At 46.0% G+C, this 72,089-nt stretch overlaps 1 protein-coding gene across 2 annotated transcripts; it reads right to left on the bottom strand.

The window, feature by feature from the left end:
• Nucleotides 1–16,357: 16,357 nt before the first annotated feature.
• Nucleotides 16,358–45,236, bottom strand: LHX1 (LIM homeobox 1). 2 transcript variants are annotated; one of them, XM_086954900.1, is made up of 5 exons: nt 44,032–45,236; nt 39,866–40,092; nt 37,183–37,457; nt 20,736–20,901; nt 16,358–18,634 (listed from the first exon to the last, which is right to left on the bottom strand). In XM_086954900.1, exons 1-5 carry the CDS (start codon nt 44,199–44,201, stop codon nt 18,255–18,257), a joined length of 1,218 nt encoding a protein of 405 aa, XP_086811026.1. In that variant the 5' UTR covers nt 44,202–45,236; the 3' UTR covers nt 16,358–18,254. The 2 variants fall into 2 exon arrangements, with proteins under 2 accessions (XP_086811026.1, XP_086811025.1); XM_086954899.1 differs by having other exon boundaries at nt 39,854–40,092; nt 44,032–45,235.
• Between the last annotated feature and the right edge of the window lie 26,853 nt (nt 45,237–72,089).

Below are 72,089 nucleotides of genomic sequence, written 5' to 3' on the forward strand. Positions count from 1 at the left end.
CAGTACCGCACCTATGAACAAGTTGCGCTGGGAGGGCACCAGGTGAGATTTGGGCACATTTATTGAAAAACCCAACCTGAACAACAGCTGTGATGTTTCTTGCAGGTGATGAAGCACCTTCTCGGGCGACTCCGCTTTGATCAGCCAGTCGTCCAGATACGGGAATACAGGAATCCCCGACCTCCTGAGATGTGCAGCCACCACTGCCATCACCTTGGTGAAAACTCGAGGCGCAGTAGTAAGACCAAACGGAAGGACCGCAAACTGGTAGTGTTGCGATCCCACCGTAAAACGGAGATACTTCCTGTGCGACTTCAGGATCGGGATGTGAAAATACGCATCCTGCAAATCGATCGACACCATCCAGTCTTCTTCCAACAGCGCTTGAAGAACCTGCGCAAGAGTGAGCATTTTGAATTTCTCCTGCTTGAGATAGAGATTCAAAATCCTGAGGTCCAGGATTGGACGTAACCTGCCATCCTTCTTGGGGATCAGGAAATACCGGGAGTAGCATCCCTGACCCCTTTCCTGCTCTGGAACCACCTCTATCGCACCTTTCTTGAACAAAGCCAGGACTTCTTCCTGCAAGCGAACAAGGTGGTCCTCCGAACAAAAACCCTGGCAAGGAGGGTAATTGGGAGGGAACTCCTGGAAAGGAAGAGCATACCCATTTTCTACGAGATTGAGAACCCAAAGATCTGATGTAACCGATTCCCAATCCCGTAGAAAATGAGTAAGCCGACCCCCCACCGGAGCCACATGATCCAGAATGGCGGATCTAGGGCTGCTTTGCTGCAGGGGGAGGGGGTTGGTTATTAGAGGAAGAGGAGGAGGAGGAGGAGACCTGGCGCCCACGACCACGGCCCCTTTGCTTTCCTCTGTAGGATTTATACAGAGGATTCTGGCGCTGCTGCTGCTGCTGCTGTCCTTGATTGTAGGGACGAAAATAGGGTCTGCCAAAACCCCTATACTTCCTAGTCGCAGAGCCCCTCGTCTGAAGGCCCAAAGACTTCGCCGTAGCCCGGCTGTCTTTGAATCTCTCCAGAGCTACGTCAGCCTTCTTGCCAAAGAGACCTGTCCCATCAAATGGTAAGTCCAACAGAGTAGACTGAACGTCAGAAGAAAAATCGGAGGACTTAAGCCATGCGGCCCTCCTTGTAGCAACAGTAGAGCCCATAATTCTGGCAACAGAGTCCACCGTGTCCATACCACTCTGTATAACCATACGAGCTGCAGCCTGAGTATCAGCGACCACCTCGTTAAAGTTCTTCTTATCGTCCTCTGGAAGCTTAGAAGAAAGCTGTTTAACAGAGTCCATCAACGCGTGAACGTATCTCCCCAAGAGGCAAGTAGCATTGGTGGACTTCAAGGCCATGCTACCCGAGGAGAAAATCTTTTTAGCAGACTGGTCCAACTTTTTCGAGTCCTTGTCTGCTGGCACCTGAGGGAAAGAACCCGCAGCCCTGCTGGAACAGGCGGCCTGCACTACCAGACTCTCCGGTGCAGGATGCGAGGAAAGAAATTCAGGGTCATCAGGAGCCACCCTGTAACGCCTTGCCACTGACCTGGAAACCGCAGGAGCAGATAAAGGCCTCTTCCAGACCTCCTTTATTGGTTCAGTTAATGCATCCGTAAAAGGAAGCGTAGGCTCCACAATTGAAGAAGGCGAATGCAATACTTCCGTAAGGATGTTGGGCTTGTATTCAACTGTGGGCAAAGTCAAGCCTAGCAACTCTGCAGCCTTCTTTATGACGACAAGTGCAGTAGTGTGGCTCACTGGTTAGAGGCGGCAGACCCGAGAGCAGAGGACGGCCCGGGACCAGGGTTCGATTCCCGATGCGGCAGGTTTCTGGACCAGGGTCAGCGGACTCGATAATTCTCTCGCCTCGGTGCCCACTCTGATCAGCGATCACACTCGGCAACTCTGGGCATAAGCTTGCCTCATCTGCACTAACGGCCCCACCAGACCGCCGGGGAGGCCTGGTCTCACCCTGGAGATACCCATTAAGGGACCATCTCTCAGGGAAGCCAGGAAGGGTTTCGCAGCGGTCGAAGCGCGGAGATACTCCTCCGGGAGTCGATCCTAGCGCTATATAAACTTGCAATTAATTAATTAATTAATATGATAGGGTGCCAAGTCCTTAGATGGAGCGTCAGAAACGGTTGGCAAACCCCATTCAGGAGAAAGTTCCAAGCCACTTGCATCCTGAAGGTCTTCAAAACAATCCCCCTCTTGCAACTCTCCTTCCTCAACCTCGGAGTCCATAAACTCCTTCTCCTCCAAGAGGCGTTGTGCTCTGCGCCTCGACCACTCCATACGGACCGAAGTCGATGGATCCGGCAACGACTCCGACGGCGCCGGAGCCGACGTCGAGCGAGGAGCCGGAGGACGGGAAGTACCACGATCCGAATCCACTCGAGGCCGATCCGGAGTCGGCGAAGCCGCATGCGAAGTCGACGACCTCGGCGGCGCCGTACCGAGCCAAGGAGTGCAAGGCGTCGGCATAAACGGCATAAAGGGGGCCGGGGCATAAGCCTGGGGCACACCCAAATTGAAAGACAAAGGACCCATGGGACCCATAGGCGCACCAGCGGGGTACATCGCCCTCGAGTAAACACCAAACATGGCGTTTAAAAACTGCGAGGGATCCTGACCTGGACCAGGAAAGGGAGGGTACGAACCCAATGGCCGCTCCGAAGGGGGCTGATCTGGCAAAGGCGCACCCTGGCCCTCTTGTTCTTCAGGCTCCACAACCGGAGTCGGTGCTCGAGGAACCTCTTCTTCATGCACTGATGAATGGTGCGACTCCAGATCCTGTTCCGGCTCATGAACTGGAGAACCAACGTGAGATTGAGCTGGAGAAGGAGACACGAAGTCCTTGTGATGTTTTCGAGACTTCTTCCTCGAATCCGAAGACTCCTTGCCAAAGTGGTGTCTGGAGTGATGTTTACTCCTCTTATGCTTCCTTCTCGAGGAGCCCGAAGCATGGCCCGAGGCCGACTTGGAACCGGACCTCGACCTCCCTCTGGACCTTGATCTCTCTCTCGACCTCGACTTGGCCCTCGAAGCCGACCTCGACTTCGCCCTCGAAGCCGACCTTGACTTGGCCGTTGTCTCGACTTCGAGCGCCTGGACACTGACCTCGAAGACCTTCCGGCTTCCCTTTCCTTCACCTTTGCAAGCAGAAGCTTCGCCTCCCGCTCTCGCAAGGCTTTGGGGTTCATCTTGTCACAGGAACGACAGTTTTTGACATCGTGACCCGAACCAAGACACCACAGACAGTCGGGATGCGGATCGGTAATCGACATCATCCGGGAGCAGGAACCACATTGTTTGAAACCTGTCTTCCTCAACGACATCTTCGGCGATGAAGCGAATTCCAACAGAGAAACAATAACAGCCAAACAGTGAAAAGATACAAAAGTATCGCAGAAGATCCCAGAAACCGTTACGACGCGGAAAAAAGGGAACTGACGTCATCACGCCGACGTGGGCCTTATGTGGAGTCGGTGACGTCAGACGGAGTCGCGCGCGAAGCCGTGCTCCTATGACGTCGTCCACGCCGGCGTGCTACGAAGAATTTTCCGAACGTTGCTGACGCAAGGGGGATATTCACAAGGTGAGGAATCCACACGGCAGATGTATCTATCAGAACCATATTTCCTGTGCCAGTTGTGACAGCACGAGAGACCCCGCGCACCGGGGGCAGACGTTTCACTCTACAGGTTGCAAAGCTCTGGAATAATCTTCCAGATGCTATCCGCTTGGAGGAGAACCATCTCAGGTTTAGAAAAATGCTGAAAACCTTCCTATTCTGCTAAAGTTAATGGAGATGACTTGACCACATAAGCGCTGGGATGCCTTAGGGTAACCATGCGCTATAGAAATGTGTAATCATTCATTCATTGTGCCGCCCTGTTTGTTGATGTAGTGCATGCTGGTGGTGTTGTCCGTCCTCACCAGCAATGTTTGTCCCTGCACTACTCTCTGAAAGGACTTCAAGGCCAAGAAAATCGCCAGTAGTTCCAAGCGATTTATGTGCCAAGTGCGCTGAGACGCCGTCCATTTTCCCTTCACGGACATCCCGTCGTGATGTGCCCCCCAACCTTCTAGGGAAGCGTCTGTTGTCAGTGTAAGTGTTGGTGGTTCGTCTCTGAATGAACGACCTGTCGCTATGTTTGGAGAATGAGCCCACCACTCCAAAGCTTTTTGAATGCGGGGCGTTAGATGGATCTTGTCTTCGAACGACCCCGATACCTGCTTCCGCTGCTTGTCTAGTTCCTCTTGTAGGACTCTCATGTGCAATCTGCAGTTGGGAATTAGCTGAATGCACGAAGAAGCCATGCCGAGGAATGATTTGTATACCCGGACAGAAACGTACTGTCTTGACTGCAGGAACTGTACTTTCTGTATCATTCGATCTTGTCTCTCCTGTGAAACGAACACTTGCCCCAGCCGAGAATCGAGCAAGGCTCCTAGAAAATCTCGCTGTTGAGATGGTTGAAAGTGTGACTTTAGGCAATTGATGGAGAAACCCAACGTTTCGAACAGGGATATGCAGACTTGAGTGTGCTGTTCCGTTAATTGAAAAGTCCTGGCCTTTATCAGGCAGTCGTCCAGATACGGATAGAAGTGGATGCCCTGTAAACGCAGGTAGGCAGCCACCGGGGCTAGAAACTTGGTAAATACCCTCGGTGCTGATCGAAGGCCGAATGGCAGGACCTTGAATTGATAATGACATTGGCGACTGTAAAACGGAGATATTTCCTGTGCCTGGGATGAATAGGTACATGGAAATATGCATCTTGAAGGTCTATTGTTGAAAAGTACTCTCCTGGAATGAGTAAATTCAAGATTTGAAGTAGGGTTAGCATCTGAAAAGTCTTTGATGCGATGAACTTGTTTAGAGCTCTCAAATCTAAGATGGGGCGCCACTCTCCTGATTTTTTCCTTACTAGAAAGAAACGGGAGTAAAACCCCCTGCCACGTTGACCTTGCGGTACCAATTCTATGGCTCCTTTCCTGATCATAAGCTGCACCTGGGCCAACAGTTCCTTGAAATGGGGAGAAGGTGGACCCGAAGGTGGACGAGTGGGGGGGAATTTCGTGAATTTTAGGGTATGTCCTTTTAAAACAACGTCCAAGACCCATTGGTCGTTGGTAATGTGCGACCAATTGCAGAAGAACTTTGAGATTCGACCTCCAAGATGCACAGTCGTCAGAGGATAAAGTTTGGATTTGTCACTGTTTTTTGTTGGTGTTCGCACCACCTCTGTAATTGGACTTACGCTGGTAAGGTCTGGAGGTGGATGAACGACCTTGGGACTGATAGGAGCCCCTCTGTCTGTTATCATTGTAGTTGTATGCTCGATATTGGCCTGTTCCACGAAAAGTAGAGGTTCCTCCTCCTCTACCGCGTGCCCCACGAAATGGCCTTTTCCAATATTGTAGAGTTGTCAAGGACTTTGCTGTATCTGTGTCCTTCTTTATAAGTTCCAAAGCATCATCAACATGCTTACCGAATAAAGATTCACCGTCGTAAGGTAAATCTAAAACTCTGGACTGGACCTCCGGACGGAAGGTGGTTGATTTTAGCCAGCCTTGACGGCGCAAGACTGCAGCACCCGCTAGTTGCCGGAAACCAGTGGAGGACATATCGACGGCACAGTCGATTATTTCTGCTGAAATCTTTTCTCCTTCGAGAATGATGGCCTGCGCTTCATCCCGGATGGAGTCGGGCATTTGAGTGATCAGATCAGCGATCTCAGACCACATTTGACGGTCGTAGCGACCTAGAATAGCTAAGGCATTGGATGCTCTCACAGTTGTCGCTGCCATAGTGGTAAATTTTTTGCCAGTTGAGTCTAATTTACGGCCATCCTGATCAGACGGAGATGTCAGAGGTATGGCCGGATTTCGAGATCTTTTTTGTGCCGCCCGAGTGATAACAGAATCTGCCTTAGGTTGTGAAACCAAACAGGCCGGAGAAGTAGGTGGCGCTTTATATTTTTTTTGTCCAATCTGGGCAGAACAGCTGGTATGGAATTAGGACGTTCCATCAACTTTAGACCTTCTTCCCATATGTGGTCTATGATAGGAATGGTATGCGTTTGCCGTTGAGGTAAGTCCTTAAAATCATACAAAAAGCATTCAGTTTGTTGCGCCTCGATTGTTAAGTGGAACCTTTTCGCAGCACGAACCATAAGGTTATGGAAACTTGCGATATCCACTGGCGGCGAAGCTCTTGGTGATGCCGGTGGAGTAGAAGGTGTCTGTGCCCTATAATTGTCCCAATCCTGCATGTCATCATCAGTGTCGTTATCCCCAGTGTTATGAGGAGTTTGGTTCTCATTATCAGTATCAGGGCAAGCACCCGAAGGAGACGTAGGTGCGACAGGCGCCGGAGCTTGAGGTCGAGGTGCTGGAGACTGAGGTCGAGGTGCTGGAGACGGAGGTTGAGGAGCTGGAGACTGAGGTCGTGGCGCTGGAGACTGAGACCGGTGCACTTGTGGTGCCGGAGAAGGAGGCAACGACGGTGGAAACCTACGATTGTAGTCGTCCAGCATATGTTGCAGGTTTTGCACCAATGACAGAGGAATTTGCGTAACCTGTTCGTAAGTAGTTGGTTGTGGCGTATCGATTGGAAAAAGTACATTCCCATCTTCGACGTTATTATCCACATCCTCATCCTCGTCACTGTACTCTTGACACTTAATGTGTAATTCAGAAGGACTGGATGCTGGCTCATAAGTTTGATCAATTTCAGAATCATTTCCGGATTCCTCTTCTCCAGACTGAAACAATTTCTCCGGAGGCTGAGATCCACTCCTTACTGGACTTAACTGAATGAGTGGTACAGTCTTGAGAGACGAGGCAGTAACCACTTTAAAGGTGGCAGTAGTCTGTAGGGGTTGGTGCGTCGTCAACGAGCCCGTCGACGAGATTTCCAAAGTCTTAGCACCACCCGGTTGTTCTTGCGTCGTCGCCGCAGAAACGTATGAATTTGCAGCTTACTCTTGGTCGACGAATATTTTTTGGTCGTCGACGAGGTTGCATTCTTCGCCGTCGACGAAGATGCTTTCGGCGATGAGAAGGTAGCCGTCGATGGACCAGTCGTCGACGGGGTGGTCACCGTCGACGAAGATGTTACCGTCGACGAGGCAGTCGTCGACGAGGAAGATCCGGTCGTCGGAGCAGGCGTCGACGACGATGGCTTATTCTTCGTCGACGGAGGAACCGTCGACGGAAGGCGCGTCGACGATGATTTCTTCGTCGACGGTTTGATCGTCGACGAGATCTTAATAATAGACGAGATGGGTCTCACCTCTTGGCTGCTCGTCGACGAGATGGTCGTCGTCGTTGCAGAGCTGGTTGACAGGGAAGAAGTGGTCGTCGACGTTGAAACCGCCAAAACTGACTTTGTAGTCGCTGAAGACATCGACGGATGCGTCGACGAGCCCGTCGACGAGCCAGTGCCCGTTTTTGAAGAGGAGGGCATAGTCTTGGGTCTAGACGCCAGAGAGCCAGGTCCCGTAGGCGCGCCCTGAAGCAAGTCTTGTGGGGAGACATCCTTGAAAGAACCCAACATTTTACTCTTTTTAAGAAAAGGAGAGGGTATTTCAGTCTCAGACCCACTCTTCTGAGAGGATTTTGAAAATCCAGATGACATACTCTCATCATCAGAAACCACATTCTCCAATGTTTTCAACTTCTGTAGCCACAGAAGGAGACGGGCCTCTCTATCCCTCAATGTTTTAGGGGGAAAAGTGTGACAGAACTTGCAGGTAGAGGCAATATGATCCGGGTAAAGACAGTAAATACACTTACTGTGAGGGTCCTCATGAAAAAGGCGCAATTTACCACAGGATGGACAAGCCTTGAACAAGGTTTTCTTAGTCGAAGACATTTCTGAAGAGAAAAAACAGCTAGAAACTGGAAAAAACTGAGCAGAGCTCAGGGAGACTCCCTTCACACGACGTGCGGTAGAAAATCTGAGGACTTGGGCTTTTGAGGGGAAGGTTCTAGAGGAGGCTACAGCCTGATTGGCTGGAATATGAACCAACACATAATGACTCTGATATGTTACTAAAGTGAATTCTCCCTTGGGCTTTTCAATGGGCCTATTCTGTTCTATGGTACTTTTTTCAAGTTTACATTTCTATTGCATTATATGTATGTATATTTTATTTATATTTCTCATGTATACATGCATATATATATTACTGCTATTTATGTACCGTGGGACTCCCACTTCGACGACGGGGAATATTCAAGCATGTGAATCTATGAAAGACACCCCTAATACTGGAGAACTGGTACCTCTTTCTCAGAGGGGCAGAGGTTTTTATTCCAGGTTCTTCCTGGTGCGGAAGACGACAGAGACTTGGCGCCCCATTCTAGACCTACGAGAGCTCAACACTTATCTCATCAAACTCTCTTTCAGGATGGTCACTCTCCAGGAAATCCTTCCTCTTTTAAATCCAGGCGGCTACTTGGCTTCCCTGGATTTAGAAGATGCGTATTTCCACATTCCGATCCACCCAGCTCACAGACAATATCTGCGGTTCACAGTGGGCAAGAGCCATTTCCAATTCAAGGTGCTTCCGTTTGGCCTGCGGTCTGCACCTCGGGTGTTCACCAAGGTGTTAGCACCTGTAGCAGCTTTTCTAAGGACACATTCCCTGGAGGTGTTCCCTTACTTGGACGACTGGCTAGTCAAGGCTCCATCTTTCAAGGAAACCTCTCAGGCTGTTTCGACTTGCACTCAGTTATTCAGACACTAGGCCTTCTATTGAACAGAGGAAAGACAGTTCTACTACCCTCCAAAACCGCACGGTTTCTGGGGCGATTTTGGACACCACAGAGTGGACAGCTCGTCCTTCGGAGGACCGTGAACGAAAGTTGATGGTATCAGCTCGCCAACTCTTACAGAAGAAATGTTTGTCAGTCCGTCAATACAAGTCCCTTCCAGGGTCGATGTCATCCTGCATACCATTAATACCTCATTGCAGGCTGCAAATGCGCCCTCTGCAGGAAGAACTAGACAAACAATGGTGCCAGGCAGACGGATCATTCAACGACAAGGTGTTGGTGACTTCGGCAATGAGAAAGGCATGCGAATGGTGGCTGGTACAAGACAATATCGCACAGGGTCTGACGTTCAGAATTTCGCCATCCCCCTCATCATAACCACGGATGCCTCTTTGGAAGGCTGGGGAGCGGTGCTTCGTGAACTTCTAGTCAGCGGACACTGGAGCCCGGATCAGCGCCAGTGCCATATCAATTTTTTGGAGCTGACGGCCATTCGGTTGGCCTTACAGGCTTTCCTTCCCAGAGTTCGCAATTGTTCAGTGCTGGTCCGGACGGACAATACGACGGCCATGCACTATGTAAACAAGCAAGGGGGAACAAGATCGCAGACTCTGTCCACAGAAGCTCAGAAACTCTGGGATTATGCGATCCTTCACAACATCAGTCTGAGAGCCGAACACCTGGCAGGCTCACTCAATGTCAAGGCGGACGCCCTGAGTCAACAAACAGAGGTGACGCACAAATGGGAATTGAATCAGTCCATTCTGGAGAGGGTGTTCGCGGTTTGGGGGACACCTACCATCAACCTGTTTGCCTCCCCAGTGAACGCCAAATGCCAGTTTTACGCAAGCAAGGCTCACCATCAGGGGTCCCTGGGGAACGCCCTTTCGATGGCCTGGTACAGCGCCTTCTTTTACGCTTTTCCTCCAATTCCCCTCATTCCTCGAGTACTCAAGAAGATGAAGGCGGAACCGTGCAAAATGATTCTCATTGCACCAGCGTGGCCCCGACAATTTTGGTACACGGAGCTCCTGCGACTCTCCCAGTCTCCTCCGATCCGCTTACAATCAATTCCGTCCCTGTTGTCCAGGAATCAGGGGTATGTTTACCATCCAGATCCGAAATCGCTCCACTTGACAGCGTGGCTCCTGAACACAGAGAGTTCCGTCATCTAAATCTTTCCCAAGAATGTCGAGACGTTTGTCACAGGCTCGAGCACAAATAAGTCTTACAAGGCAAAATGGAGAAGGTTCTGCCTATGGTGTGAAAGACAAGGTCTCCATCCTTACAAATCTCTGCCTCACCAACTCTTGCCATATATTCTATCATTGGCTAAATCTGGGTTGGCACATTCGTCTGTGAAAGTCCATCTTGCAGCCATTTTAAGGTTTCGGCGTACTTCTTTAGGCCCTTCTTTATGGTCCTCTCGGATCATTAAACAGTTCTTGAAGGGTTTGTTCCGGATGTACCCTCCAGTTCGACCTCCTCCTCCAGTTTGGCAGCTCAATCTTGTCCTGGCTCAACTCATAAAACCTCCGTTTGAGCCGGTGCACAAGGCGGACTTGAAGTTCCTCTCTTGGAAACTTGCTCTCCTTCTAGCTCTTACTTCAGCGAGAAGAGTTAGTGAGCTTCAAGCCCTCTCCATAGTGCATCCATTCCTTCAATTCAAAAAGGATGTTCTTATTATTCGCACCAATCCAAAGTTCATTCCGAAAGTACCATCTGAGTTTCACTTGAATGAACCTTTGATTTTAAAGTCTTTCTTCCTGCGTCTTTCTACACCTGCGGAACGCACTTTACATTCTTTGGACGTTCAGAGATGCTTAAAATTCTACTTAGAACGTACAAGGCCCTTTCGGAAATCATCCCAGTTGTTCGTCTCCTACAGCGCACCACGGAAGGGATTTCCTTTAGCAAAGAGTGACATTTCCCGCTGGATATCCAGTGCCATTCAATTTTGCCATCAGGAGGCGGGCAAGCCTTTGAACAGTAAGGTTTGTGCCCATTCTACAAGGTCTGTGGCTTCATCTGTGGCTCTTTTCTCTGGAGTAGCCATTAAGGATATATGCAGGGCAGCAACGTGGAGCAGTACTCATACCTTCACGAAACATTACCGCCTAGAGTCTGCAGGATGAGACGACGCGGCTGTTGGTCAAGCAGTTCTGCGGAATCTTTTTCATTGAGAGGTGAGCTTTCCCTTCAGTTCCTCCATCCTGGTGAGCAAATTTTGTTTACTTTTTCTTACTTTACTAGAAGTATTGCTATATGGTTGTTGATGCCATGTTTTTCTGGTTTACAAAATGTGTCTTGGTGTTTTACTGCTAGCTACTCTGATACAAAGCATGGGAATCTATGAAAGTTCCAATACTGGGGCAAGAAAACAAGTTACTTACCTGTAACTTTGGTTCCCCAGTATTGGTAACTTTCATAGATTCCCATGCGCCCACCCGCCTCCCCTGGGAAAGCTCAGTCTTTTCACATAAGATAGTGGCAGTTTGCACAACGGCTACGAAAATATGAGGCTCTGAGCTCTCTCAGGAAGGTTCTAGAGGGTGAGGCTGCTCTGATTGGTCCCGGCAAAAGTTTGGTCTCTTTTACACAAGGAGAGTGATAGGATACAAAATAAGATGAAGCCTAGGCCTGTTTTTCTCTTTTGTTTCTATGGTTTTTATACTACCGAGGCTCCCATTCCGACGACGGGGAATGATATAAAGCATGGGAATCTATGAAAGTTACCAATACTGGGGAACCAAAGTTACAGGTAAGTAACTTGTTTTCTTATCCACTAGAGGATAGAATTGGCGTGGAAATAGAAAGTGAATATGCTGGTGGCGGTTTCTGTATTAAGAATCGCTCGTTTTAATTTATAAAGAAGCTTCACTTGATCGCGTGAAATATGAGGGATTAAGAGACGGTCAAACTAGAAATGGAAAAACATTAACAACAACGCATGCTGAATATTTAATGACGATGTAAATATATTTGTAAATATGTATATAATTAGCGTACAATGCCTAAAAAAGGAATGAGTAGTAAACTAGTTATCGTATATGTTATCACTAGTTGGGTGGAGAAATTGAAGTTTAAGATGTGATTGTAGCAATATGAACTACAATATCCAGAATACCCTACATCAGGTGACAGGAAGTGATGTTACTGATTGCTACAGGTTTAAAAAAAGAAATAAATTAGATACCTGTGTAACTATCAACCTTGTGCACAAGTTCTTTGTTAAGATCGAAACGCATAGAAGAATACTGGAATGCTAATTATTGCTTTAATAAATTACAACCTTAAAATCACCAAGTTGGAGACGCCTGATACTTGTGAGTGCGAGCGGATTTGTTTCTATCTGGAGACACTGGATATAATTGGTAACTGCTTGGCTCTGCCGTACCGTGAACGCACCGCCTGAGAGCACCTGGATGTCAAAGTATGGGCTAACGTTGAAAGGATATATGTATGTATATAACTTTTTAAAATACATTTATTTAACAAGGTTTTAATTTAATTGTATACTGCTACAAAAGTCACTACAAAAGTGAAGTTCATGAATACAGAAAAGTAATAAACGTATACAAAAGTGTAAACTTATTCAAAAGTGCAGTTTGTGGATCAGGCCCGGAGTGTTTGAGGACTAAGTCAGAGGAGTGGTCAATGAAAAGCTATGCAAATGTTATGATCTCTCACAAGAAGCACACTTTAGGGGTAGTCACAAAAATGTTGAACTGTGCTCACAATTTGGGGAACACAAAAGTTAGAATTCATTGGATGTGGTGTTTCTGAGTAAAACATTGGGTGCAGGGCACCATGGCATTTGAAATTCAGAAGATGTATACAAGGATGAAAATCACATATAGCGCAGCTGTTAATATTTCAGCAGTATCGTGAAACAAAAAGGAATTAAACTTTTCTAAACCTACACATATGTATTATCTGGAAAGCTTAAGTTATGCCATTGTGGTATAACAAACATATGTAGAAAAACCCTTCTGAGTTAATTCCAAACATTTCTTTGGTTATATACTCTGTCATTTAATTATACATGCGTACATTATGGGTCCATTGAAATATTTGTGGATGAAAAAACACTGGGACTTGCTCAGATACATGAGCAAAATGTATGCTTTGTGTAAGTGACAACTTTCTTTAATACCACCTGTGAATGGACCCAAAGTAGTACCTAATGTCTCGATATATTCACGTTTTTTCTTCTCCATATCCCCTGGATATGAAGGATTCTCAGTGGCTCGAGTCACTTCAGTGCCACGTGCTTTGAAATGCAAAGGTTTCCTCCTAGCACCCAAATATTATAATAATGTCTTCTTTCACCCGCACTGCACACTAATGACCTTTGGCAGGGCTCTTGCAATAGGATTGGAAGACGAGCAGTCTGTGGTAAGTAGACCCACACAACCAATGCGGATGGCACTGGTACATCTAGTGTAACTAATCCAATGGTCTGCATTCTATTCAATCACTCCAGTGCTGTCAATTTAAAATAGTTCTATTTCCTATTTCATACCATTGTAATCATTTAAAATCGATGTCATAAAGCAGATTACACATACCATATCGTTTTTAAGTCCTCATTCGCAAATGGCAGAGTCCAGGTTACCTTGGATGACTGCAAAAAGAACCCTTTCATGCTTCTTTTTCTGCACTGAAAAGCGGTTAGCTACTTATGGGCATAAATAAAACGTGTATTTGTCTATTAAAGTCTTCAATGATTCACACTGTATTTCTAACTCCTGTAACTTTAATGTACACCCGTCTTTCATTTCTCTCATTAACAAATACTCTAATAGAACAATGACACTACTAGCAATACAAACTAGACAGTCGCTTACTACTAGTAATAACAGTGACACTACTAACACTAGAAACGGCATTGCTTTAATTCATACTAATAATGATACTACAACTAACATTAGAAATTATGTTTCTTCAATTACTACTAATAACAATGTCACTACTATCAATAATACTATAAATGACATTGCTTTAATTACCACTACTAACAATGACACCACTAATACCAAAACTAGAAATGTCTTTGATTACTACTAACACTGACACCAACAATTATATTTGTTAAATTACTACTAAGAATAACAATGACAGACACTACTACTAACACTACAATTTAATGTTCTTTGATTATTACTAACAATGACATTAATACTAAAAATATAACTCCCACTGATAAAAACGCCAAGACTACAGCTATTAGCCACTAACACAATAAACACAACTATTAACAATAATTGCACTAATAATAACAATAGTTCTATTACTGTTAATACTTTCATTGATCCTGACAATAATAATATTAATAGTAATGACACCAATTCTCCTAATAAGATCGGTAACAGTTGTACTACTTCAACTACTATTATTGCACCCAATATAATACTGCTAATAATAAGAAAAGGAATACTGCCACTTCTTCCCATACTACTAATACTAATATTAATAATGAAATCTGCAACAAAAGCGGCTTAAGTGAGATTCAGGGAGTAAAAGGACCATCAGCATGGCACTTCTCCGTAAGATCCAAGGAGTCTGACATTCTTATATGAAAAACTTGCTGCATGTTACTGTTGGAGTGCTTACCTGTTGCATAAGGTAATTTTTGGACTGAGGGCTGATATCATTTGGGGATGATGCAGTAGTGCATTTCCATGGGTTGCTGGCGGGCTTGTGATGTAAATGATGCCTATCACTTGTTCACGAAAATTATAACTTTAACCCCATCTTGCCTTTTTCTTCAAAGGAGTGAATGCACCAAACAGGAACGACATGACTTTAAAAAAGCACTAAAAAGGTCAAAAGGAATATGGATGTTAGGAAGGGTTAAATAATCCCTTTCCACAATAGCCACAGAACTCTAGATTTGTTGATGCATCTACCCATAGTAGAATACAACAAATTAACATATAACATACTAACACATAAAAAGTAAGGACAATAGCAAAATAAGTTATAGCATCACAACAACATGTAACATAAGCACGGACAGCAACAAACAAAAGGTACATTATGCAGCATAATATAACAAGGGCACATAATGTAACGGGATATAAGGTAACAGCACATAACATAATAAATACTTAAGGGCCCTATTGCCTCTGACCGACACTGTGTCGGTGTGGGAACCGACCGACCACAGGTCGGTGGTTCTGAACACCGAATTACAATGCGACCGCACATGGTGCTGTCGCAAACTGCCATTTCTCTATGGGAGCTTGTGCGGCGGGAGGAAACTGTCCGCAGCACAAGCTCCCATAGAGAACTGGGCGTTTGTGTAAATCCCTGCACCGTGTGCCTGCCACACGGTATAGGGATTTTCAGGGGGTACCATAGGTGTCCCCCAGGCCCACAACCGCAAAGGGATGGGGGCCCTGCCAGGGGCTCCCAGTCACTTTCCAACAGCCTTTCCATGTCAGAACCCTGACATGAAACGCTGTCGGAAACCAACATCATAATCCCGAAGGCGAAAACGCTGTCCGTAAGGGATTATGACAGGTATCCGACCAGTGGACGGGCTCCTTGACCACTTCGGAACACAGTCAGATTGACTGGCCGGTTTACAGTCCAACTGCCCACATTGAAATTCCACAGTCGGACTGTAAACCTACAGTGTCCGTCGGTAGGCCTCCGCCGAGCGGTCGGAGGCTTACCAACTGATATTGAAATGAGGCCCATATGTAATAGAACAGAGTAAGGACACACTAGGTTATGTAATATAACACCACATAACACAACAGACTGCAGATACATTCCGCAACATAATATAATTCCACCTCTCTCAAACTTACAGCCCATATTCCAGTGTTAAAATAATATGTCTTCAGTATTACACTTACCAGATATGTTCAAGCAAATACTATCAGTTTGAATGGCAGAACAAAATTTCTATAGAAATATAAAAAATACTAGCAGCATGGATCAAACTGATTTATATAATTAAGTATACTAGCTAAATGCCTTCTCATTTCTCAAAAAAATACTGTATTTTGATTAAAAACAATACTAGGGCCTGTTAAAAATTGAATTTTGGCAGTAGTGCTTTTTAATATAAACAAATCTTTGATTGCATTATACTCCATTGTCTGTGACATGCATGCTAAGCATGCACAAGTGCCATCATGCTGTAGAAAATTTTGCTACGTGAAAACTCTTAGGCAACTTAAGAAAGCTGAGATGTGAATCCGTTAATAAACTTTTCTTAGCATTGGTGCGATTGTTATGGATGTTATTCTCTCCCATGGAACCTGTAAAATTGTTCTGTGAAAACAATAAAATTCTGGAAAATCGCAATTCTTTTACCCTTGTGAATAAGAAATACTTAAGTTTAAGTACAGCTTGATTGTTTTCTGTCTCGTCAAAAAAAACAGTGTATTTGTTTTTCTTCTGATATGTTATGAAATCCTGGCTTGATGCATATTTTAAGGTCAAACAGTAATTCCTATTCCTCTAAAACTCCAATTTAATGTTTTACACACTTTCACACAAAAAGAACATTTTGGGCACATTGTATTTGCTTTGTGAAATTTGAGAACTGTTTTATTTACAAGGAACAGTTTTAATTCAAGTAAAAAGTTCGTTTTTTTTTACCCTCGATAGAAACCTCAAATATCTGGTCTCCTAAGGTAATAAAATCATCCCAGATCTCTAAACAAGTTGGATTTTTAATACTGTCAAATAAAGTAACAAATAATGATGCAGGATTACTTATGCCTGGCATAGTAAGAATTGAAAGTAAGCGATCACAATCTTTGTACAGTATATATAAGTGCCTTGAATATTCACAAATACATTTTGTACACATACAAATATGGGCAAGTAGAAAAGGAGCAGTTTTCCTCGCTTAACATAATCTCCAAAATAAACTGGATATCCCAGCTTTGATCAGATGGGTTTAATGGTCTACATCTCAATTAAACTGGTGTTTTATTGCCTCCATATAGTCAGATGCACATTTAATATGAAAGACCAAAATCTCATTGTCCATTAAGTACACCAGATCATTTTATGCTTTTTGGACGATTTTGTCGAATATATGGAAAAATAACTGAAGAAATTAAAAAATGTTGCAATTCAAAAATGAAAGAAGCAAAATGATATGTCCAATAACATCAATGTTTTATTAAAAAAATCACAAATGTACTTAGTCAACAGATTTCCTTTCATACAGTGGGTGGTCTAAGTATGTTGGAGGGCACAAGAAGCTTGGGTTTATAGAACAGGAAAAGACACAAGAAATTGAACACATAACGGAAAAATGCTAGCAGCTGAAGACTGCATATCTGACCTTGAATTTAAATATTTGGGACTTTTTCTTTACAGACACAAAAATAAAATATGTGCAGTGGCCTTTACGGCTCATCGAGAATGTTCTACAGGTATACAAAGATGGGACGCTGTTTACACCTTCTGCGTTTAAATACTTCCAGCGGTTGCTGCTGCCAAGCAGCTTATATTATTTGTGCTATATAATTGCTTTTTTGGCAACTGTCTGATCCTCTCCTTTATTCTTTTTCTTCTTTCTTTGTAAACAACACTTTAAACAAACAAAGCACAGTGTAACCACAAGCCCTGCAATCTGGCCTTTTACATATTACAGAATTAAAAACAATTTTGGTTGGTTGCTCAAAATGCTTTGCTTTTTTAACACGAGGTTTCTAAGACAGGATTATTACTAAAAGATTTAACTCCTGAATTGTTAACAATAGACGTAAACAGTTGACTGTTTTTTAAGTTCGCTAGTCTTTGTCTTTTTGTCTTGCAAAGGTAGAATATTTAGTGGTTTTTAATTTCAAGTTTGTTAAGGGAGCTTGAACAGACCCTTTGCTTTGAGGATACTTTTTGTCAGTAGCTTTTTGTGAAGGTAGAAGAGTTGATGCTGAGGGCTTTGACACATTATGTCTTTCTTGTGTTTGTTTATTTTGGCACTAAATAAAAAAATAAAGAAAAACAAACGTAACACGCTGTGTCCTGCCCCACCTGCTGCCGACTTCAGAAGCTTACACGGGGTACTGCTGCTGCCCTGGTTGAACTTTCTGAGCAAACAACACAGTTGGGTAGTTTCTTGCACTTTGAAGAAGCCAAGCTTTCTGTTCTCATCCTGTTGTCTTTCTCTGTGAAGAAACACATCAGGGCGTTCATCCAAAGCTGATTTCTGGCAGCTTGCCTCTGTTCAGACCCAAGCAGTGGGCCTTGTTCTAGCACAAAGAGTAGCTCTTGGTGTTAACCATCCTTATTTGTTGGAAAAATGGTGACCTGCAGGCTAGCACCCCCTGCCCTGAAGGGGCTGCCAGTAGTCCTTTCCCATGACGAATGTCCCCAGGACAGGAGTGCTGATGTGCGGTCAGTTCTGTTCACCATGAGAGGAGGGATGAAGAGGGGGACCACACGTCGCCCCAAAGTCTGCGAGTAGCTACCAGACAGCAGTCTCGTTCATCTCTGAAGCGTGCGACAAGTGGCTGGCGTAGCTGCCCCCGCCATTTACAGAGAGTGAGGAGAAGGGGGGACTGGGGCCGAACACCTCAGCCGACATGGAGTGCAAAGAGCCGGGCAGGTTGGGTTCAGGGCTCGGAGAGTCCCCAGGGGGGTGCGACATGATGTCGGTATAGCGCTGTGCATCGCTAGAAGGGTGGTGTCCAGGTAAAGGGTGATCCATGCCACCTAGTGGGGTCCCGGCAGGTCCAGATGAGGGCACAAAGGGGAGGTCCACTGGTGTCTGGGCTTGGGAGGAAGGGGGACCTTGAGGGAAGAAGTCATAGTTGCTTCCTGGGCCATAGTATTCACTTTGATAATCTACAAAGGAAAAGAAAAATGTATTACTTTAATATCACTCATTTTCTGGATAGGTTTAATATTACTGTACATGTTACTATCATCGTTACCTTTACAGTTAGCATTATTATTGTCCTCGCTACTAAAGTTTGTATTATTCTAGTTTCTAAACATGACTATCTTCTTTCTTGCACGTGTATAGTGTACACAGTATCTTGTTTTAATAACTGCATACCAGACACTATATACTACACTGATGCATGCCGCAAGTGCTAACAGGAAACACTTGCAATCACAAACACGTATCCTCGGTTTCCGACCAAAAAACCTGCCGTGGGAAAAACAGTCAACCCCTGTCCTTTTTAAGCGACTGAGAGACAGGCAGAGTAATCTGGGAAAACACACAAACACACCTTCCTTCATAAGCCGGCATCACTCAGCCTCTGGGGTGCAGATTTCGTACAGAGGGGTTCACACAACGCAGATTAAAGGAGAGCAGAAAAGGCTGGTCCCGGAAACCGCTCCCTCCATTAACCGCTCCCTCCATCGTACGGACAGCGGCCCCCAGCTCTGGGAACTGCTGTCTTATAAGGAATGTCTGTTACTGAACAACCCAGGGCTCCGTGCTGGCATTAAACATTACCCAGGGACTTCAAGCAGAACAGCCGCAGCGACTGTGGCTTCCTGGAGAACTGAGATCACCTGCTCTGATATGTGATCAAAGTTAGGGGTGCCGATTGTACTCAGTCCGAACCCCACAACTGCGACACTAACTGCCATAACGAACTCACACTCTAAAAGAAACTTCAGTTCAACACATTTTCAATTTTAAGGAGCTTCAACCCCTAAGAAAAGCTTCACTATAAAAAATCCTCAGCCATATGAAAGGTTTTAATAAAAAAATCTCACCCATTAAAATATACCAAGGTTATAAGGAACTTCCACCCTAGAAAGGCATCAATTAATAGAACCTGCAACCCTATAATGGGTTCAATATATCAACAGTACCCCTAAAAAATATTTACTAATCCCGGGAGATGGAGTCCTTTATTTCTCACAGAGCTTCTGTGAGACTTACACTATAATTAACATTTGTGCTGGATTATTCAGTTTATAATATACCTTTATGTACATTTGAAGGATATTGCAAGTCACTATGGAATTCCTCGCCCACATGGAGCCAGAAGTCCACAGCCCGAGTGACTTTAGGTCATGGACCTCCGAGGAGACTTGCAATATCCTTTTTGAAGTAAAGTTCCTCACAATATGTATATCCTACCTCTCCCACACTCTATATACATTGCTTTCATGAGGAGCAGATGCTAAGCTGGACTTCCTAAGGAAACAGCTCACCAACACCTGAACTTGGGTTTGGGCATCCCTATGTACCCGAATCTGTATGTACTCACACATTTGAAAGTGGTCCCCAGGATATCATGACTGTAGGGGAGTGCGGTGAACTCCCCTGACCTTTTGGTCCAGATCTGACTTTACACCCAGTGGAGTGTAAATTCCAAATTACCATTGGCTTGGTGCAGCGTACCAGTGGCGTGGCGGTTGTGTGTGCAGCGCGGCCCAGGTGCATCACCATTGTGCCTTCTAGCAGAGGGACGAAGGGCAAAGGGGAAACCACACTGCCTGATTTTTCCCCTAGAACACCTCGAATCTCCACAATGGAGAGGAAATCAGTCGACAGCAGAGTCTTACTGTCTCAGGAAATGCTACTGGGGGAGTACTAGAGGCAGAAATCTGCAATCACAGTGCTCTACTTTAAACTGTTGTGAACATTTACTCTCCACACACTCCAGGCGGTTTATTGGATACTATTATTTTGACAGACTTTGCATTTATTCTAACCATAGGCATACGGAAAAGACACTCATTAGATCAATCATAACTCAAGGACTGGGGGGCACAAAATAAATAGTAGTTTATTTATTATATTAATCTCTACAAAATGTAAAAGTTGTATTTACATTCACCCCTGTGTTCCATGGCTTTATTAGTAAGGCACTCTTCAGTGACTTACAATATCCCTATGTGGTGTGGTAGAGGTGCACTTTCTCATGAAGATCAACCTATGTCTGCATTTATTATGAGAAATAAATATCATGGCACTCACCCCCATAGAAGGAGAAGGGCCCATTGGGTATGAGCTCCCCGGGCTCCAGTCGGTCCACTAGGGGCCTCATTCTGCGGGGGCTCCTGAAAAAGGCATGTCTGCGTGCCCCCAGAGCACTAAGCTGCTTCATCCGCCTCTCCTTGGAGCGTCGATTCTGAAACCACACCTGAAAGATGCAAAGAGCACTCGCATGAATATACTATGCATGGCTGCAGCATTCGACTGAATGTACAACAGTCAGTCATGTAAATCTACAGCGGTCCCACAGATTCTCAAGGATTCACAGTACAAACAAGAATGTACATAACTTACACCAGTATACAGCACTCACATGGATAAACAGCACTGCCATGGCTATATTATACAGCACTCGCAAAGGTAACTAGAGCTTACACTTTTTAAGGCACTTACACAGATAAATAGTACTGATAGGGATATAAGGAACTTGGTGTATAACATTCACATACATACATTGCACCTTCATGAGTGCAAAGACCTCGCTGAAGCATACAGACACACAAATATGTAATTGGCAGTACGTATCTCTTTAGGCCTTTGAGGATACAGTTTGTACACAAACTGTAGGTGCTCATCTGAGATTAAAGATGTACAAAACATGAAGCTTCAAGTGTGTCTTGTTGCACACCCCTCCCCCCAAGACTGGACTATTCTCTGCGAATCTTTATGAATAGTTTCTGACATGCTTTGTTTCCATATGTAAAAGCTATACTTAAAGTTATTTTAACAATACTCGGAGCAGAAGAGGTTAAATGTGTACAGTGATATATAGCATCATGACACTCTTCCTGGGAATGTGGGTCAAGTCATCTTCCTCTGTAAAGTCCTAGTAACATGGAATCTGTGAGACAGTAAGCATAGATTTTCCCAGGTGATTAGACTGGGGTTTGGGGATTAGTATGAATTTGATCTTTGCACTTCTGACAAATGTGTGAATGCAGGTTTGTTAGCATAATTATTTCCAATGACGTGTTTAATTGAGTCATAATTGTTGTCACCAGCGAGGCATAAACAATGTATACAAACATGTAAACAACGTAATATACTGTTTATTAACATTATTGAGTATGGGCAGGGGCCATGGCCATTGAGACATAAAGCCTCAAGTGGGTCATGACAATAGTAATAAAGAACGTACTACTCTGTGTGGACTTTCTTGTATGGTTTATGCCACGCTGCTGTTTCATGTGTGGATGTTATAAATTAAGATATTTAATCAGAACCAGATCACAGGAGGTTAAACTCACGCAGCCAGATAGGATCTCATTAAATAGGATTTGAAAGTAGGCGTACAGTTATTTTCATCCTTAAAGGGATTGTAACACGGAATCTTTCAGGTATTTCTCAAGTAGGTAAAACTGTGCTACTGTGATACCTTTGAAATTGACGTTTGCACTATAGTAAATAATGTATTAATGTCCTTTTATCAGTACACCCGCTTCAAAACCGGGCTGGCCTGGGAACCCAAAGCAGCACTGGGAATATTGATGGATCACACCCCCTCCTCCCGAGGGGGGCAGTGAATGTGTTGAAGCACTGCCGCTTTTGTTACTGGGGGGCGATATTGCACCACTGCTGCAAAACCAGTCTCCTTCGCTGCAAAACCGCCCCCCACACTTAAAGCGTACCGGGAAACGTACCAGTCCGGCCCTGCTTCAAAATACGTGTATTGGACCACACACATTTTTCACTAATATGGTATAGACCTACCATATAGTGTTTGTGATCGGTATACTCAATGTGTTCAATGAGGTGTGTATATAGTACCTCTAAATAGTCTGAAATATTCCATGCATTATGTCTGTAACGCAAGTGGCATATCAATTTTCATGTGTGTTGATACAGTATTTATGTGATTAGAATAGCATGAGCTACAAACATGTTTTTTTTACTGCACTGAGTACTTCTGAGTCCTAAGCAACACCCTGATGTACCATACATGTTATGTGAGCCATACTACATATGGGACCATTTTAAGCATGGGAATGTTTGCTGATGTACACAGCAAGCATGTTGCATGCAGCATTAGGGATGCAGTTTTGTATATAATATTTGTAGGGTATGCATAATATGTTTTGCATAATCTTAACTACGTATGTCATGCAGGGTGTAATATGTATTTATTCATATGTGTACAAAACAGGCTTGCATACCATACATTATAGATTCCTATAGAATAGGTGTACTGAAATAAAGACTCGTTTCCATCAATAAAATAAAAACACATTCCATAAAAAAACTGCTGTCTGTCCAACATATATTAGTCGGTATGTATTAATTCAGCAGAATGCAGGTACCAAAAAGTATCTATGCTCCATATAGTATGTGAGTGCAGCAAAAAGTACACACAATTTACACCGTGAGACATCTACAATATGGGTGTGTGATCCATATGTGTAATGCAGGAATTACATGCATGCCCCACTGGTTTTAGAATTTTGATTCAAATTATTTCGATATATTTGGAGAATGAGTGTGGGTTTTGGATATGCAGATGTAGATCACACTTAAAAAGTGGCTTTGTACACAATATATTTGTGTTCCAGGTATTCCATAATGCAAACTGCACGTACTGTAAATGTATATCACAACGACCGTTATTTACCCTGTGAAATAAAACAATATATGTATATGTGTATTTTTGTTTATTTGGTTTTTAGGAGTTCGACATTGCCAAATGCCTTCATTGGTCTGCTTCAGGGCGAAACAGGCCATACTGAACACGTTTTCAGATCCAGGCAACCCAGTGTACATGATTAGGAAGGAAGGAACCTACAGGACGTGCTTGTGCACCAGCAGGTCACAGATTTGTTGTACATAGATCATTAAACTTGTAGGGGTGCAGGTATATACTGACCAGGAGCGTGGCTGGTGTTGGTTGGGTGGAAGCATACTAACCGCTGAGACCGTTGTGTTTGTGCTGGGACACCTAGTTACACGACGAGCCCCTTCTTCACGCCTAATATTTACTTTCTATACATACTTCTATTATCTTTCCACATTGCCTCTTCTATCAATGCACCTCGTGACACCGTCTCCTGTCTACTTTGTACCGATAAATCCCTGCCCCTGTTTCTCAATAAAGAGTTTTTAAAGAATCTGTATAAATACTTGCTTGTTTTTCTCTTTAACCTTCCTCTGAATGAAACAATGGATGAATAGCAATTACAAATCTTTGTCACCCCTCGTCCCTAACCCTGCCACATTCCCACCTTCACAGCAACTGATCACATCACCACCCAGATCACCATCACTGTCTCTCTCTCCTGTCACAGTCCTTCTTCTCCTGCTGCTGTCCACCTCCTTCGTCAGTGTCTGCCTCTTTGTCAGTGCTCTTCTCTCACTTCGGATGCCATCTCTCCTCCAATCAGTGGCCACCTCTCCTGTCACTGCTCAACTCATACATTACTGCCAACCTCCACACCGCCCCTTTGTCCTGTTAGGATATTTGAACGCAAACTTTTCTTATGTGGCTGTAGTGAAAATCTGCCATGGGTCTGGCCTTTATTACCCTACACTAGACACGGTTATTGATACTCTGGGCCCGAGGCCTTCCTCCTCTATATAGTCACAGGAATTCTTGGTGACTTGCAATATCCTTATACTGTGTAGCAGTGCTTATGTTATCCTAAACATTTCTTGCCTAATAACAATTAGTAACTTTTACAAGTCCAAAGCCACCTTAAGTGCCAACCCACCAGAAATGTATTATGAGAGAGAGACACACAGACACACACTCACTCACAGAAATAGGTTTAATAAAAATAAATGTTGAGTTTCAAGCTCCAGGTACAGATCATGTATTGACTGACTCTCCCATATGGCCCATCCCAATCTAGATGCAAACGAGTATACAATAATGACCACCCATGTCCAGATATCAAGCAACATAAAACACTCTGGGGGCCAATGGATAGCCTATGGTACCGCAGCATCCTTGTCACAAAAGCCCAAGGACAAGTTTGCGTTATAACCGAGGAACAAAATGAAAGTAAACAAGAAATGAAGAATGTGGTTTTAAAAGAATTTGAAAAAATACAGAGTTAAAACCATGGAGTCTTTTTGTGTGTGTACTTTGAGATGTAAAATATAGCAGTCTTTTCTCAGATCTAATGCAGAGGCCAGATTGCTGCCTGTTGCATTATGAGGCCTGAATTCTAACCTCAGCATCCCCAGTTTACATAGTAAGGATAGTCCCAACTGGCAAAATTCTCTCACAACACTCGAGTTCTACAAGATGGGTCTATGCACTTAAAGTATGGACCCACAGCTAGAGATTGGAAACCAATGCATAACAGCCATTACCACTTCAGAACTTCTGACAGGTGTGCAGATTTTAGGACACTACCAAATAGTGTCAGAGGAGTGAGAAATTCAAATGATGTGAACACTAACAACGTCAAAACTTGGTGGTCCGCCACAGACATTTACAAAGGCTTCCTGGGCGTGCCCATCCTTCCAAGATGTATGGACAGGCATAAGCGCACAGGAGTTTTGTTATTAGTTTTGTTGTGTTTTTATCGCTTGCAGCAGGTGCTAATAAAGCCCCAAAGTATATATATGCTCCACAAAGGCATCTGAAAGTGCATTCAACACTTCAAATATGTAGGGGTTGCGAGAAATGGGACGCTTTCACAAGGAACACTATTTTAGGGAAGAAACAAAGGGCAAAAATTAACTGTTTAAAATGTTGCAACACCTCTACCTCTTCGCCTGTAGTTTCCTGCAGGGGGGACAATCTGCACCTGCAGGTTTAGGGTAGATAGTCTTGGACAAGGAAAATGTGTAAGCACGAGGTGCTGGAACCACTTCCAGTTAGTGCGGCAATGATTATTCTAAACCTCATTCAGTAAATCAACAACCACTGGCCTGAAGGACTGGCACTGTGGGGCCCTGCATAGCCTTCTGTACCTTCAGTTACACCTCCTATAAAAATCTCTTACCATTTGGTACCCATGAGGGTTTTTATAAATTGGGTAATGGATAAAACTATTGCTACTTGAACGGGAAACAAAAAAAAATTATAACCATTGAAGAAATTTGCCTAAAACAGACCATAATTTATTTAATAGTGAAATGTATCAGTGACCCAGCAGTTTACAATAATTAGGATCTACTGCTTTAGGGTCATTTAGGGCCTGTTTTTTTAACTCATGCTGCTCTCCCCAAACATGCTAGATTTTACTATTAAAATCACGTTCTGGGCTCTTTAAGATCTTTACATTTCTTCCTTTAGGAGAATTACTCAGAAGTTGAAATTACAAGTCATTTATTTTCTGGGGATCTGCTTTTTTGCCAATTATTTAAAGAAGGTAATGCCTGTGATAAATGTGTATTGAATAGGTTTAATTATGATATTTATGATTCGTAGAAACTAAAACAATCAGAAGTCTTGGAAGTCCAAGGATATACACCAATATCGGTGGGAAATATAAGTTTTAAGCATTAGGCCCTCCCTGCTCATGTATGCTTTTGTCCTTAATTCCACAGAATATTGAGGGTGCTTGGAAGAACTACGTCACCCTACATATTACACGACATAACTATATAACATGTAATTGTACATAGGAAATATTCACTTGAATCCTAACTTTCAGTGTTGTGCATCTAAATATAACTTAATAATCGCAAAGAAATTGCGACTTCCAGTATACATATTCCCATTGACCAGAAGCCTTGTGTTTCCATCAACCATCCATTTTTGTATAACTCTGTAAAGGGGGGGGGGGGATTCTTTTGGTGCTATATTATAGCGAGCAGTATCTACAAACTAATTTAGGATCAGGTTGCAGGTCAGGTGAAAGCCCTGTTGATCATGGGACAGCCTCTGGAAACGTCACAGTAAAATGTAAGGCTGTGACGTTTGTGATACAACCCGAAAATGTGCACTTTAATTTTGAAAGGCTGTAACTTTTTGTTTGAACTTTGACGAAGTATAGCTAAAAACGTTATGTTAGATTTATTGATACGGCGCCATACTGCCATAAATGGCAAGGGCATTTTACCACTGAATTTGCAAGCAGTGGAAAGTGTTCATATTTACATGGCGTGGGGACTGGAATATGCCACCTGCTTTACACTTCTGCAGTCCAATTTTGCACCAACATTCGCTCTGAGGACTAGTGTGAAAGACATTTGCACTGGTTGACTAGCACATAAAAAGCGTTTGCATCAAACACAATAACACAATTACACTTGCTCTAAGCCACTGGTACAACTCAGTTTATGCATCCATCAGTGCAAGCTGCGAAAATCTTCACAGAATGCATTCATGATTTTGATACATTATTAGTAACTGTAAGTTACTGGGTATCACTGCAGCAGCCTTCGCCATGGACTTTCTCTACATGGAATGGCTGCTTGCCTGTTGTGATAAAGTATACCAAATGAGTACAAAACTCTCGGAATAATGTGCAGTAAGCAGTACCCCAGGCGCACAACCCACAATAATGTGCATAGCAGGCAGTCTTCCCTCGAGAGACTTCAGTCCATATTCCAAGCACAACTACACTAGGCATGTTTTGATGAAGACCGCCAAAAATTCCGAAAGCACAACACTTAAAGGCAGAACTGTGCTCACCGCTCAGCACGTGCAAACATGCATCTAACAGGGCACTGAACAGCAGGTGCCACTTCTGGCCATCTTAGAGACCTCTGTACTCACCCTGCACACCAGAGCCCGCGGCCTGCCCGGTACAAATGATTAGGCCGGGTCGGTATTTACCGCGCACACAATCCGCGCATGGTTCCTCTGTGCTTCTTGGAACAGGACATAGGGCGTGAATAGGTCCTATCACCCCCAGTCCGCATCGTGCAAACAGCTCTGTTTCTTGGACAATCTGTGCCAGGTCTGATATGGTGACACTCGGCCAAGCCAACCCAGGGATGCACAATTGCTGCATGTTGCAATGCCGAGTTGGGCACAAACGCCTGGATTCGCCTGAAATGTTTTAAAGTGCGAGTTAGCTCTCCGGGGTTTTTGTTGTGTGTTTCTGGCTGCTCTTTATGTACGGAAGTGATCATCCATGTACGTGTAAGGGATCTGAAGAGAACTCTGGGGTCCCCGCATCTGTAGGGCTGCCCGGGTTACCTGACTTGTGACTCAACCCAAACTGACAGTCATGGGCTCTGGGTCCCAGGAACGGTCTGGTGTCCGCCTTTATCCATCCACTATATCCACTTAGGTGTGGCGGCGCGCTCTGGTGCACCAACGACTGTATTGGATAGTGCCTTGTGCAATAACCTGCTGCCAGCACTTAAAACAGATTTGGCCATCGGCAAACCCAACCTACACACTGCAAGGGCCGCAGAGATGCGGGTGCGTCCAGAAGGGCACAGTGGTGAATCTCTGCCCTGCCATACCAGCCTTATATCCGTCCGAGGTGACCAACTGAGTACCGCGAGGCTGGGTAATCACAGTACCCCCTTTTAAAGCGCTGCGGAGTGCTAAAAACGTGCCGAGCAGCACTACACAAAACACACGTTTCTTCTTATACAGGCAGTCTTATCACTGTGATAGTAGCAAACATCTCTCGTATACATTTTTAGAAGTTCGGTTTGAGGTGTAGGACAGTGAAGAGTGAGTTTAAGAATCTTTACAGGCCCGGAGTAGAGGCCTCTGACAAAGAAAACACTTGTTCGGTAGATAGTGAAATCGTTAATGATTAACCAATATAACTTTAATATTTGATCAAACCTGCACCTGTTCCTCTATTGTCGATCTTCTGTTTTCTCCTTATTTTATTCATTATTCTGCCCTTCTTTCGCGCTTTTTCTGTCTTCTTTCTCTTCCACTCCTTTTTTTACTTATCGACTTATTTACTTGTTCTTATTTTCTGTGTGTTTTCTTCAATTTTATACTTCATGTATTCCTCTTTCCCTTTCACCTTCACCTTTCTCTCCGCTATTTTCCTCACCTTTTTATTGTTTGTAATTCTTTCTTACTGCGATGTCGGAACAATGCAGCCTATGTTTTCGTTTTTATTTCCAACAAATAATTTTTTGTTGTCTTTTTATCTTAGGTTTTTTACTTCCCTTTAGGTTTTCCATTATTGATTTAATGTATTTCTGTGTTTCACTTCACCTGTTTCTCTCTGTACTTATGTCATTTTCTTTACCCTTTCCATGTGCCCAATATAAAACAGAATAAACTGCTATTGAGACAATAGCCCCGATCTCCATTCTTTCAAAAAAGATTTCATTAAAAAAAATAAAGATTTAACTATAGACAGTGCACTAGTTAAAGAGTTCCTATATAAACTAATAAAAATCAATGTGTTGGATCAGTTCAAGCTGGAACTTTCAGTAGAAAACATGTATGATAAAGTATTAAACACTGATATTTTACCCGCTCAATGAGAAGGCACCTTGGCAAACCCAACCAGCGTGTTGGGAACATGGAAGGAAAACGGAAAGAGGAGACCAAGACAATGATGGTTGGGGCAGTCAAGATGATACAAACAAGACTCCAAGACCTAAAGAATTCTGTTAGCGACCGGAGCAATAGCAGGAGTTTTATCCATCGAATCCGTCCAATCAGAAAAAGTCGGACACGACTGAGTGGATAAAACAACACTGAGAAAACAGTTAAAGGCACTGAATAAACAGAGGGAATAGTAACTAAACACCGGGCAGGCGTGCTAAGTGTGATGTCTTTGAAAGCCACTGCATGGCGGGATAGTTTAAGACAGAAGAATATGTCACATTTTTACACACATATAGATACACAACACATAGGTAGGTAATAAAGCATAACACTCATTTCCCTGTGTTTCATGTTTTCGCCTTACGGATGATTAAAGGCTGAGTCAACCCTGTCGAGACCTGCAGAATACTCCCAGATCTCAGCAGTACGTGCATTAGCCCTCTCTGCTTCCCCGCAGGGTCTAAGCTCTGTTAAAAAAACAAGCAGTCAGGTTGCAGTTGTTGCCTTTCAATAGCTCTTAAACCTGCGTCCCTAAGGATGAGCATGCCTGTCCCAGCCACACCACCTTTTGTCTCTGCGATGAGAATGGAGAAGACGGCACTAGAACATTTTATCAATGAACGGATATTATTCCGGTCCAGGGCAGTGCTCGTATAAAGCTTTAAAGTAGCACGTCTCGGTTTTCAAGTACTCAAAGCAGAACCAGAACATGTTATTGATGACCTCCGGTTGTGAATACCTGTTGAAGTCCCGGTCATTTTTTATTTAGCACTTGAAAACAGCACTTCTCTTGTAAGCACTAAACGTAGCACCAAAACATTATCAGTGATGTAAGAGAACTGATATCTATTCCAGTCCAGGGTAATTTTGAAAGCGGGCTTTGAAGCTGCACATTTTAAATACTCATCCCAACACCAGGTCAATCATTCAGGATTTTTTAGAGCGCACTATTCACCCGTAATGGTCTCAAGGCGCTAGGGGAGGGGGTTCGGGCAGCTCCGAAGTCATCCGAAAATGTGCTATCAATGAAGAGAAAGGATATCTATTGCCGCCCAAGGCAGTTTTTTTAAATAGTGTTTTAATGCAGTATTCCTCACTTTTTAATCACTCAAGGCAGCACTACAACACGTTATCGATGACGTAAGAGAGTTCAACTATGTTTTTTACAGCGATTTAAAATCAGCACTTTAATCACACTCATAGTAGCACCAGAACATATTACCAATAACATAAATGAGCGCACATATATTCCAGCGCAAATTTATATAGAGCTTTACCTGTATTAGACAGACAGCACCAGGACCTGTTATGAATGGCGTACGGAGACTGAAGTCTTTACCAGAGCACATCAGTTTTTATATAGCACTCGTGAAAAGTACGGGGCCGTGGCACAGGGAAGTGAAGTGATTCGCCATCCTGGGCTCTGCAGGTGACTAGCGAACCACTAGCCTGCATGTCCTTTTGAAAAGAGGTAACAACGCCTCAAACGGGTGGAGGCGGGTTTGAGGGGGTCAAGAAGGAGAGGGTGGTTCCTAACGGGCATCTTATGGAAGAGATTTATATTCCATAACATGGTCACTTTATCGAATTATTTTGTGATTCTTTAGCTGTGACTGTTTGCTATGTTTGGACACATCGGTGCGCTTAGGGAATATTAAACATAACAGTACGAGGACAAGAGCTAAAATATAGGTATAGGAGCAACGGTGTTTATGTGCTGGGACACGGGGTTCAGGAATGGGAGGAATTTAAAAGGTGGCTGTCACATTGCTAATCACAGGCTGTGTAGTAATCAAAGGAGCATTCAGCACAAACCGTCTGACTTCTAGGCGCTCCACTAACGGGTGTTCAAATTAGACAACTGAGATGTCTTCCTTACCCCACCGAGTTATATCACTGGTCTGTATATCTTTAGCAAGTTCGATAGGAAACTAGAATTAATAAGGAAATACCTTCTTACCGCAGGCATAGGAGCCAAAATAGAAATACAAATTACACAAGCTTCCACCTGCTGATCCTCAGAGAGCTGCTGGTCGAGCACAGGGAGCCAATACTACCCTGGCCAACAACCCCATTCCGGTTCCCATGTATTTCCTGGCCGAGCACCTGGAGTCAGCGCACTGTGTACATTTCGAGACCCAGCACGGGGTCAACTGAGTGCACTGGGACAGGAGCACTGGTGGCGGAGTACACGGGCTCCGAGGCGGGCAGCTACTAACCAACAAAATGAGGTTTGTCCGGTGCGCACGTCTTCACAAGTACACGAGTATGGAGCGCTTCCTGTCGGAGTGCACACTGCGTCGGAGGCGTATGCTGCACTTCCTGTCGGGGCACAAGACGTCAGATTCGTGCACTTATGAACCGACTACGCGCGGTTGCCGGCGTGTACTACGCACGCTTCCGGTCGGACTGCACAGGCTACGAGCACTTCCTGTCGGAGAACACGGGGTCAAGTGCGTGCGCGCGCACCTCCTTTCGGGGTACACGGGGTCATTTACGGAGCAGACCGGGTGAGTCCACCGTGTGCAGCTTGTGCCGGAGTGCACGGGGTCAAGAGACGGGCACTGCGCGCACTTCTCATCTGAGCACTATTTGTTGACGGTTTATGGAAAGGCGTCTGTCCGCCTTGAATTCTGTGGACTCTCCTTTGTTCTACAATGCATTCGATTACTACTAGAAGGTAGAACTTTTTTTAAGCTCGACGATGTTCTTATCAATATTTGTCTCCAAGTATCTGGAGCCATTTTAAGCTACAGAAAGCGTAAGGAAAAATACAACGGTCAACTGAATGAAGTCCTTCTAGATCACATCAAACGCTTCAGAAAAGACCCGCGGTCGGTCGTGAATTCGTGTTGGTGCAAACTTCCCTAAGGTAAAGTGTAAACGATCATGCGTCCAATAATAATTATAATAACGGGTTATGTTCTATGTGAACCGTATACCGAAGCTGCACGTAACTTTAAGTACATTGCACGACCGCTTTATTTCAACCCCAAGTGCTTTACTACGAGAACACACCCAAAGGTTGAATTTGTGCAATTTTAGAATATTTTACTTGGATGTCAAATTATGTTTTTTTTTCAAATAGAAGACGTTTAAATATGGATATTATCCAGGTATAAGCTGCAGTGGCTAAACTTAACACACCACAACAAAATATGACGTAAAATAAAACGTGAAGCAAAGTAAAATAAAGCCAGACAAGCGGCAACAGTGCAGTATAGATGTCCGGCCACAATAACATAAGAACAAAAATGAACGTACCATGAATTAACATAAAATGAGCAAACATGTAAACGTCTAAAATAACGTATATTATGAAGTAACGAAACGTAAACATCGTAACGCAAATTAATAGAGTATAACCCGACGCAATGTAATTCCATAAGACCACACCGGAAAACGATGTGCCTCAAAATATAAATAATCGTGATGCATCACAAAGGAATACACATATCTTGTACGGCATATATAACACAACAGAAAAGGATGTCACGATTCATAACAGCATAAATTAAAAAAGTTACAAATAACAAACTATAATGCAATAGAAAAATCACAAATATAAAAATGTTACCTAGTCTATCATAACGTATAGCAATATAACATAAATGACATTACGTATGTCAAAACATATCAAGTAACTTACTAAATATGAGGTCTAACATATCATAACGTAAACCTTAGCATGACATAGTCCAGCATACCATAGAAAGACATGCCATAATACATGATATGCCATAACACAGCACAATAACACATGGCATAACACAATATGACACTGCACAAAATAATACGGCAAGCAACATGGCATGACCCGGCACAGCGTAACAAGGTATAGCATATCAACATGGCATGACAAAATATAACATAACATGACAAAACACACCATAAAGCATGGCATAACACAACGTGGCATGGGAACAGTGTAAAATAACAAGACATAGCATAACACAACATTGCATGACACAGCACAACATAACGACATGAAATAAGACGTCATGACAGCAGAACATATCAGGGTATGGCATAAGACAACGTGGCATGACGCAGCACAACATAACTAGAAATGCCATACGACAAAATGGCATGACACAGCTCAACAAATGCATAACACAACATGCCGTGACGCCGTCTAACAGGGCGCACACAGAGGGAGGGTGCTTAAGCGTGCCTCTCGGCGCTAGATTGTAATGCACGCCCGGCGCCGCCTCTCCGCTCCGGGTCACGTGCGATGAAGTTTACGCACACTGTAGCACCCCCTCCCTGATTATCCTCCCGCAGGGACCCTCTCGTGTAACCTCGCTCCATCGACAACTTAACTCCCCATTACCCCGGCTCTGCGGGGGTCATCAAGCCATTCATAACTCTAGCCCTTCGCCGCTCTTATTTATCCATTAATCGTGCACTCAGGTTATTAAATCGTTCCTGGTGAGCCCCGTCACGCACGCAGGCCGCACTCGCAACATCACTGCAAAATGTAAATGTGTGCAGGGCTGAGCGATGCGTGCACTAAATACAGATCAGCGCTGCCGGCGGCTCCAGGGGCGGGAAATCACCCCATCTGCCACGGCCCCGCTGCCGGGGCACCCACAAGACAGAAGCCGCCACGCGTGTGCTTGTTGGTGTTATCACGTCAAGAGCCGGAAACGGTTCTTACTGCAAACACACAATCACCTAACTAGAAACGGAAGCTGGCCGAGTTTAGGGGGATGCTTGGGGTCTGCACATACTGCCTGTGAGCTGGAGGTGAGAGGGGGTCTGTAACTAACAAACATCACTGCACAGACTGCCTGTGACTGTACCGTACCCCTCGGGTTGAGAAGGGGTCTGAACTCGACCAGCACCTCACATACTGCACGTGACTGCACTGTGATGGGGGGTTGAGTGGGGCAGGGGGGGGGTGCAGGATTATCTGCAACTGCATATCAGATGATTTGGACTCCGTTCCACCTTGAGGCACGAGGACTCTGCCAAGAAGTTAAACACTTGGTGTAAAACTGGCACTCAGGTTTGCATACACTTTATAAAGAGAATCACATATCCCCCTTCCATCCCAAAATACCGGATTTCTTTCCCAGAGGCAGTTCTCAGAGATGACCTGTTTCTTTCTTGCAGTTTTACACAGCGCGGGCGCGACCCGGTGGTATAGGAGCGCTTTACAGCAGCACCAGTTACTTTATACAAGGTCACATTCATGTTTTTGGGCCCAGCGGGATTAAGGGATTTGAAGAGATGTTGAGCCGAGAACCTGGTTCCCTAGTTCCAAAGTTGGAAGGGCTGACCGTAACGCCACATCCTCCCCATTAACCCCATTCGTTAATGCCACTTCTTCCTACGCACAGCGTGGTCGGCGCCGACGGAGCTGTTTGTCATCAGGAGCTGTCTGCCGACTGTTAAATCTCCTGTGCTGTGTATCACGGCAAAGAGGGTACACACATACATACATATCCTGTTGTGTATGGCAACGCACACAGGCGCCACTCACTTCTCTGTTGCTTACCACGTGAAGCGCGGTAGGCTGCTGAGTTGTGTTCTGGACAGCTACCTTACATACAACGTTGATGTGTGGGTCACGCCTCACAGAATATACAAAACTGCCTCCCATTACCCGGAGCAACGAGCAGCGGCCTGTGTGCCACCCCCTCAGTGACACAAAAGCCCGTGCTTCGGACGCACTGATTGCCATCAGCCCTAGCGCCTCGACTACAGCGGTCTCCAGCCTGCAGTACCCAGCCGGACCGCAGGGCGCTCCTGTGCTGTCTGTCATCAGAGCTAGTGACGCCGGGAGAGTGGGATCGGAGGGGCCGGGTCGATGTCAGGCGGTACTGCACCTCACGGGCATAGAAGGAATATCCGCTGCACCCGAAGAGAGGCCTCGAGAGTGCGCGGCCAGCGAAGGGGATTGGGGCTGTTTCACTCTCACGCTCGAAGTTGGGTTCTTTTCATTGTACCTCCTCCGGGTTCATTGTTAGAGCTCCATCAGTGCTGTCTGTTCTGGTGCAGACAGGGCTCTTCTGGTATTGTGGCCTCCCTCGACAGCATGGGCGAGGGCACGCCCTTCACACACGGACGTTCATGCATGTGCGACACGCACCGAGAAGAAAGGGCTTGTAAGTACACACAATTCTAAAGAGCAAACATCGAATGATGTGTGCCAGAACGAAGGTGTTCCCTGCAAACTGCCGCTCCTAGCGTACCACTTAGCGCTCACGAGACAGCCTTGTCTAGGCGCTTTACATAACGGGAGTTACTGATACATAATTAAATGGCACTCAATCGATCGACACAAATCGGGTGAAAGGCGGCGTGCCGCCTGCTACTCACAGCAGATGTCAGCGGCGTGCGACGGAGGCCGCTGCTCGATCATTCACACACCTGACCCCGAAGCATGATGGGGGACGGGGATGTCCTGAGAGGGCCCCACCTGCATTCGTCAAACTCGCCCTGTTGTTTATCTTTCGGCGGCGTCTCCTGTACACTGAGCATCCGAGAAAATAATCCAAGCCCGTAAAACCCGGGACCTCAGGGAAAGCATCGGGCTAGAACATTGAGGCGACGTGACCCGCAGAACACTCACCGAACCCTTAACGCTCCTGTCCCCTCCCAACACACCGGAGCTCACCCACAAGACACACACAGCCTCTCCTTAACGCGCATACACAGCCCCCCCAAACACGCAGCTCCCCCTAAAAAGACCCACACACTTCCCACCGGGTACCGTCCGTCTGGTTCAAGGCCACCTTCTGCCAGATCGCCTGCGTGTCACCTCCAGGGGGGGTTGATCAGGTGAGGGGTTTTCGATGGGGTGAGTTGTTCTCTGCGGCTGGTGAGCAGAAGCCTTTTACATCATTAATGCTCACAGAGCCTCGGTCACTGAGGAGAAATACCAAGCGCCCAGAGGCGGCACCAGGCCGCACGCGTCTGCGGTATTAACAGCCCTTTCACATTATTCTCACTTTGAGTCGGCTAATGCCCGTGAGCGCTTAGAAGCGGGGAGTCCAGCTTTAGCCAACACTGATAATAATTCGCATTATTCTAATATCTCGCATTTAGTCTGATATATGGGCTGTTTAATAGTGCAAAATGATCTACAGTCAGCCCTCAGACAATCACTTTTATAGAGCTTCATGTCAGTGCAGTCCTTTCTAAGTGCTGTAATTCACAGGTGTGAAAGTTGCCAACTTAAATTGTATTCAGTGCATCACTATCTCGAGAATGACAAGGTGAGTGGGCTTTACCGGACTCCTGACCACTCGTCGCCGGGAGCATTAACCCACTGAGCTCCCTCGCTGGTAAAAAGACGACCATACATATCATTAGTCCGGACTTCTCCACCTCTCGAGCGGGTCCATGATGGAATAGCCGTGGCGATAAAGGCAGCGCACTCCGTGCTCTAACACTAGTGCCAGTGGTGCACACGCAGACTTTAGCTGTGACTGCGGAGCACCAGTGAGCCCCGAAGCGAGGGTGTCCGCGTATCAACCGCTATAGACCGCTTTATCTTTGACAACAACCTGCAGGTTATTGGTTGCTTTAGTCATGGTGAGATACAGCGGGCCTGCTCAGCCAAGCTTCATTTCACAACGGACCATATACCGCTCCATAATGGCAATCTGTATAACTCGCTTGTGAACCATATAGTGCCACCGTTTCTGTAAGGTGAAGTGCTTAGAAGGTCTTCAATAACACTGCATTGTATAGCCCGCTTGCTAACATTCCCATCCGCAGTTGTCTGAGGTAAAAGCGCCTAGACATCCAGTAGCACCGTATACGGCGCTATATCTCTCTTTCTAATCTTGTCAATCTGTATACACCCCGTTATGTTACATTCAGAGGAAACCACGCACGCTCCACCCACAATGCTGATCTGTATAAACATTGTAACATAGGTGCAACGTTCTATAGTAAAAGTGTTGCGAAGTCTCGACCCAGCCGCTCAGCAGAAAAGCGCGCCACAGTTGCATAATTACAGCGCTTAGAAGCTCGGCGCCGCTCCCTCACCTGTATGACCCTCATGTTGAGGCCGGTCTCCTGCGCCAGCTGCTCCCGGATGTGCCGTGTGGGTTTGGGGGTGGCCGCAAAGGCAGCCTTGAGGGTCTCCAACTGCTTGGCCTTGATGGTGGTGCGGGGCCCCCGCCGCTTGGCCCCCAGGTTCTGGTCGTCGTTCTCGTTGCTTCCGGTCTCTTTGTCCGAGATGTTGGCGCTCTCCGAGTCCTTGGCGTCATCCAGAGACGGGTCTTGGGAGTCAGGAGACAAACTAGGGTCACTGCCTGTCACTGTCAAGAAAGACAAGACGCATCAGCGAGGTCGGGGGTGGGAGTGGGGGCACACATACTTCACAACCACCCAGTCACTACCCCTCCCTCCTCAATCACGGGAAGCCGCTTTATTCATTAATTTAGTAACTCATCAATAACTTTAACAACTGCCTTTCTAGTTCGAGCGTTTTCATTCAACATTTCCCGATAGCGCTTCCATGGGGTAAGGTTTAGATGTAGCGTTTTCATAAATAAACTGTAGTAACAGTGCTTTGAACATCAACCCCCCCCCTTTTCACCTTTAAAGTGACTTCTCCTAATCCGGCACAGGCCCTTGACGTCAAAACGCATTCTGTTGTTGAATTGTTAATCCCAAGCAGAGCCCTAACAACTTAAAATCATGTTCATATTAATATTTTCGATACACTTCGCCTATGTTTGCCGCCGCTAACCAATATATGTATTTAATGTTACAATTCTTGGATGAATGATCCGAATATAAATTACAGTCTGCTGTGAATTTACAAGCCGCTTTACTAACTTTTTAATTCTTCTAGATTGTTTTAGCTCCCACAAAAATGTATTTATTTTAAACCGCATAGTTTGATTTTTTTAGCTTTCTAAAGGGTGCTAATTCCCCCACCAAAATATGCATTTACTTTAAACAGCATTTTATGGACTTTTAGTTTGCCTAGATGCGCCTTCTCATTCCAAAATACATATTTACAAAAATCCGGGTTGTTTCGGTAGCTTTTAAATTCGTTTATAAGCATCTTGCCTCCTTTCCAAATCGTGTTTCGAATACCAATCAACTGAAACATTGGACTTTATTTTTCAATCGGATTTATGTGCCTCCTACTCCATCCAAAGTGTATTTCACAACAGGCCATTCCAATACCACTGGCGAGTTAACACTTTTTTCAGGAGCGCGTTTAACAGATTATAGAGCGCTCTGCAATTTTGTGTGTAAGGAGCTGGGGAAGCGATGGGCAGAGAAGGAGGTTGATGAGGAAGGGTGGAGGCGCTTTAATTACTGCTGCCCCACCCTCGGATCTTCCCTGAAAGCTTGTACTACAATCCCAAGTGTACAGCAGGGGCCCCCCGACACTGAGCCACACGCATACGCTGCTAACGTTACAGCTGGCTGCGACGCTGGGTTCAGATGACAACTATTCATTGGCATTTACATTCTCACGCTCCAATAATGTGCCAGCCCCTGGTAGATTGAAATCGCTGTATTTGACTGTGATTTTGAGCGCGATGGAGCAGCTCCGGATGTCACAATGTGAGCCCCCTCTCCGGCAGTAGCTCACATAAACCGCTCTTTCGTGCGCGGAGTTTGGCTGGGCGCGCGTCATCAGCCTTTCGGGGACAGCGCTCTTTTATTCACATTGGTCTGGTAAGGCGACGTCCCACCCTCGGAAAAGGGCCGCATACATCGCTGTTCTTTACCTCAGCGCGTCAGCGAGGGCAGGCAGCTTTGGGTGCAAGCCTTGGGTACTGTACTCACTGTCTGGTGAGGTGACGGCCTCAAGGGCTCTCCGGTAAAGGCCCGCATACATGTCTCTTCTTCACTCGGGGTTTACCGAGAGCAGGCGGGTCTACTGTGCTGCGCCGCTGCTGCTTAGGTAGTCCATACGTTCATGTGCGTGTCCTTACATACTGGTGAGCTACTATATCGGAGAATGCGCACATACATCGCTGTTCTTTTCCCAGAGATTAAAGCGAGCACCGGCAGGCCACCTTGGCACTCGTACCTTGAACATAAATCGCTTTCCTTTACTTCGCAGTTTACCAACCGGTCTCGGTGCCTGCGCCGTGGTGCTCAGGGAGTCTCTATTTAAGTGTGTGTGTGTCACGCTGATGTGTGTCCTCACACTGAGGGAGGTGGCAGCTCGCACGTGATGCATATAAACCGCTCTCCTTTACCTGGAGATTTACCTGACAGAGGGCCGGCCTCTTTGGCCACGCCGTTGGTGCTCAGGTAGTGTATATTTAAGTGTGTGTACGTCACACTGATGTGTGTCCTCACACTGCGGGAGGTGACAGCTCGCACGTGATGCATATAAACCGCTCTCCTTTACCTGGAGATTTACCAGATAGCAGGCCGGCCTCTTTCGCCACGTCTTTGGTGCCCAGGTAGTATATATTTAAGTGTGTGTGTGTGTGTTTGTGTCACGCTGATGTGTGTCCTCACACTGTGGGAGGTGACAGTTCGCACGTGATGCATATAAATCGCTCTCCTTTACCTGGAGATTTACCAGATAGCAGGCCGGCCTCTTTCGCCACGTCTTTGGTGCCCAGGTAGTATATATTTAAGTGTGTGTGTGTGTGTTTGTGTCACGCTGATGTGTGTCCTCACACTGAGGGAGGTGACAGTTCGCACGTGATGCATATAAATCGCTCTCCTTTACCTGGGGATTTACCTGACAGCAGGCCGGCCTCCTTCGCCACGCCGTTGGTGCTCAGGTAGTCCTCCTTGCACACGAACTTGTTCTCGTCGATGATGTATAGCTCCTCGCCCGTCGACAGCTGCTTGTGGCACATCATGCAGGTGAAACAGTTCAGGTGGAACACCTTGCTCCTCGCTCTCCTCACCAGGTCGCTCGGGGAGATGCCCTGGGCGCAGCCCGCACACTTGGTCCCGAACCGCCTGCCACAGGGAGAGAGACAGGAAGTGACGCTATAAATTTGGACATTCTGCTCATTAATACCCTGGCTTAAATCTCTGATCCCTTTACGTATGCTTATTATCAGGTGTATATTCTAGTGCCTCGCGGCCACCCCAGAGCCCACCATCCACCTGACGCCCAGTGATGCCTAGAGCAGCCGCCCACAGCAGGGATTCCGCGCCGCCCTTTATTTGACGGTGGTCGCAGGCTTGTTGGATGCATCGGGAGATCATTCCATACAGGGCATCCTTCAAGGGGGGCTGACACCTACCGGGGTTTTCACCCCTACCCCGGCAGCCGTGTACATCTATGTAATTAAGCGGCGCAATAAAAACGCTAGAGATTTAAATAGCGCCAAGATAGAATGTATTTTGTGGCTGGCACTATGGAGGCCGTGGTAATATGGTAGGAAACAATGTCGCATTTTAATCGACCAAAAAACACAATTAACCACGTCTTTCCCTTTAATAAAAGAGACACATTTGCTCTATATTAATAAAGAATGCATTTAACAAAACAGCACAAACAGAGTGGTCGCAGAGACAGGCAAAGTTTGCGTCGTGTTCGAGTTTTCCCCCTTTTTCACTGTGCTGGGCTCAGGGGAGAAGCGGATTCCTATGGGGTGGCTTATGCAATTTACAACTACGTCTATCGGAGATAAACGACTGAAGGCAAAAGGGTAGATACAAATAATGGTATGCGTCCGATTAACAGCAATCCTTGTTTCCTAGAACACACACGCCCACTGTTCTTTCTGTCGTGTTTGCAGCCTTCAGGCCTCATCGAGAGGTGTGTATGTGTGTACTTTCACTCACGCAGCCATATACAGAGTGTTTGGTGCCTGAACGTCGCACATGCGTACACATCCCACACGCAGACGCAGACTCACGCACCACCCGACACGTGCATTTACACAGCTGCCCACTGAGCACACACGTCCGTGACATTAAACCATTGTGCTTTCTGTAGTATCCCCAACAAATAGCCGCCGCGCATCTAACCTATATTGAGACTGCAACCCGGGGCATTGTAAATCAATTCCAAAAATCGGGATAAATCGACAGACAACTGAATATTTATTGCCTCCAGTCGTGTCTCCCCAAGAAATCAAAGAAGCGGAATCAGATGCATCAGCGTCCAAAATAAACAAACCAATAAAAACGAAAGCAAGTTTGTTTCCACGTTCTCAGTTCCACTGACGCGAACTGTAAACCAAGAATGTCTGTGTGCTTTTCAACAAGCAGCACCGGGTAACACGAACAGGTCGTATCTCGAAATAAAGGAATCCTGCTATAAGTTACATTCCAATTTGTCTGCGCAAGTCACACCGCGCTGCGACTGCCTTGACCCACTAGTGTGATGGGTGCGCACAGCACACAACACTCACGGCCTCACTAGCACGGAGAACGCTCGTGTTTAGTGTCTGTGAGATGTGGATTGCGCGTCTACAGTAAACTGTCCGCCGCTTCCTGCTCAAACACTGGTTTTATTCAAATCCCGTTATCGCATATTTCCTAAAAATCACAGCTGGCCGTCACGGCGGGCAGATGTCAGGCACCGCCCCACCGAGCACAAGTGTCGGCCCCATTGTGTGCGTAGGACGGAATACACAGGATATATGCAACTCCTCCGACACACCAGATGGAGCCAGCCACTCGTGTACAATCGTGTGCGCCTCCCGCACGTGGCTAATGGGTGGCAACTCCCTAAGAAAAGTCAGCGTACCCTTAATGTGTCACCCACCAATACTTTCAAGACGTAGCGCCTACATTAAAAAACATTGTATACGTACTCTGGTCACGCCGCACAAACGTGCTCGGAGTCGAATCCCAGACACCTAATCTCTTTGCATGTCACCCACCTTCACAATAAAACATTCACAAGCCCCTACATTAACCAAAAGTCAGAGACAAAGTGCTGAGCGGCTCCCCGAGGTCCGTTCCTGGAAAGATGACCTGGAGAGGGGCCTAATCTAGCAGGGGCGTCTGTGGAATCCATCAAATGATCATAGAGCCCCCCCCCCCCCCAGCGCCATCATTAAAAGGTCATTTGCTATGTGTCGTTGCTCTATTTCTGTTTTTTAAAATCTGGGAATTAAGTCCCGGAGGGTGTGCAGCTATTTCTCAGGTGTCTGAAATACAGAACACATGAAGAAAGTTGTTTGTATGGCATATCATTTTGCAATGCCGAGTTCCGAGACCGTGTTTATAACACGTACAGGATCACAAGACCAACGCTGGGCCGTGTTTGTTGCTATGTCCACCCACCAGCATGGAACCCATGGGCGGCAGCGGGTGCCCACAGCTAATACCACCCGTCCCTCCTATTTCGGGGCCTCCACTCGGCCCGAGCCGCCTCTGAGCTACCGCCGTGCACAGGCTTCCGGCGGAGGATGCGCTCTCAAGTGGCCGCACAGCAACACGTTCAGCACCACGGAAAACCCAGAGGGAACAGATGAAAACATTTCCACAGTCCTCCTCGCAGAAGTACGTGATTGCGCCTTTTACCGGGAATGTAAACATGCCTCTGTTTACAGTCCGGGTCGGGCCCTCTGCCCTCCGGCTTGTGAAGCAGAGGCGGAGGGCCGGGGAGCCGACCCCTGGGCCGGGCACAGGAGCACCACGGTGGCACTGGCCCGGGAGATAAGGCCCGTGCGTCTGTGGAGATAGCAGTCCCTCTGGGGGTGGGTGTGCGCTTGAGTTTATACAAGAGGCAGACAAGCATATTCACGCGTTCAGATGCTCACACGCAGGCCTGGGCGCCCAGACACGTGCATAACATACACAAGGTGGGTTGCAAACACAAACAGGCCTAGCTATTACACACACACACACACTCCCTCTCAGACGCACACATCCAGTCGAGCTCCACACTCATGCACACATCACACACTTACAGCCACATGAGTACTTTCAGATTCCAATGTCTAAGCCAGATAGATGCACACTCTAACCGGCGCGTTCGGCTGTGTCTGTAGACATGCATCTCAATTCGTGTGAAAGCATATGTACCGGATACATGCGCTCCACATACGGACGGGTCTATATAGTTGCAGATACAGATGAATATCCCCTGTTTGTACATATCTGTAACTACAAAGGAGAGAGACAGGGAGAGGAGGGTACGGACTGAGGGAGGAAAGACAGACAGGCAGGGGTAACCGGCAACCAAAGAGACCGATACAGAGACAGACAGAATAACGGATAAAAGGACTGACAGAGAAGCACTTGTAAGGATATATATGTGCGTGTTTGTATATACGTACACTATATATGTATAGTAGAAATATTACACATACACTATATATACAGACATATACATATATATATATATCTCCTTCCATTTCTCAGCCTGGACACACAGCTACAGATAAATAGAAGGAAGGATTTGTAGGTGGCTGAGTAGACCAACATAAAGATAGACACAGACATACAGACAGAGGCAGATATAGGAAAGATGAATGGAAGAACGGATCTATCTATAGACGGACATACATACCGGGCCGATAGCTAGATGAACGGAGGGATAGATAAACAGACGTACAGGGAAATGGACCGACATACATATAGATATATAAGGATAGACAGCCATACAGGTGACATGCATATGGATGGCTGCAAGAACGGACTTGTGTACAGAGAGAGGGAGATATAGGAAAGGATGGGTGTGTGCATGGAGGCCGAAAGTAGCGGGATAAAGGCAGAGACGTAGGGAGGTAGGTGACCGATGCGGGATGGAGAAGCAGACAGACAGACAAGGACAGATGGGCGGAGCAGCTGATACAGATAGATAAACAGACAGACGGACGGGTGTCTGGAGCAGAGGACAGAGAGAGTGAAGTAAGGACGGAGCAGCAGACAGACCGACAGAAAGAAGCATGGACGGAGCGGCAGACAGCCCGCCGTCAGCCCCGCACTCACCGGAAGAAGTCGTTCTTGCAGTAGAGCTTGCCCTCGCGGGAGAAGCACTTCTCGGTCAGGTTGCACTGGCACTCGCAGCACTGCACACACTTCACGTGCCAAGCCCTGTCCAGCACGTTCAGCAGGAAGCGGTCCAGGATGGGCCGCTCGCACGCCGCGCAGTGCACCATTGTCTTTGGAGGAGATGTTTGGGGGCTCCTTGTAGTCCTCTCCCCAGCGGTCAGGCGCGGACGGAGGACATGCACAACTGATCCGGCCTGATGAGGGAGAGCACACGAATCTTCTCAGATGTGTCCAGTGGCAGGCAGACTGCCCCAAAGCGGCGGGGCCACCACAACAGGAAGCAGCAAAGAAACAGAAGCCAATGCGTCTTAAACCACAGAAGGCATGCCTTGTTCTCGGGTCTGAGGTAGCGGACGGAGTCAGTAGTCAAAGTGCATCAGCGTCCAGAAAAGCAAAACCGCGCTAACAATACAAAAATGTGAAAAATGAACAAATAAACACAACAAAAATAGAGCTTTGGGTTGGGGTTCTAACCTGCAGACATCACTCTTGGAGGGGCTTCGACTGGTTAGGGTTGCCAGCAGTGTAGCTTTCTGATAATTCCTTGTTTTCCTTTCTTTAGTGCCTTGAAGGTAGGTGCCTACCACAGCAGGAAACGGGGTGGAATGCGCCTGCCCCACTACAGTGTGCACAGGTAGCTCTTGGGAAAGGCGTGTCAAGATGTGGGGCAGGTTCTGATCTCCGTGGGTGGGGGTTTGCCCTGGCCTGTGTCCCCCACAGAACTCAGACTCTGGGCATGTGAGGTCAATGCCTGGCTCTGCTCCTGCGGGACCCACGAGCCCGGTTCTCCCGTGGCAGCGCAGCGTTGTCCGTGTGCAGATCTCAGTCTTTGGGTGGTGGGTTACGAGCCCGGTTCTCCCCTGACAGCATAGATCTCAGTCTCACTGGGGCGGAGAGGGCTCCCCCGTCGGCGAGCTCAGAGGCATTGGGATGATGGGGGCTCGAGCCCGGCTCCCCCTCTGCAGAGCGGTGGATACGAGCCCGGTTCTCCCCCTGGAGGCCTCAGACTGAGTGTGACCGGAGCCTGACTGTCCCCGCGATGCCCCGGGCGCTCCTCCCACTCGCGCTCCTGCTCAGGCCCGGGTGCGCTGCCGCTCTTCCTGCCTGTCTTTCTCCGCCTCCGCTGCAGCTCGAGGATGCTCTGCCTGGTCCAGGCCAGCTCCAGCCCTAGCCTTATGCACAGCGCCGTGACGTCGGCGTCCGCGCCAGCCAATCAGCGGCGGCCCCTGCACCCATTAAGCACCCTCCCTGGGCCGCTGGCAGCAGAGTGCCGCTGCCTTGCAGAATGGAGGGCGAGGGCCGCTGTCAGTGCTTAGCTAATGTGCACCGGCCGCCAGAGTGAAACATGTCTCGGAGGGAGGTGGATACTACCCACGCAGCCAGGGAGCCGGCGGTATGTATACACATATGTGACATTTCCTTCTATAGGTGCCCGGCCGGGCAGACGCCGTGGAACTTGGGCTAAGAGTAGAGCATGTGCAATTGCGAGTATAGGATTGCGCGCAAGCTGGTGTGTGCTATTGTGTGTAAGGGCAGGGCTGCGTATTTATGCACTGCAGTGAGGCATCACACATAGTGCACACAGACTGTATGCATTGACAGGGCACACCCGTGCGTGAAATAAACAGAGCAGCCAGCGACACGACGGATACCTAGCCCATTTATATACACGTTTACATTCATGGATAAGAAAAACAGTCACGCGGTGACACTGCACTGAGGTAGACACACGTTTACAATAACACTCTACTATTTATCGCGTTGTAAATACGGCAATAAATACATCTATAAGATACATACAAAATCACTGCAATTACCTGTATGTATATACATTGATATTACATACATTTATATGAATGTACACTAATATAAATATGCTTGTATTATCTGAGTGCCCATGTTTCATAGCCTGTGTTAAAGAAATCAATACATATCTCAGATGTGGTACTATATATAGTCACATGATCCGATATTATACATTATATATTATATTATTACAACAGTGGTACTATACAAAGTTACATGATCCAATAATATATATTATATATGTATCCACTCTATCCATCCCTTAATGTATCAATCTAAATTAGTACAAACATATAAATACACACACATGTAAGTGATGAACACGCCCACACACATACATATGTATTATGGTGATCCAAAACACATACACACAGGCTCATTGATATATAACAAGTAATTATGAAATAAGGTCCAATATTGGCATCGAGGGGTTCTATGATGTAATTTCTAAATATCCCTAGAACCCAGAGATGGCAAAAAAGGACGATATTACACATGGTACATTTTTTTAATGACTTGTTTATTTTGGGGTAATTAGCATGAAAAGGTCGATTTCTTCAATGTGCAGCTAACAATGGTCTTTGGTTTGAATTAAAATGTTTTTTACGTTTACCTATCATGATTTCACGTTTGATAAAAGAATGGTCAGGACCAACAGATTTATGCGATTCGGTGGCTGAACCACTTCCTGCATATTGATGGTCTGACCACATTTGCCACATAATTTACAAAATGTCACACAAATGCTCTCTTCCCCCTTGTGCTTATTACCGCATACTTGAGTTAGCTTTCTGCATATTTTGATTCTCCAAGCTGCACACTGCAGTCTGGTTTGTGAGTATGCATTAAGATGATAAACCCATTTTAACAGGGAACAGTGAATACAGTGAAAAAGTTCTGATACTTCACAGGTCCATGAGAAATATAAGTATTTATACCATTGCATTGCATTTTGTGCATGCTATAAAAACACCAAACGTAATATACACGTGCACACACACCGTTATTACGCGGTGTGCTTCTTTTGCACAAAATGAAGTGGTATCAAAAATGTATAATGCATCAATGTAGAAAGACGACATGAGAGAGGAGAGGCAGAGAATATTTCTTTTTAAATATGGAACGTCAAACCTTTGGACATTGGGAACTTTTAGCGTCGGATGTCCAGGTGGGGATGAGTGTGTCACAGTTAACGACGCTACAGTATGCGCGTCTAGCAATGCGCCAAGCGATCATTGACAACAACGTTGTGTTTTTAAATAATCTTTGAAACTGCCCGAGTGGTCGGCGAAGATGATCCCACGGATTGGACTCAGTTGGTAGCTGATTTCTGTTAAACGAATTCTGCCGATGGGCAGCCCCCGGCGGTACCCCAGGCGGGGCAGGATTCATCCCCAGGGGAACGCGTTTTTCACGAAGGCCAGGCCGGAGAATGGCTGACCGCTGTCGAGCGGACACACCGATGCACAGAGTGCGAGGCCATGCACAGAGAGGCCCTCAGTTTACATCACGGGGACCCCTATTGAGGGCTGACATCCTTGCAGGCATGGGAGAGACAGAGAGGCATCCGTAGAACCGTGCACAAATCGGGTTCCAGCTTGAGGCCCATGCGCCGTCCTTCCCACTAATCGAATAGCGCCCTTTATACAGCGCCAACAACATACCTACTTTCGTCCTGCTCCTAATCCTTAGGCGCTTTAATCTCCCATCTCGGTTACGTCATTCTGTATTTGGTTGAATCCTCTGATTGTTATCGTACTCCAGAAGTTTCCAAGCCATAAACCAAAACATCCTTACTGTGCATGTCAAAATCCTTACTATGTTTTGCTGTCTAGCAACTAGAGGAAGTGCGTTTTGCACTGGGAGCCATGAGAGTGTAATCACTTCATTTCTTCCCTCTTACATCACTCTCACGGTCTCCGAAGGGGCTCCATTTCCCTCCAGAAGGGGCCACTTCAGTGCCCCACACGCATGGGCACGTGCTTCTACCTGGCAGCAGAGTGTGTTCTGGGGTTTGTAGTCCTCGTGCATTTCCAAGCGGAGGGACACACCCGACTGTGTGAAAGGGTCTCCCCCTGCCCTGTTAAAGGGCGCCCTAACACAAGCCTGCGAGTCTAGTTGACGCTTGTGGTCTGGAAGTTCACCCTTCAGAAAAGGAGGGGGCGATGCCGAACCAATCCACAAATGCATCTGTGCATACACAGTACACACTGTTGACTGTCTGGGGCGGGTGCTTGCGACTGAGGTGCTGATTGGTAATTCAATAACCTAGGTGGTGAAGTTATCTACACATTTGCATCAGAACCACTTCCAGGCGGGAGGTGGTGTTCAAAGGCTTGGGACACGCCTCCCCGCGCCTTGACCCCCCTCCACTCTCCGCCACCGCATCAGAACACGGAGTCATTTATATAGCGCGTACTACCTCCGAGGAAGCATTGCAATCGCAAAACACTAGAAATAACAAATGAAATCGGTTTGCGAAGTCAGATGGGATAAATCGCTTACGTGTGTAACACGTGGATACTACAATGGTTTCCTTGAAAGCACAAAACTAACCTAACTAAAACCACTGGATTAACCACTAACCGTGTGTTCCGGAGCAGCTAAATTATTTAGCGCCTCGTTAGGGTAGTAAGCGCTCTACTGATGCAATTACAGTACAATAAATAACTCCACATAGCCAGCTAGCGTAAAAACGTGCTCTGCTAATAGCAGCTCGAATGACTTGGCTGTCATAGGGACCCAGGCACCAGCGGGTTTAACACATGAATTTAATTTTACCAACACCATATTACTCATGTCATTTTTCTTAATATTTCCAAATATCGTTATGTTTTGGAGTTGCAGATTATTTGCCGTAGCTGGAGCTTTTGGAAAGTATCATTCCAAACGAAAATAGACAAATGGAAGTGTTTATTAACCATTTCCTTTCAGAAAGCAGGACTCGGGCCGTCTGTACATCCGCCGCCTCCCTGGAGATAATGCGAATAAAGACGGGGGCGCCCCTGCCTGCCTTGGGGCGGTTCAGTTTCAATCCATCACCATCGGAAATCTGCTAAAGGGGCCGACCCGTCCCCTTCAGGGCGTGAACACGGTGAGGGGTGGATATAACGTGCTCCTGGGGGTGACGTACTGCTGGGCAAATATCGTCCTAATGGGCTTGACACACCAGGGCTGGGCAAATATTGTCCAATTGGGCGTGACGCACCCTGGGCATATATCGTCCTCGTGGGTGTCCCACACCAGGGCTGGGCATATTTCGCCCTCGTGGGTGTGACACACCAGGGCTAGGCATATATCGCCCTCGTGGGTGTGACACACCAGGGGTGAACATATATCGTCCTTGTAGGCGTGACACACCAGGGACGGACATACATCGTCCTCGTAGGCGTGACACACCAGGGCTGGGCATATATCGTCCTCATGGGTGTGACACACCACGGCTGGGCATATATCGTCCTCATGGGTGTGACACACCAGGGCTGAGCATATATCGTCCTCATCGGTGTGACACACCAGGGCTGGGCATATATCGTCCTCATGGATGTGTCACACCAGGGCTGAGCATATATCGTCCTCGTAGGCGTGACACACCAGGGCTGAGCATATATCATCCTCATAGGCGTGACACACCAGGGCTGAGCATATATCATCCTCATGGGTGTGACACACCAGGGCTGAGCATATATCATCCTCATGGGTGTGACACACCAGGGCTGGGCCTATATCGTCCTAGTGGGAGAGACTAGGGCTAGGCATATATCGCCTCATGGGTGTGGCACACCAGGGCTGGACATATATCATCCTCATGGGTGTGACACACCTGGGCTGGGCATATATCATCCTCGTGGGTGTGACACACCAGGGCTGGGCATATATCGTCCTAGTGGAAGAGACTAGGGCTGGGCATATATCGTCCTCGTGGGTGTGACGCACCAGGGCTGGGCATATATCACCCTCGTGGGTGTGACACACCAGGGCTGGGCATATATCACCCTCGTGGGTGTGACACACCAGGGCTGGGCATATATCACCCTCGTGGGTGTGACACACCAGGGCTGGGCATATATCGTCCTCAATGGGTGTGACACACCAGGGCTGGACATATATCTTCCTCCTGGGCGTGACACACCAGGGCAGGACATATATCGTCCTCATGGGTGTGACACACCAGGGCTAAGCATATATCGTCCTCATGGGTGTGACACACCAGAGCTGGGCATATATCGTCCTCATGGGTGTGACACATCAGGGCTGGGCATATATTGTCCTCATGGGCGTGACACACCAGGGCTAGGCATATATCGTCCTCATGGGCGTGGCACACCAGGGCTGGGCATATATCGTCCTCATGGGTGTGACACACCACGGCTGGGCATATATCGTCCTCATGGGTGTGACACACCAGGGCTGGGCATATATCGTCCTCATGGGTGTGACACACCACGGCTGGGAATATATCGTCCTCATGGGCGTGACACATCAGGGCTGGGCATATATCGTCCTCATGGGTGTGACACACCACGGCTGGGCAAATATCGTCCTCGTGGGTGTGAAACACCAGGGCTGGGCATATATCGTCCTCATGGGTGTGACACACCACGGCTGGGCATATATCATCCTCATCGGTGTGACACACCATGGCTGGGCATATATCGTCCTCATGGGCGTGACACACCAGGGCTGGGCATATATCGTCCTCATGGGTGTGACACACCACGGCTGGGCATATATCATCCTCATCGGTGTGACACACCACGGCTGGGCATATATCGTCCTCATGGGTGTGACACACCAGGGCTGGGCATATATCGTCCTCATGGGTGTGACACACCACGGCTGGGCAAATATCGTCCTCGTGGGTGTGAAACACCAGGGGTGAACATATATCGTCCTAGTGGGAGAGACTAGGGCTGGGCATATATCGTCCTCATGGGTGTGACACATTAAAAGGTGGATATATATCGTCCTCATTGGTGTGACACACCAGGGCTGGGCATATATCGTCCTCCTGGGTGTGACACATTAAGAGGTGGATATATATCGTCCTCTTGGGGGTGACACACCGGGCTGGACATGTATCGTCCTCATGGGTGTGACACACCAGGGCTGGGCATATATCGTCCTAGTGGGAGAGACTATGGCTGGGCATATATCATCCTCATTGGTGTGACAAACCAGGGCTGGACATATATCGTCCTCATGGGTGTGACACACCAGGGCTGGGCATATATCGTCCTCCTGGGTGTGACACATTAAGAGGTGGATATATATCGTCCTCCTGGGTGTGACACATTAGGAGGTGGAAATATATCATCCTCTTGGGTGTGACACACCAGGGCTGGGCAAATATCGTCGTCGTGGGCGTGACACACCAGGGCTGGACATATATCGTCCTAGTGGGAGAGTCTAGGGCTGGGCATATATCGTCCTCGTAGGCGTAACAAACTAGGGCTGGACATATATCGTCCTCGTAGGCGTGACACACCAGGGCTGGGCATATATCGTCCTCATGGGTGTGACAAACTAGGGCTGGACATATATCGTCCTCGTAGGCGTGACACACCAGGGCTGGGCATATATCGTCCTCCTGGGTGTGACACACCAGGGCTGGGCATATATCGTCCTCGTAGGCGTGACACACCAGGGCTGGGCATATATCGTCCTCATGGGTGTGACACACCTGGGCTGGGCAAATATCGTCCTGGTGGGAGAGACTAGGGCTGGGCAAATATCATCCTCGTGAGTGTGACACACCAGGGCTGGGCATATATCGTCCTCCATGGTGTGACACACCAGGGCTGGGCAAATATCGTCCTAGTGGGAGAGACTAGGTCTGGGCATATATTGTCCTCATGGGTGTGACACACCAGGGCTGGGCATATATCGTCCTCATGGGTGTGACACACCAGGGCTGGACATATATCGTCCTCATGGGTGTGACACACCACGGCTGGGCATATATTGTCCTCATGGGTGTGACACACCAGGGCTGGGCATATATCGTCCTCCATGGTATGACACACCAGGGCTGGGCATATATCGTCCTAGTGGGAGAGACTAGGGCTAGGCATATATCGTCCTCGTGGGTGTGACACACCAGGGCTGGGCATGTATCGTCCTCATGGGTGTGACACACAGGGCTGGGCATATATCGTCCACGTGGGTGTGACACACCAGGGGTGAACATATATCGCCCTCGTGGGTGTGACACACCAGGGCTGGGCATATAGCGCCCTCGTATGCGTGACACACCAGGGGTGAACATATATCGCCCTCGTGGGTGTGACACACAAGGGCTGGGCATATAGCGCCCTCGTATGCGTGACACACTAGGGCTGGGCATATATCGTCCTCCATGGTGTGACACACCAGGGCTGGGCAAATATCGTCCTAGTGGGAGAGACTAGGGCTGGGCATATATCGTCCTCATGGGTGTGACACACTAGGGCTGGACTTATATCGTCCTCGTGGGTGTGACACACCAGGGCTGGACATATAACGTCCTCCTGTGTGTGACACACTAGGGCTGGACATATATCTTCCTCCTGGGTGTGACACACCAGGGCAGGACATATATCGTCCTTGTGGGTGTGACACACCAGGGCTGGGGATATATCGCCCTCGTGGGCGTGACAAACCAGGGCAGGACATATATCGTCCTCATGGGTGTGACACACCAGGGCTGGACATATATCTTCCTCCTGGGTGTGACACATTAAGAGGTGGATATATATTGTCCTCTTGGGGGTGACACACCAGGGCTGGGCATTTATCGTCCTCGTGGGCGTGACACACCAGGTCTGGGCATATATCGTCCTCCTGCGTGTGACACATCAAGAGGTATACATATACCTCCATTGTGTTTGTTACACACTAAAGGGCGGACATATATCGCCCTCGTGTTTGTGACACACTATGGGGTGGATATTTGGAGGTGAACATCCATTGTCCGCGTGGTGTATCACACTAAGGGGCGGGCATATATCTCCCATGTGTTTGAGACACACTAAGGGGCCGGTATATATCTCCCTTGTGTTTGTGACACACTAAGGGGTGGACATATATCTCCCTCGTGTTTGTGACACACTAAGGGGTGCACATATATCTCCCTCGTGTTTGTGACACACTAAAAGGTGGACATGTACCTTCCTCGTGTATGTGACACACTATGGGGTGGATATATATCTCCCTCGTGTTTGACACACACTAAGGGGTGGACATATGGAGGTGAACATGCATTGTCCTCGTGGTGTATCACACTAAGTTGCGGGCATATATCTCCATCGTGTTTGTGACACACTAAGGGGTGGACATATATCTCCCTCGTGTTTGTGACACACTAAGGGATGCACATATATGTCCCTCGTGTTTGTGACACACTATGGGGTCGGCATATGGAGGTGAACATTCAATGTCCCCGTAGTTGTATCACACTAAAGGGCGGACATATATACCCCTCGTGTGTTTATGACACACTAAGGGGTGGAGATTTCTCGCACTCGTGCTTACGGCATATTAAAGGAATGGGGATGGCTCCCGTAGTTGTGAAATATTTAGGAATGGATATATCGAGGCATGCACTTTTATTATCGCCTGAGGTTGTGGTGACACACTGTCCTTCTCGTAGTCGCGGCACAAAGTTGTGAAGATGTATCGCTCTTGTGGTTTTGATATATCCAGAGCGGATAGAAAGCCGCTCTCATTGTTGTGACATCTTTAGGAATGGACATACATCGCCCCCTTGGCTGTGACATACTGCCCCCGTGGTTCACGATACTTTACCCTCATATATGTGACCTTCTAAAAAGGATCGCCCTCGTGGGTGTGAAATATCGACTGAAGGCCATACGCCCTCAGAGATGGGGGCAAATGTAACACATGGAAGTGGAGGGCTGGACTGTCTTAACGTTGTGACATATTAAGGGATATACATATATCGCACCGTGGTTGTGACATTCCTCTTGCTACGACAAAGCAAGGAACGGTCACACATATCGCCCTACGTAACACTCTAATGATCGTAAGGTACTAAAGGATACATTGTCCTAATAGTTGTCACATCTGGAGTGATGGACAGATACTGGGTGTGAGATATCAAGAGGTGAACGTTCTTCGTTCTCACACATCGAGGTATGCAGACACGTCGCACTCTCTGTTGCCACATCTTGAGTGACGGGCATAAATTGAAGAGCTCCATATACCGTGTCTGAAGGCTGGGGGTACGTTCAGGGCGGGGGCACTTTTAGGAATGCATTTTGCTGTATCTGGTTCTCGTCTATAGCGCTGTGTGGATTGACGGTGTTCCGCGGCGCTTAGAAAGTTCGGTCATAAAAGTGTTATCAGTGCAATGTTTGGTGTCCTTTGTTGCCCGTTACATTTACTGAAGGGCCGAAAGCTGGGGGCAGAGGTAGAGCGCCTCTCTTCTGTTTTTGAGCTGCCGTGTGCCCTCTTTCTCGGGGAAGCCTACCCAGTAAAGGTAGGTGGGCGGGCACGGAGCAGGAACAGGACGGGCAGACTAACCCACTGCAGACAGCAGCTTTCTGTAGTCAGGGTTTTTTTATTTATTTTATTTTATTTTATTTATGCAATTTTATATAGCGCGGACTTTACCCGAAGGTGTCAGAGCGCTTCACAATAGGAACAGAAAAGATACAAACTGAGAACGTTACACGAGCAACAGATTGCAGAGGCATTCGTTATGTTACATACGGTAAAGTGATAATTGTGAGCAACCAAGAATACATGAGGTAGTAAAAATTGTGAGAAACCAAAAATACATGAGGTAGACAAGGTAATTGTGACACTTGTGAGCAAACAAAATACATGAGGTAGTAAAAATGTGGGCTACCAAAAATACATGAGGTAGTAAAAAGTGCTCAGGAGGGAAAAGTGACAAGTGTGCAGGCTACAAGAGAAAATAGAGTATAATTTGTGGTATAATACTGCAGTATATGTTACACACTCAAGCACAAGAACAAACGATTACGTAGGCAAAAGTAGCACTTGTGCAAGTATCAAAGGTAAAAAACCTGTGAGAGGAAGCAAACCGTGTGTTACAGGGGCAAAGTGGTGAGTGCAAGTTGCAAGAGGGTACCAAACACAAGTACATGGATAATACTGCAATAAAAGGCAAACACTCTAACCGCAAGAACACACTGGGAAGGCACTTCCATGGACATGAGAAGTAGAAATTATCAGTAGTGGGAGATCTTCCTACAGACAGAAGAGAGTTACTTTTGGAGGTGTCTCTGGAGGAGGAGAGCTTTGAGGTCCCTTTTAAAGGCCTGGGAGGAGGCTGTGGTCCGGAGCTGAGGCGGCAATGAGTTCCAGATTCTCACTGCGTTGCCTGAAAATGATTGGGCCATCGTTCTTTCCTTCTTGAAAGTGGGAGGTTCAAGCAGTAGATTCTCCGCATTGCGTGAAGGTCTAGAACCTCCAGAGAGTTTCAGTTTATTCGCCAGGTAGAGAGGAGAAGAGGAGTGCAGGGCTTTGTGGGTGATACAAGCGGTCTTGTAGATAGCTCTAGCCTCCAAGGGAAGCCAGCGGAGGGTAGATAACATCGGTGTGATGTGATCGCTTCTTTTGGCCCCATAAATGAAACGAGTTGCTGAGTGGAAAACAGACTTAAGTGGGGACACGTGGGATTTGGGGAGGCCAGTAAGAAGAGAATTGCAGTAGTCGAGTCTGGAGAGGACCAGTGCTTGCACCAGGGTTATAAGGTCCCGCTCCGCGAAGAAGCGACGGATGACCCCCCACTTCTCAGTGAAGCTTGTCCCAGAGAGGGGCATGGATGGGCACGGAGCAGGAACGATGCGGACGAGCACGGCCTCCAGCTGCATAGTTGTTACAGTAGGGCAGTAGTGGCCCGCCCATTACCCGGGGAGCACCCTATCTGGGGAGAGAGCCCTTCTCAAGGAGCACGGGTGGGTGGGCACCGTGCCCGAGCAGCACCCTGCCCCCCCGCCCCGCCCCTTGTCACCCCGTTCAGTGAAAGGAGCACGGATGGGCATAGTGCAGCAAATGCAATAGTTTTCTGATGTGGCAGAATGCATTTTAAAGTCTAATCTCAGGGGGCGCTGTGCTTAATGTGGGGGCACTCTTGTACCCCTCCCTCACAGAGCCTCAGGGAGCAGGGCCAGGGCAGGTTTTCTTGCCACACGTCTCGCAGGTTCAGAGATGAATACATTTTGACAGTGAGGGTTCAGGACATCCCCTGGTCACAGGGACTTGGAGGGGTGCGCGGGGCCCTCCCTGGATGGCACTGAGCGGGCAGCCTCAGGTCAGGTCTCTTGGGACATGCATTCGTGAAACAATGCACGCAAGTCAGTATGAAAAGGAAGTACCGCCGAGTCTGGGATACTCTGAGACGCCCCTACCGTACTTCTATTCACTCTTGTTATTATGTGTACCTCTATTAGCATAGTACAGCTGCTGCAGATTCTAACATCCGCAGTAGTAATAATAACAATATAGCCAGGTCGCCATGTCTTTCTTGGATAGTGGTCATGGTGGCACAAGATGTCAGACACATTGAATGTGTGTGTGTTTGATTCGTTTTGCGCATGGTCATGAAATACGCCTCCTGTTGGGAAAGGCTGCACCAAACGTAACCTCCAGAAGAGCCCCCCTTCCTGCATACGGCCTGGTGGGACAGGGCGCGCCCTGTGCCGGTTGTTCGCGCTCCCGCGTCCTTCCCCCTTTCAGTCCTTCCCTCTCAGCTGTTTGCCTTTTGTGTTTTTTTTCTTGTGTTGGTAAACCTAAAGGAAAGGCGTGTGGACTGGGGCTGGCTCTACACCCCAGCACATGGCATGCTTCTCATGGGAGGTGGGGCTGTCTGCCCATCCCCTGCGTCCCCGTCCTATAGAAGCGCATAGGGTGACAGCTGCAGCCTGCTGTCAGGGGGCGCTTCCCTTTCATTCTGCCCCCTCCCCCGGGGCCCATGACATGCTCCAGACTGAATGAGCGCTAGGACCCAAGCGCCCCTTTCTTTTTATTTATGTTTCATGCCAACGTCTGTTTGCATGTCCAACATCCAGTAAAGTGTGGCACACAAGGGTGAGAAGATCACAGAGGTGCCCGGAATGGGACTGCGAGAGCCAAGTGAGCCGGCTGCAAAAGGCTTGGATTTTAATAGGGGTGTAAAAAGTATAAAGACCGTGCCCACCTCTGAAGGAGCCCCAGTGATCCGACGGAGGGTGGAAGGCATACAAAGGCTTGGAGCTGAGAAAATATTCACATTTTTGGGGGTAGATAGAACAACATGATGTTTGGTTTTGCTTTTCATTAAACATGTTATTATCGGGCATTTTAAGGCTTCGCACCTAACTATGGGTAGCTCGTGGCACTAAAGGGCACGCGCAAGTCTACCAGTCCCCTCTTGGTGCCTGGAGACAGCAATCTGAACCATGTGCATGTATTACCTCCCTCTCGGAGAAGTGCACCGTGACGGGAGGAGGCACTGTGCACGCAGCCCACGCCTCCCTATGCCACGCCTCCACCCCCTCCCATCTCACCCGCCGGCAGATATTACCACCGAATGGACAGGGCCCAAGGTAGCGAGTGCACATCTGGCCACTTCACTCTATTTCACACTTAGGACACGTCAGAGCCCCATAATGCATTGTATATATATAAACACACACACACACACTCCCCACCCCCCCCCGCTCACATTCATTTCTATATGAAACTATAAAATCCTGATGGCTGATGTCTATTCGGAATATATAGAATCTGCTTCCCCGTTGTTTCAACCCATTGTCTGCAATATGTGGTACCTAAATAGCTGACTTTCCAAATGTTCCCAACTGTTAGCTTTTTATTTTTAAGTATGTTCTATGATTCTCATTCATGTCTCCTCCATAAACCCACACTCCCAACATGCACCACCAGGGACTCCCCTGTCTGCTTTAGTGTAACATCACTTCCCTTGAGCAAGGCACGCATCGGAAGGACAAGGGCGCGAGCTTCTCTGCTCCAGAACAGACCCCACCCATTGTGTCTCCTCATCACTCAGGTACCTGGAGCATATATAATGGTGACGTCATGGCACATGTATGTCAACCCCTTCCCCCCCCTAGCCGAGCCACTCCTGCCACCTTCCGCTCGATATCTTCGGACATGACATGCCATGGGTGCATGGCTGCCCACACCTTCCCTCCACCTGGCCCACCTTTCACTGACAGTATTGCCCACGTCTCTAGAGCAGCAAAACTACAAAGGGCAATCCACAGGTGTGCGCATACCCACCCCCTCACCCAAAAGGTTAAGGAAAGTGCTGGGGAGGGCGGTATATATGCCAATGACCCACCTCTCACCCCAAGCACCAAAAGAGACTCCTGCACACCTTGATCAAATATCAGTGTAACTCACCCATGTGAAGCAGGACATTGCCCTAGGACATTGCACAAGTGGGGCCATATCGGCCTACCAACCCATCCCGCCTCATTGACCCAAGCTCCAGCAAAGAGACCCCTCCCTCTCCTCGTGTACATAGAGCTCACTCCTCTGGTACATGGCACTGCACTGGTGAGGCCCAGTGCCTAATTTGCAAAAGAAAGAGTACCGGTGCCCAGATCACTGCTCATAAGTCGGCAGGCTGGCAGTTATATATGGCGCGCCCAATATTGAGGCAGCGAGGTCCTAAATCCACTACCAGATAACCTCCCTACCCCCCTTATCTCACTCTTGCACGTTCCTGCTTTCTACCCTAATGGCGGTTTCCCTCTTTTTCTTCCTCCGTCTCTCTGCTTTGTTTGTTTTCCAACTCTTGTTCTCGGTAAAGCTTGATGCAGAAAAAAAGTGCAGGCCTCCTAGAAGAGTGCCAGTGGACTTAACCGGCTCGAATTAATCACTGTGGAGGCCATGGGTCCATGCCACTGCACTGGCAAGGTTGCCATGGCTTGTCTAGAACCAGCTCACCCTGCTACCTCCCCCACCCCCACCCCCGCCCACTCCCTCACGGCTGTAGGTGAAGGGCAGGGTTCTTAGTGAGATGGACAGCTGCCTCTCCAGAGCTCTGGTTCTGATCTGGGACTTGTGAAAGGGCACTGATTTATTGCCAGATTATCCCGACAGGGACACGCTGCCTTCCTTTGGCTGGGTCCTGGCATACTTACTGCCATAGTTTCCTGTTCAGGAGTGTGCCATTCACAAGCACGTCAGGAGTGTACCACCCAACAGCACTTTTATCAGCAATCATTAACAGAGCAGTGTTTTTTGCTTTTGCACACAGAGGAGGTACAATGATAGAGCTCTTACATGCGCGTATCAAGAGAGAGAGAGAGAGAGGACTAGGTAGCTAGTCTGTGTCCCCGAGGGATTATATGTATTTATCAAAGGAGACTAGCTTGATATGACCGTTAGTTTTAAGACTCAAGTCGGTTTTGTCATGAGCCATGAGTCAGAGCCTGCCCTGGACCTGTTGCACCGCCGTCGATCTACCAGAGATCGACGGCGGTGCAACAGGTCCAGGGCAGGCTCTGACTAGAAAGTCTGGTCACCCCCTACCGCTTCACTCCAGGAAGCATTGGCAGCTAAATCCTAGCGTATGCATGAGAAGGGAATCCCCCTCTCACACCTAGGTAAACACCTTAGTGAGTGTAACACATAGTCTGCTTTACACTCCCCACTTCTTCTTCTTTTTTACTTGCACCAACACTACTTCTTAAAAGGTCCTGAGGAAAGCCAGATTGATCTAAGGCACTGGCTGAAACATGTCGACCAACTAATGGATGTAGGGGGTAGTAACTCGCCACCCTAACATACATCCCCTAGCCTTATTTTAACCGCTGACGGTGGCCCAGTTATTAAAATGTAATTTACCCTCGGGTACTGGGACCCTCGCCAAGCAGTTTTAACCGACACTACACCTAAACACCCTACACTGCACTCTCAGTAACATTCCAGCTCCGCTGTAATCAGGCGTTGCAGCACACCCATGACACATTAGGTGTCACTGGGTGGGCCCGATGATGAAGCATGCCACCAACTAGGTTGGTGGGTGAGGGCTTCATGATCTCACCAATAAGGTGCCCATGACAAAACCGACTTGAGTCTTAAAACTAACGGTCATATCAAGCTAGTCTCCTTTGATAAATACAGAGCGCTTACATGACCACTTGCAGGAGTGATGCAAGAACGGCTGAGGCATGGAACAGGGCTCGGGGTTTGGGCTCCGTAAAATTAACTGGGATGCAATTCTGTCTATCTTAGGTGCAGTTTTAGCAGATAGAACCTCCACTCCAGAAGCAATCTTCGCTGAGACATTGTTCATTTTAAGGTGATGCAGTACTTAAGGTGCAGGTCTTCTGCCTAGGTTACAGCTCTTCTCTCTGAGATGCTTTTGTTCAACCTGAGACACAATTCTTTTCTCTGGACTACAGCTCTTCTCTTTGAGATGCAGTTCTCCACCTGAGATACTGTTCTTATCCTTGAGATGCAGCTTTTCTTTCTTGGTTTCCACTCTGCTCCCTGAAATGCAATTCTCTCTTGAGAAGTGGGTCATCTCCATGGAGTGCAGTTCTTCTTGCTGAGATTCAGTTTTCTCTCTTAAATAAATGTATTCCCGCCCCTTGAGCTGTAGTTATTCTCTCTGGTTTACAGCTCTTCTGAGATGCAATTCTTCAAATGGGACATAGTCCTTCTCCTTGAAATGCAGCTCTTCTCTCTGCCTTACTCCGCTTCTCCTAGAAGTGCAATTCTCTACCTAAGGTTCATCTTCCTGCAATGCAGCATTTGTTTCTGAAAAAGTAATTCTTTTCTTTAAATATAAATCCAGTGTAGAACATCCACATAAGGCCTAAAATAAGCTGAAGTGCACAAATCTCAAATTTAAACAAGGGTATGATCTTAGGTCAAGGTTAAGTTTGGCCACTTAGTAGATGCCAGTATATGAACCAGGCATATTTCAAAGAGGAAATAGAACAGAGAGCTTGAGAGAGTGCTTGCACACAGCATCTAATCAGTTTGCTCCCCTGTTATAAGATCGAGATTACTGTAATTCCTACTGTGGGGTTTCCTTCTAGCCCACTGGATGTGGTAATCACTAGCATTCCCATGGCAAAAACAACCCTGGTCGGCCATTGACCACCCCTGCCTAATTGAAGCAGCATTAAGATGATCTATGGTCGAGCCGAAACCTGTCAGTGCAAATAGTTCAGCCTCCGTGGGCAAAGCAGCAATTTGACATTACCCTCTAATGACAATTAGCTTATTTACTGTTTCGAGAAGCTAACTGGCAAACCTTTGCTAATAGAACCTCAGGCTGCAGCCTAGTTTTGCCTTTTTGTCCCTTGCTTGGAGCTTCTCGGACAAGCTGCACTAGATTGCAGAATTCCTCTGAGAGGGCTTCTCTTGGTCACCTCTAACCTCTGTTCTTAGTCCTATCACATTGAGGGAAATGTGGGGAGTGCACTTCCAGTTCCCAGCTCTGCCTCCCTTTAAATGTCTTCAGCCCTTGGCTCTGTGGGTGGATGAATCAACGAGAGGAAGAGGGGACAGAAAGGTTCCTTGCTTGTCACCCTATGCCTACACCTATGCTTATAACACAGTTTCTTCTTCATCTCTTTCCAAAGTCTTACATATTATTATTCCATTCCTTACCCCAGGCCATACACCTTTCTTTCTGCCACACACCGTGATATGAAACCCGCTCCTGTTCACTTCTGCAGTGACCCATCTTTTTCTTGGCTGTTCTCCTCTGCAATTTACCCACTTTTTGAATTTTTATTTCCAACTTCCCAGGGGCCAATTTAAGTGGGCCTGGTCTTGCCGGTGCTCAGCGCTAGCAGTACTAAAAAGAAGGTGCTGAGATGGGCCAATATCAATAAATCTTAACTCTGCAGCAGTACCACCTTTCACTCCCTTTGATGTAACTTCAACGAGACTCGTTATAGTTCTTTCCCAGTATCACCATTTTGGAACTGAAGCATTTTGAATATGCTATACAACAAAGCCATAGTTGTTACTTACTTATCGTATGCAACTAACAACCTTTGACAAAGCCAATGGTACTCGCTTGTTGTAGATGGAATGTTACTTTTAGTATTATAAATCAGGATGCAATAACAGAAGTAGCAAAATACCAGTTGGTATGCTAAACACAGATTTTCAGTTGATGTGTTTTTAAGCCACAACCTTAACTACATCGGCCACGTCCCTTTGAGAGCCCTCCCCAACCCTAGTTTTTTCATCTCACTTTAAGACCCTGAACCTTCCTCTTCTACACTTGTTCATATCGGCACCTCGAGGGATATGAAGTGCAGCTTTTCCCGTCTTCAGTTATGTTCTTGGCCTTCTGTTCTCCCTAGGTGCCTAAGCAGCTCCAAAGTGGACTGTGCTAATAATATCTTCTTTTTTTTTAATAGAGCTCTTCATAGGAAGGGAGCGCAGCAGGGTACGTCTTGTCGAGATTTGGTCGCACGAACTTCAAAATCTCACTCACTGAGCCATACCAGCGTCACCCTTCTTGCACTTTGAGCACGCGAAAATACGTCATTAAATAACAAAATTAACTGGCTGCTGTGAAACCTGGGCATTTACCTGGGGCTCCGAGTTCTCCCCATCTAAAAAGAGATATTGTGGAGCTTACCTTGGGGACCTCTGACAGGCAGCCGTTGATTTTGTAGCGTCTTTCAGAAAATCCCATTCTTGTAAAGGAAGTCTTCTCCTGCAAACAGAGAGCGAGTGGACTTTGTGTGCACCACACGGCCCACGTCCTTACCCCTGTGTGTGTGCACGGAGGGTCGTGAGACATGGGCTCTAACTTCCTTGGGACAGATAACGGTCAGGAACTGGAACCCAAAGTAGCGCACTTCCGGCGCTCGAGCCGCACCCAGGCGTGACATCATGACGTAGAACGTCCGGCCGCGGTGAGCCTAAGTAACCGACAAGAACTTGACCCGAGTCTGAGAGAAGGTGTCCTTTTCGATGTTTTTCGGCCGTGGCAGCTGCTGGAGGTGAGATTGAAAAAGACTTGCAGCCCGTTCCCGCCCCACTCGGGGTTTCACCTTATCTGTATTTGCAGCCATGATCCTACATCGCCCATTTTCCTTCACTGACATCCGCGCCAGCGGCCGCCACGCGGAGCCGAATGACATAGATGGGAGATCATTGGCTAATCGAGGTGAGGTATTGTTAGCTGTTTACATGATTTTATTGTGTATAACTGCGATGTGGGCTTTATATTGTCATTATAAGCTTACGTTATTTTCGTCAGGCGCAGGCTTTGTTTTATTTTGGTTCTAGATGAACGTTGTGCTTATCGTTATTAATCAAACAATAGGGGTATCAAATCCCATATTTAACTGAAATGAAGAAGTAGCTGTGAATATTAAAGTGTAAAAATGCGAAGGAGTCAAAAAATTTAAAAATATTATTTATTTAGTGCTGAAATAAAAGACCCACTGTGCAAATATGAAAACATCCACACTGTCAAATCTCCAACCGCATCTCCTTCAAAAACAAGCATTTCCCCAATAGTTCCAAGATTACATCAATACATTCTAAATGACCTAAATGCACTCTCAAGTCTATAATAAAGATAAAGAAAAGACACCATTACCACATGTATCCTTTTAACAAAACAAGATAAAGCACATTTTTTGTTTTTTATAACATCATAACATTTCTTAGACATCTAAAAAATAATCGTCAAATTTCTTAGGCAACCTAGAATTTTCTTATGTAACACATAATTTTCTTGTACAGAGGAATCCATAAAATCTTTTTCGTTGGATTCAGACACAATTCTATCTGACATGCACCAGGTATATTAAATTCTTCATTACTCGTATGACTTTGAGGAATATTATCACAGATGCCATTCTCATCATCAACCCACACATCACATCCATCTTCATCTTTTCCCAAAAATTGTTCTTGCCCCGGTTTGAGAACCACAATGGAACTTTTGCTCCACCTACCTTTGTCCTTTAATAGTACAGCTGTATCCACCCATTACCACCTGGCATGCCTAGTAACATCTTAATGATTGAGAGAACCCCTTGGGTTGGTGGCAATAGGAAAAACCTAAAAGGTGACTGCATTGTGGTTACCTTTGAGAACCCACAGGTGGTCAATTACATCTTTGCCGGCGCTCCGCGCTACCAGGCAAGCACGGTTACTGCCAGGCCACTTTCCTACTTCTATGCACAGGGGAACCAGTTAGACAAAAGATGGAGTTGGTTAAGGGGACCACAGGACTATAAAAACAGACAGAGGTTTAACCCCCCATGGGAGGTGCACCCCCGTGGCTGGGAGGAGGGTGGCGATGATGGATGGAACCTAGTCAGGAGAAGAAGGGCTAGACCTTCCCAGGGAGGGTTTGCTCCAGGGCCCCAAAATAGCTACCCACATTATGACCACCATTTTGGGAAAGGGCAAGAAAATTACTTCAATGTTCCAACGTTCAACCATTACGAGTGCCCATCATTCATGGAGTGGGTAGATTGACAAGAATCGGGCTCACTCACCAAACAGCTGCAAAATATCCCTTCCACCTCCCTGCAGGGCAGTCAGCCCGCACAAGAACTAAACATTGAGACAAATTCTGACTCTGTGTTATTTGTAGGTCAGGGTACTGAGGGTAGAATAGCATCCTGTGTGAAAGATGAAAGTGAAAAGGGCAGGGGGGGGATCACATTGGCTACATGGAACATTGCGGGTCTTAGGAGCAAAATTGATGACCCTTATTGGAGAGACCTTATAGGCACCACAGACATAATAGCCATGCAGGAAACATGGGCCACTGACAATACACTTACTGTGGATGGCTTTACCACTTTTTTTCTTCCAGCAGTAAATTCAAAACGAGGGCGGGCCAAAGGCGGCTTGGTTACATTAATATCCGCCAAGATCCCGGGCACCTACAAAGAAATTCCCACTGGTAGCCCTTACTGCCTCGCAGTCTCAATAACACATAGGGGTTCTAATACGGTATTGTTAGTGAATTTCTATAACTCTTTTGATAGGGAACACCCAGTTGACAACCTGCTGAGGTTGAACTCTTTTTTAGTTAACTTCAAGGAGTCTATAGAGACTGAATGTACCGTCATCTTATTGGGAGACTTCAATGTTCATGGTTGCCTGGACAAATGCCCCCCCAATGTTTTATTTGGCCCTCCAGAAGAAGAGAATATCCACTTCGAACATTCAGAGCAGGGAATGTTTTTAGAATCCCTGTTGGCTGAAAATGGGTTGATGTTGCCGAATGGGGGGGGGGAGGATACCCCTACTTTCACGGGTCATGGATGTGGGTCCACAATTGATTACATTTTTTTGAGTAGCAGTTATGGGAGTCAAATTATCAATTACTATGTTGTAAGGTCGCATCATAGTGACCACAATCTGGTTGTATTAAAAGTCAAGAATGTATTTGACATTAAGGAAAGTAGCTTGAGTTTAGTGGATAAAAGTGATATTCGATCAACCGACCAGGCACGCAGAATCAAATGGTGTAAGATAATTCCTGAGGACTTTTTTAGTAACCTGTGTATCAGTAGTCAGGAGGCCATAAAACTCTGTTTGGATGATCAGGCGGAGGATAATGAGGTAATAGAGGCGTATAAAAGGGTCTGCGCCGATATTCTGTCCAACCTGACGCGACAGGGTAAAAGGAAAACTCAAGGCAAGGAAGGCTGGTTTGATAACAAATGTTCTGCTGCTAATCAGAAGTTAAAAGTAGCACTTAAATCCAAACCAGTAGATAGAACGCTTGTGGCCACCCTTAGGAAAGAATATAAGTCCACCATTGAAAATAGGCGCCGGGAGATCAGAGAGGACGCTTGGGCCGACCTGACCTCAATTGATGTTTTAAAAAGCAGCGCCAAATTTTGGGCCTTGGTCAACCAACCTTTTTTCTCGGATTCCAGCAACAACGACCTGGATTGCGGTATCCAAGAAGAAAAATGGCACTTGCACTTTAGATCTGTTTATGAACAGGAAACCTCTGGAGTTGAAGATATGATTAGTTTCTCTCAACTCCCTTATAGCTTAACGGTAGATGAGGAAGAGGTGGCCGTGGCCATTGGGAAAATGACCAGTAATAAAGCTCCTGGGCCAGATGGGGTTCCCGCTGATCTTTTTAAAATTGATATTTTATTTTGGTCCAAAATCTTAGCAAGAGTATTCAACAGAATTTTTAAAGTAGGAATCCCAGAATCATGGACCCAATCAGTGATTGTCCCCATATACAAAAAAGGGGACAGGGGGGACCCTGGAAACTATCGCCCTATATCCCTAATAGATTCTGCGGTTAAGGTCCTAGGGAGAGTGGTTCTTAGCAAACTGACTGAATGGTTAGAGGAGACTAACACCCTCTCCCCCCTTCAGTATGGTTTTAGAAAGGGGCGCAGCACTATTGACCAAAGTCTAAACTTACAATTGCTAATAGGGAAATATACACAAGCAAAGCAAGGATCCCTGTATATTGCATTTATGGATCTGTCCTCGGCATTCGACCGAGTTAACAGATCCAAGTTGTGGGGACAGCTCCTTAGTATTGGAATTGACCCAAATGTTGTGTATTTTCTAGCTGACCTCCATAGGGAACTTACTGCTACGGTCCGCTATGACAGAAAAGGGAATTGTACAGGGAAAATTAGTATCACCAATGGTGTAAGGCAGGGTTGCATTCTTGCTCCCCTGCTTTTCACACTATATATCAATGATTTGGGTGGAATACTGAATACAGCTTGTAAGGATATACCCAGGGCAGGGAAATACCTACTGCCAGCATTATTGTATGCGGACGATGCTGCTCTCATAGCTAGAACCACAGTGGGTTTACAAAGTCTGTTGAACTCTTTTTATACTTTTATGATAAAACTGGATTTAAGTATCAATTTCGGCAAATCTCATGTTATGGTGGTAGGCCACAATGCAAAGGCCAAAAAGAATGTCATGACACTGCACTGTAACGGCCACAAGTTATCAAGAGTTTCAAGATTCCCGTATTTGGGGGTCGTGTTTGATGACCGTTCTACATGGCACCCCCAAATGTTGGAGAAAAAAAAGGTTTTGGCACGATCTGTTTCGGCGGTATTGGGTTTCTCTCGTAAACTTGGGGTGAAGCCCATAGAGGCAGTTTTAAAAGTGTATGCTGCCAAATGCATTGCTATCGCCATGTATGGCGCAGATTTGTGGGGCTTTAGGCCTATTAAATTCCTTCAAGTGATTGAAGATAATTTTTTAAAATCAGTACTCTCCTTGCCAAGATCCACTGCCAGCTTCATTGTCCATCAGGAATGCGGGGTGGATTTCTTGGAGGATCGAGTCTCTATGGCCCCCCTTTTAAAATGGATATCGGTGTGGCTTAACTTAGAGCTGGAAGTCAATCATGAAATCCTGAAGGACTGTTTAAAACTAGATCATTGGAATAAGATCCCCTGGCTAAAATATGTTGAACAGATATGTGTAAAGTTGGGACGGCCTGATATGTTTCATAATCATTCCGCCCTTGTGAAAGCTGATCTGAAGTGGGCAAAGAGCAGTTTCTTGCAGTATAGTGGGATGGACAGAGAAAGCAGGGAGCTGAAAAAGCCCTCTGTTCGGTCCCACCAATTGATTGTCTCTTCAGACTATGAACCGGAACTTTATCTGAAGGTTGTTAATAATTCCAACCACAGGTATCTTCTTACCAAGTTCCGCTTGAACAAAGTCCATCTGGTAATCTCTGGCCGTCCTGGCTGGACCAGGGATTTGGATCTGAACCTATGTAACTGTGATGGTCACTCAATCATGGATACTGCCCACTACTTATTTTTCTGTGCCCATTTTAATGATATCAGGAAAAAATTCATTATACCCCTATTAAAGGGGAGAGGTTTCAGGCAGGTCAAACCAGCTTTATTGTATCTTCAACTGTTAACAAACATTTGGGAAATCTATAATGTGGCCAAATTTTTAACCATTGCAGTGAGATTGGGAAAAAAGATTAACTGGACATAGATTACCCACCATAACTGTGCCTTCTGTAACTTGAATCAAGTTTTTTTACTCTGCGAAATCTTAACTGTTGTACATTTTCTTTTTAACTGTAGAATGATATTTTTTTTTAATGCTGTATTGTGATCTTTGGACCATTTTCTATGTATGTCTTGTACTTTTATGGTTTTTGAATATTGAACCGAATAAAGTATTTCTTGACTTGACTAGTACAGCTGTATCAGTCACTCTTTCAACTTTAAAAGGAAGAGTGAATTTGGATGACCCCTTATGATTCAATGTTGGTTTGATAATTCGTACCCAGTTGCCAATTTCCACATCTTTATTCTTTGTTTTATGAGATAAATCATGATAACTTTTACCAGAAATATGAACATCTGTAATATTCTTTCTGGCTTTGGCAATAGAAAATTCAAAATGTTCCTTTTCACCCTTTTTTTTAAACTAAAGGTGTCAACAGAGATGTTGCCTGTCTACCTCTCATTAGCAGGTATGGAGATACTCCAGTACATGCATTTGGTGTCATGTGATAACTCCACACTTTTTCCTTCAGAAATTCAAAAACATCAAGATTGCTCTCTAATGCAGCTTGTATTCCTTCCTTAAGAAATCTATTGGCCCTTTCTACTTGACCATTAGCACGGGGACAATATAATGGCGCTCTTCTGAATGCACACTAAATTAAAAAATAATTTAATTTTACTAGAAATAAATTGCACCCCATTGTCAGACAAAATGGAAAACGTGCACCTTCAATTCTCAAAATATTGTCCAAAAATACAATAACTTCATCATTAACCGGATGCTCTACAAAAGTTTAATACATCCACTTTGAAAAATTGTCAATGACAACAATTAAAAATCTTTTTTCTCTGCCTAAACACTCAGAGGGACCAGAAAAATCAATAGAAATTTTCTCCCATGGCCCAGCAGGAGCTTCTTGAACTGATAATGGCTGAGTAGATACTTTTCAATGCTTATCAGACTTCACACACACAGAGCAATTATCCACCATCCTCTCAACACAAGCATCCATGCCCGGCCACCAATAGTGAACTTTCAGCAGTTTTTTTGTACCAGATACCCCAGGATGCCCCGAATGAGCTAACTGGATACGCTTATTTCTCACACCAGCCGGTGGCACAAACAAATCCTGTCTCAATAATATGCCATTTTCAATGCTAAGTTCATCAGCAACCTGAGCAAAACTTCTGAGATGATCTTCTAAATTTTTACAAGGCGGCCACCCATTGACAACAAAATGCATGACTTTGGACAAAATGGTATCATCTGGTACAGAATCATTCCATTCCTTCTCAGAAATAGCAGAATTACATGAATCAACAGCATCAACCAATGCCACAACGCACTCATGCTGGTCAATAATCTAATTTTCACACTCCTCCTGAGGAGGAAGTTTTGATAAGCAGTCAGCAGTAACATTTTTGCCTCTAGGAATATGCTGTATTTCAAAATTCAACTATTGCAATCTTGCAATAAGTCTTACCAGCCTGGATGCAGCTTTGCCACTCGTGACTCCATCCATCATGTAAACAAGAAGTTTATGATCGGTAACTAGAACAAAAGGTCTTCCCCATAAAAAAACTATAGTTTTTCTACAGCCCACACACAGGCCAAATCCTCTTTCTCAATGGTGCCTTTCTGCTCCTCGAATCCCTCTAGAAATGAATGAAATAACTCTTTCTTTGCTAGCCACAATTTGTGTAAACACAGCACATAGCCCAATGGCACTGGCATCCACAGTAACATAAGATCTTCCTTGGGGATCAAAGGTATTGAGACCAGGTGCTTTAGCTATAAGTTTTTTAACATTGATAAAGCTTCATCATGAATATCTGTCCAAATAAATTGAGACCCTTTTTTTAAAAGCTGTCTGAGAGGTTCAACCACAAGAGCATAACCCTTAACAAATCTAGCATAATATTCTCCTAACCCCCGAAAAGAACGCAAAGAATCTTTATCTGGTAGCTTTCTCCAAAGTATTGATGAGATCTTCCTTGGGAAAAATGCCATTAGGAGTGATCCTGTGACCAAAATAATTAATCTCCTCTACAAGAATTTTGCATTTGTCGTTACTCACCGTCATCCCCTTGCTTCCTAGAATTTATAATACATTGTCAAGAGTCTTGTTATGTTGCTCACAAGTTTCAGCAAAAACTAAAATGTCATCCTGAAATGACTGCACACCATTCAGACCCTGAAACAGACTTTCAATTCATTTTTGAAAGACACTGGCCGCTGAGGCCAAGCCGAACAGCATTCTCAAAAATCTATAAAGACCAAACGGGGTACCTGATGGTACGCTGATTTGAGATCAATTATGGATAAAAACTTTGCCCCATTAACAGCTGCCAACATTTCTTGAATACGGGGCAATGGATAAGTATCTACTTCAATATTTTTAATAAGAGACCTAAGGTCTACACACAGTCTCAAATCTTGATTTTTTAAAAAAGCTATCACTATAGCTGAAACCCACTCAGAACGATCAGTGGATTCGATGATGCCCTGAGAACACAAAGAATCGAGGTGAGATTTCAATTTTTGTTGTATGCCTAGGGGAACCATGCATACTTTATGTTGAATTGGTACAGCTCCTTTTTTTTAGTTTGATTTTACGTGTATATCCTTTTACTTGTCCAACCTTATCTTTGAAAACATCAGCATGTTTCTTCAGGGTAATCTCCAAAGAAGACTTATCCATAGAAATTCTATTGACATCTAATTCTCTTAATTGAATAGGGCGATCAGATCCTGGGCCTAAATTCACACCCAACCTCCCCAAGTCAAACCATCCCACTATATTTTTACCATAAATTGCTACATACATTTTTGTAATTATCTTGCGTCCTTCAAATTCCAAAGTAGCTTCAAAGAAACCTTACATAGAAATGTCAAAATTATCAAATGCTTTGGGGTTAACATCAGTTTTCTTGAGTTTAACATCCCTCCAATTTTCTTTGAAAAAAATATCGGATAGTATGGGGATCGGTGAGCCTGAATCTGCCATGGCTTCAAAAGGCACTTCACCAACCAAAACAGTACCCATAGGAGCTTTAAAGGGAATAGTAATATTATTTACAGAATCATCAAACAAATCATCATAAACATTAAGAAGCACATTTTTGTAAATCATGTTCAACACTAGGTATATTATTAATACTAGAGTTTGATGCTTTCTTTGGTGCATGGCACACCGATGAAAAATGGCCAACTTTGCCACATTTGATGCATTTTTTTTTTAAAGCAGGACAGTCAGAACAATTCGCCATGTGTGTTTTGGCACCACATCTGTAACAACTCAGTTTGTTGTCTTTGTTATTTTTGACAAATCCCTTATTAAATGATTGTATGGCACAAACAGGAGAAGTAGAAGCAGTATTTTTAGATTTTTCAGCAGAAATGACTTTCGAGGAAATAATAGATCTTTCAATTCCTTTAGCCAAATCCAATACTTCACTTAAAGTAGGATAACGACAGGCAAGAAGTCTTTCTTGTATTTTTTTTGACTCACAGTTAAACACAAATTGATCTCGAATGAAGAAATCAACATTCGCTCCATAATCACAGTTTGCAGCCAAAACTCTAAGTGCAGCCACATATTCTTCGATGGTTTCATCAGGAAGTTGCTTTCTCTTATGGAAAGCATGTTTTTTAATCAAAACGTTGGGTTCATCCTGAAATTGTTTCTCTAGTCTTGCTATAGCCTCTTTATAGACATTCCATCCATCTCCTCCACTACTGGGTGGTGCTATAGGAACAAGATTTTTAAATATTTCTATTGCTGCTGCCCCAAGAAAACTAAACAAGATTGCTTTCAATCTTTCAAGTGAGAATTTAGTACCATCAATGGCTACAATGTCGTTTTCAAAAGATCCAAAGCATTTTTTCCATGCCAATTTTAGTTTGCCTGGAATTTGTAAAAATATTGTAGGCTGGTTACAAACCTGAGAATTCACCAAATTCAAATAAAAATTAATAAAGGGTTTGAATACTTAAAAACAAAAAATAAATGCGTGAAGTAATATGTAACAACAGTATGAATTGAATAGTATATCAATTAGTAAACAAGCACTAATAACATGTATTAATCAATGGTGTCCATATCACTGAAAATTGAGAATAAAGAATCAAGTGTGCGCATCACTGTAAAATGCGCTGAAATTCGAAACGAGATGAAATGAAATATAATGTCCCTGTAAAAAGATAATCAATCAACT

Source organism: Lissotriton vulgaris, chromosome 2_1 (assembly GCF_964263255.1).
Source record: "Lissotriton vulgaris chromosome 2_1, aLisVul1.2, whole genome shotgun sequence".
Taxonomy (NCBI): Eukaryota; Metazoa; Chordata; class Amphibia; order Caudata; family Salamandridae; genus Lissotriton; species Lissotriton vulgaris.

Bases quoted from the DNA above. Each gene is read 5' to 3' on its own strand.
- LHX1 (XM_086954899.1), bottom strand. From the start codon at position 44,201: ATGGTGCACTGCGCGGCGTGCGAGCGGCCCATCCTGGACCGCTTCCTG. The intron at 40,093-44,031 runs GTGAGTGCGGGG...TCCCTGTGGCAG, and splicing joins TGCAAGAACGACTTCTTCCG to GCGGTTCGGGACCAAGTGTG. The intron at 18,635-20,735 runs GTGAGTGCCATG...TTTCCTTTGTAG, and splicing joins GCCCTTCTCCTTCTATGGGG to ATTATCAAAGTGAATACTAT.